The following is a 55,435-nucleotide window of genomic DNA, read 5'->3' as shown; positions in this document are numbered from 1 at the left end:
TGAAATTTGCTGTGGATGTAACATAAATCACTTTGGATAGCGAGCTAGCCCTCACGGGTATAGCCTCTTTCTGGTGTGGCGGCCATTTTAATATGATAGTATCGAAAATTATTTGTACCCAAAGAGTCAAATAGTGATAGCGGCCATTTTGAAAATCAATATCGGTATGTTTTGAAGGTGTTTCCTTAAAGTACCAAATTTTGCTCCATGATCCTAATTTTTACCCTTGATTTAGAAGAGAAATTCTCTTAAAAGAAAATTTGATTCGTTTAAATTTAGTTCAGTTGCGAGGCCCGTACTTCAAAAATGGACATTGTTATCATAATTGGTTTTGATAAAGCTCAAAACAGAGTTTAACAAATGCAAACCCCAGAAGAGCTAGATAGACTATGGTAAATTTTGTGGAAACTGTGAAGTACATTCCCTAAATTTGATAAGTCTGAAATATAATCTTGGTATCTATATGCAGAGTTTTTCATAATTATCAAGCAAAAAACCTGGTACAGAATAAACTTGATCAAACTATTGCCGTCTGTTTGACTATTAAACTTCGAAAATTTGGTTATTTTATCGGTGTCAGATGATGCACAGGGCTATGGTGAAAGCGGAAAGAAAATAACACATAAGAAAGACATTTAATATGCAACTGTATTTATTATCAAGAAAGAATTCAACAAGCAGACACAACCATATAAAAGCAGTTCCAGTGTAGTTTTGCTCGTATAACATCACATCGCAGATGCAGATTTAAACACCGTGACATTGCATATCCAGACCAATACACATGACATGTATTTCAAAACAAATACACGAACGCATCTAGCACTCTTTATCCTGGCTTTTCAGTAAAGTTGGGAGAAAAGCTAAAATACCATAACAATTTTGAAACAATTTCGAAAAGTCATCTCTCTATTGTAAACCTAGGCTTGGTCGTATCTCAAGTCTTAAAAGAGAAGCCCTGTGCATGTTTATATCATTACAGTGACATCACTCATCATTTGAAAAGTGTACAAGTTTCGAACATTGACAGATAAGAGTCTTAATCAAAGACAGGAATACAACGAGTTATTTTGTTGCTTATGAAACGAGTTGAATTCTCTGGCGTTGAACCCAAAGCGTCATATTCTAAAGTTTTCTCCATGTGCATCTGATAGGCATGAAGATGATTCCTTGTAACTCTGGAGGAAAGATAAATAGGACAACAGACATTATTTAGAACCGCCCCTGCATAAATTAAAAGTTCGAAGACCATTCATTCAACATAGCTAAGTTCTATGAACAGTTACTTTTGAAGTATAGTCCTGTATTCCCGTTCTTTCTGTTCAATACAGATTTTGTATACGGATAAATCCATATGGAGATGCTAGTACACAGTATGTGTGTTACGTCATATGCTATCGTTAAAACAAATGTTACACTGACAAAGAATTCACTCAGGTGCAGCCAACGAACAATGCACTTTTAAAAAGGTCCTTACTATGATAAGATATATTGTGCATGACAAATAATGTGAACTGACTAATTTTAAGTCAAGAGGGTAATTAATTAGCTGTTCATAATTTGCCCTCCCACAGAAAATTTTCCGACTTACCCTCCCACACTCAAACTTCATTTTTACCCACTCCCCACTTATTTTTGCCTGTTTCCCCTCCCCACTGAGAAGTTTTGAAGCTCCCTCGCCCTGTGGCGAAAAAAAACTTGCCAATTTCCCCTGCCCTGGAAGCAATTCCCCTCAAAACGTTTTTCGCCAAGCCCTGTCCCCAGGACAATCAACCGATATCCGCCCTGCCCTACAAAAAACCCTAAAATTTGCTCCCCTACCACCTAAAAACATGTCCCCTGCCCTAGCAAAATTAAAATTTCCCCTGCCCTCAAAAATTGCTCCTGGAATAGCTTTTTCGATGAAAAGGTCCGTTGGCCGCACCTGTTCACTGGGTGAGAACTACGTCGTATATTGTAAGCTTAAACAGTGCGTACTTTATATTTCAGCAAAGTACTGCTTTTTTGAACAAAAATAACGAAAATATTATTAAAAGTTCCAGCTTTTGCATCCATAATTTTAGACGTCAGGTTATGTTCTATGTGTGTTGGAATCAATTTTGTATGACGTTCCTGTTGACATAACCCTTTCCTGTGCACATACATCATGATTATCCAACGCACCATTGAGTGTCACTGTGTTTTTTAAAGAAAGAAAGATCAGATGTTAACCTACCTATGTGTTTCCATCTACAGTGGAATCCTGTTAACTCTACACCATTCGGGCGTCAATTTCCAGGTTTCGGCAAATTTCTTCCAGCTCGGTACCGTCAACCCGTGTGCGGCGATGTTGTCGTTCAGAACATTGCCATCAAAGTTTCCACACAGACCGATCAGGTTGTTACGAAGCAGGTGTGATGCCTGTGTGATGAAAGACATTTTTCCAAATAAATTTGCAATTTAAGCAAAAGAAATGCGTTTTACGATTTATTTAAATTTTGATGCTAATTTTTCCTTCTTTGGAAAATTTCACGAACATTCGATTGATAAGTTGTCTCCAAGTTTGAAACTTGTTAGAAGCCGCCATCCGCGGTACTTTTGTTGATACTATTAGGTTTTGTTAATTTGCATATTCCATAAGATTAATTAATACAAAAGAGGCATTAGTACTTATTTGCTTATGAAACGTCAGCAGCTCTAACAAGTTTTGATAGTGCATGTATTCCTCCTCACGGTCACGGTAATGATTGGCAACTACAATCAGAAATGACGGTACTCTTTTAAATCACGGCTTGTCCCTGTAACTGCCATTACTGAGTGCGGAAGGTGCTTGTCGATAGCGAGTACACGGCCGTACGTACATATATCATAATTTTAACGTGGTCATCATCACACCTATATGCTTTCATTCAATTATCATCATTACGAATGGTATGCATGTTTACTACGACATTTCGTGCACCTTAGGGATACCGTACAAGTGCGCCGACAACATCAATATTTCAAATTGCAACTAAACATCTCAGTCTGAAGGATTTGTCGATATTTTTGCACTTGGCGATTACAGTGATACAACGGTGCTTTATTGAAAGAGATTTTTCGTCGGGTCTTTCGAATAAATACTTTAAGTCATCAGTCATCAGTTTTGCAGCCAGGAATTTTAAACCAAGAGACACTATGTCCCCAACCGTTCATTCTTGGGGACATTTCACACATTTTGGGGATAACATACGTCACTTGTTAATCAAATTTGTACTATTTTGTAACAAATTACTTTCACAAAACAAAATTCAAGCTACCACGATAGCTTTACCATGCTTAAATTTCAGGCAACTGTAGCAGCTTGTACACTGTATCTGCCGCCGATTAGACAGTTCAGTTGGACTACAAGCAAGTTACAATATCAAGTGCAGCGTTTTTTTTATTAAGTTCTAATCGCAGATTCGAAAGTATGGATATGTAAGCCTCAATACAATCATGCAATAGAAAGGCCATCATCGGTGTCAGATATTACTTGCAGACTACACCCAACACAGTCGACTCAGAGTTCGCCTGAGGTAACCCATAGTATGAGAGAATGCGGGACAACGGATTCGATTTTGGGGACATTGTAGCAGGGGCGCGTCCTGGCTTCAACACTGACAGTCCTGATTTTTGAAAAAGCATTAGAGAGTCAGAAATGCTGAGAAAATACCACAAAACAAGATTTTTTAAGTGCAAAACAATCCTGTTTGTTTAACTTGAACAAAATCAGCCCTTCAGATAACGAATGAAATGTCACAATTTGGCGCTGATCGTAAGCTGTTTCGTAAAGTTGTCTATGATTGGCCCGTTTCTTTGTTTCTGAGATTCAAACCAAGAGATCTGTGAAATAGATGTGTAAAACCATACCTTTTCCCCATACAGGACTGTTTATGACAGCTAAAAGTGATGACATCCACGTCCCTCCCTGATTTGCATGATGAAACGCGTGTGGAAAGCAGCCCCCATTGTTCTGTATGTAAAACTCACCTGAACTTTGAAGTTAATTCCATCGGTCTTGACTTTGAGACCAATATGATCTGCTACCAGTTCAACGTTGGCGCTGTGGTGTCTAATTTCAAACAACACGGGTTTGCGAACCTTCACTGGAAATGGTTCGCATGCGTCCAGGGGCTCGATTACGATTTCGTCGTCGCTGAGTACCAGCATTCTCTCGCTGAACATCAGTGGCTTGATCTGGCCATCGATATTTATGATGAAGTCTGCTCCGTAAGACGGGATCAGATCGATTTTCTTCTTTTCCAGGAAAACGCTCACGATCTGTATCATGCAAAGTGAGGCACAGAATTTATTACGTGCGTGCACATTGGATGGACATGCAAGAAGATACAAGCCAGTTTTATACACTATACATGAAACCATCGCGAAAATGAATTAATGGCACGACCATTAATTCATTATCGCGATGGTTTCATTTAATTTGTCTAAAACCGGGGTCGAATGTATGCATGGTCACCCATGTATTCAGTATTTTTCAAGATGTTAAACAATATAAGTAGTATCTTGCATCAAACAAAATTAATGAAAAATGGCCGACTTTGTCCCTTTAATTTTGTAGCCTCTATTTTTGCCCAAATACTTTTATTTATTATGCGAAAATCTATAAAACGAGGTACACAATTTCGTTGAAAATAGAAAATGTAGTTCAAATAGATTTACTTTGACGCGAAAACAGTTCAAAGTAAACGTATTGTGAAACGACTCCTAAAAACAAAATCATCAACTGGATTTTCTCACTACTGAGAAAATCATCGTAATGAACTACTCTCTGACTGTAGAAGAATAACCGATAGAGGGAGCAATGTTGCAATCATCAGAAGTTGAGACGGCTAAAATTTAACTAGACTTTCTTTTATTTGTTCTGATTTTAAAAAAAACATACTTTCGCGTACCTTTCTTCAATTTCAACAATTGTCCGCATTTTTTTACAACACTCGTTTTCTCCGTTCACACATATTCATAAATTTGAAGTCTAAACGTGACCTTCAGGTGTTCATACCTTCAACACACTCTGTGGTTTCGTTGCTGCAGTAACAGCGAAAGCTTCGCTTGCAGTGCCATCCATAGCGACGAGTTGATCGCATTCGTCAAATACATTTTCAAAAATCGCCTTATCAAAAGTGTTGATTTCAGATCCCATAACTTTGCAAGAAGCTGCGAACAAAGACCAATGATTGATAAATGTATAATCGATGCCCTTTTTTATTCTATCTTTGCATGCCTAGATCCGCACCACTCAATCGAGTACGGTATCTCTATCACACAATTCTATTGGCCAGTTTCTTTGTCATGCTGTCGTATTTTATATTACCCCTTTTCCTCACTGTCGTATGGTGGCGCCCTCTTCTCCCCCTTTCTTCATTACGTCCCTTTCCTTTCAAAAACATGGTCAACGCACAAGCGGCACACTCATAAGTTGGAGTTTGTTGTAAGACAGACTTTCAAAAATTTCCGACATAGAGAATGCAGACCAAAGAGCAGAAAGGTAGCCAGTATCTGGAGTGTGTAAGAAAGTCTTAAATACCCTTAGATGTCTATTTAGAAAGTACTTGCAATCAAACAAATGTACATCGTCCGTGAGTTTGCAAGTGACCTATATTACTATTGATAGATTTAGCATTCACAATTTCACACCACTGTGTATGTTTCTCTTTACTGTTTAACAGCCACTTTTTCATCCCAGAGTGTTATTGGGGAGAAAACAGTAGTAACATTAGAACACTGGTCGAGATGTTCGCAATAAGGCTATGCAGAATTAAATCTAAGCTCTGGACTCTATTTATGAATATAAAAATGCTTGGTATGAATCGTTAAAACTCCCTTTACTGCCTTTTTCGTGGTCAACCAATCAGACATTTTAAGAAATTGTAACCAAGAATATCTTCAAATTTATTTTGCAATTTTCTGTTTTGCCGTATCCAGACATTTACAGCCGTAAAGTTCGCTTTTGGCATAAAAAGGAATTTCATCAACAATGCCTTCTGAACACTACCGGTCATATGTTTTACTGCAGTTCTGGGACAATAAACATTAGTCATGTACAGCGTTCTTACGTGTAATTTCATCAATCATAACTGTCTTGACAACCTGATCCAACATGGGTATCTTGACAGACGGTGTTGGTAGTTGAACAGGCAGGCCCTTCACTCTGATCATGTCCCAGGTTGTCGGAGTTTTCAGCGTCGCGTCCAGTGCTGTGAGCGTCTTGTCCACCTCAATCAACAGAATCAACTTGTCCTTCACTGGAACGGTGACGCCGTCCGTCCACCACCACCACCAGACTTCCTCTGGTTTTTCCAGGACAAATCGCTTGATGACGTGGTCCAGATAGTCCACGAAGGAAGGATGGCGTAAATTCCAGAGATAGTGTTTAGCCACCGCCATTATGCGAGGATAGGCAGCGACGATTTCTTTTTCGAATGAGCTGTGCGAAAATGAAGAACACCGCAATATGAGGTAGTGCGGTCAGAAAGACCGGCAAAGTACGAGTTCCACAGAATGTGATTCAGATTGACAGCAGTCAATGAGAATAGAAATTCAATTACTTTTTGACTTTGTGACTTCGTATGCATTTCCAGTGCGCATTGTTAACGGTATTATGAATTCATGACATAGTAATGCCTTGTTGATTCTCGCCTTCATGAAACATGCTCACCTAAAATCATATACAGACGATGTGACTTATCTCCAGTCTCCTCACGTGACAAAATAGAAAACTTCATTTTCAAAAATATCTGTTGTGGATTTTGCAAAAAACTACTTTCAGCGCAATAAATATCCAGGTGCTGATATTTCTTCGCATATATGTGACGGGGGAACGCATTATCGCAAAGTATTCTTTATGAAAATGAAAGGGGGAGCACTTTTCCCAACTGAAGTCAAAATTTTACCTCGTCACTAAATTGCATGTGACTTAAGGTAGTTCGCGCCTCGAAAATGAAAGACTTAAATTTACTCAAACTTTCCTCAAGCAAATATTCAACCATTCTTTTTCAAAAGTAAGCAATCGGGAGTCACAGCGGAAAATTTCGCCGCCATCCTTGTGTTATTTCTATGGGGGAAGATAAAATTCCTGATTTTCACAAAACTAGGCCGTTGACAACTTTATTTACCAAATAAGCTTCAAAATGAGCAACATAACTGATATGCCAAAAGGGTTTTGTAAAGGTTTGTGATTCCATATATCTGTCCCACATCGAGGCTCAGTCTACCTTAATCCACTACGAGCGTTTATGAAAACACTTACCTTCTCACCAGTGATCTCCACAAGTATTTTATTCAAGCGACTGCGACGAAGAGCCAACTTCCTACAATCGATTGAATATGGTTTACCTGATAGTATATCTTCACGGCACAATTCATCCTCCAAGGTGGCTCTTTCTTCTTCATCTATTATCTGTTGTTCTGTCTTTGCTATCGTCACCTGTGTGAAATGACAGTACCGATAGTCAGGGTGTAACAGCACCCACTGCCGATGGTGTCTGATTAAACTGTCACGTAAAAGCCGTGATCCCAAACCCCTGGTTGTTGCATTACTTGTCGTTCACATAAACTATATGGCCGCATGGTGATAGTCTCTTTGAAAACTTTATCAAGCTAAACAGTTTGCTCTGAAATAAATCTAATGGACATCTTGAACCTGTTATCAATAAGTAACATTAAACTTTGCATTTCTGAGTAAAAGTGGTTGTTTTTAAAACTTCGTCTCTTCTCCGTGTTTTAACACCGTGTCAATATTTCTACTGATATATTTCGATAAATGGCTACAGCTGTGAAAGCTATTATGAATAAATAAAGAAAATTAAAGGAAGTTATTGGCCATACCAACAGGTCGAATTAGTAGACAGGTTAGCTTTGAACGAAAATTTAAGTACACACTGCGATATCAAACCACAAAAATAATGTTGTAATTAGTTCATCTTTCGTGGATAACATCACCAACTTTGCAACGTGAGAAACAAGGTGGGGGGGGGGGGGTAGAGCGCGCCCTCGAGCGACGGATCTTTCAGTCTAGTTCTGTGCATGTTGGAAGTAAGAAAACAATATCATAATGCAATACAAGGCATTTGTTGTAAAGAGTTTTGTCTTATCTCAGGGACAAGACAGCCGTTGGAGAAGACCTCAATTAATATATTAATAGTTTTGAAATCATTTGCATAATGACAAGATGATGAACCTTTCACTGTAGTTTATTTTGTTTCATCAGGCCGGACAAAATTTACCGATCACGTTTGTCATGATCTGTCTCTGCACGTCAACAACACAAACAACGTTCATGTATACCTCAACCATGATGGGATTGGCTTCACAAGTTTCACCGGCTTTCAAGTGCACCCACATCTTGATTTCTTTGTCCAGATGTTCAATACTTGGCTGTTCGGTAAGGCTGTTGGGTTGTACCATTTCGCCTTGCATACATATCTTGCAAAGCAAAAAACAATGCATAGGTATTTTGAAATGTTTTCTTGGAGGTTTTTTACCTCCATGGTTATACGTATATTCAGATGAGAAGCCCTGCTGTGTTTCTGAAGCTCATTGTACCGATACAGTAGTTATCTTGTGTCACGTGGTAAAATATAATAGACAATCAAGTGATGGAACATATACGATACGTTTTAAGTTATACTTAACTCGATTGGAACTAATTTGGGATAATTGGATTTTCATATTTTTCAAATTTCTCAAAAGTGTTAGGTGCCATATAGCTGAATATTGCAATATAACAAATTACCCATAAAAACAAGTGTGTAATGTAAAAAGAAAAGCAGATGAGATTACATTTGTAGATTAAATCGGCATTACTTCAGCATCCAATTATCCCAAATTAGTTCAAATCGTGTGACTTTGCGGTTGTCTATGCTGTAATAAAGATCAAGAAATAAATCATTTGACTGAAACCTCTTTCTTTTGTAAACGGTTTTAACTCTATCGCCATGTATATTATAATTTGGCATAAAGTTTGGGCTCTAGCTCGCTGGCGATCACCCAGCCATCATGCGGTGACACCGCTGTCAACGTAACAGATTTTGCTTCAGTTCGTTCCTTCAATCTATTCATTTCAGACATTAACTAGCCAAGATATTTGGGGCAAGTCTGTTTATGCACCTTCGTGAACATGTGAACACCTTCAAAAGACACTTTTTCTCATACCGGTTTCAGCTTCCACTGGTGCGTTGTTTCGTTTTGACCATATACATGTATTTGAAACTCAGGAGCTTTTAACATATTTGCGTGTATGGAACAATCAGGCAGTGCTTTACGTTTTCATTTGGATGTGTATAAACAGCTTTCGTTCGACAAAAGTCCTCCAAACTGCATTTTTTTAACAGCTGCTTTGAACAGTAAACACGATTAGAACTAATTTGGGATAATTGGATCTTCATAATTTTCAAATTTCTCAAAAATGTTAGATGTCCTATAGCTGAATGTCTGAATGTTACAAATTACTCATAAAAACAAGTGTGTAACGTAAAAAGAAAGGCAGATAAGCCTACATTTGCAGGTTTTAAAGACATTACTTTACCATCCAATTATCCCAAATTAGTTCCAATCGTGTTAGTAGCTTATCGAGCATAAGTATAGCACTGCATTCGTTTTACACACACATGACTGTCAGCAACTTCGTGTGTAGTTCCCTTGTGCATGCCTATCGAAATGATAGCCCTTGTTACAGTGCTTCCGCTAAACTATACGATATTGTCACAAAATTTACCTTGAGTTCTTCGGTTGTTAACAGCGGCGCTAAAGAAAGGGTGGTGGCTAAACCCTTGTATTTACCATCCAGAATATCTATGTTCACTACAGCGTCAATCCATTTTTGGTCGGGTATGTTTTTCTTTGCAACCTATCAGATGAAGTAACGAGATATATGGTTTTAGTGACACAGGTCTTTATGAGAAAAAATGTGAATATTGAAATGTCCCTGCCATCTGTATCACAGGCGCTCGTAGTGTTGCTTGGATAGTCGATCGAAGGTCCGAGGTCGAAAGCCATAGCTTACCTAGGTTTTGCCTTCGGCTTCGCACTTCGGCCCTCGATCATAGGTCATCGATCGACTATCCAAGCAACGCTGCATACAGCTGTGATCTGTGTCTGTTACTAAAATCATGGAGGGAATCTTTCACTTCTACCAGCAAAACCATCAACATTGTTGTTATCACCATCAGCAGAACAAACACCACCACCATCACCTCATCATCATCATTATCTAAATGTGACGTTGACAATCTTCTATTCTTCAAGAATGCAAGTTTGATGTGGGAAATCCAGTCGTATCTCGATCATCTATGTGCCATAACATTGCCAACATATGAAATATACGAAATCGCGTTTGGTGTTATAAAATGCGTATTCGCCAGTCACTAAAGCTGTACTCACAGATACTTTGACGGCTTGCACAGATCTATCACTGCTTAAGCATTCGCTCTCGTGCATTCGCCATTCTGGGCCCAAAATATCGGCCCTTGTTTTGGACTCCAGTAAAATGTCTGTTTGGATTTCCAGATCCACTGGACTTTTTGGCTTTAAGACGGCGTCCACCACGACTGGGCCAGACAGAGGATCGCATCTCCAGGGTAACGGCCCAGTTCCCATTTGTGTACACATCGCCGCAACTTCCAAATCACGATCTAGCAAATCGTTGAGTGGAAGCGAATCCACTTTACGCACAATCTGAAAAATAAATAACGGATCAGTGTTTAGGATAGATCGATATTCGATGGGATCAATTGAAAAGATAAAGCCCATTCGTTCTTCATATCACCACTGCATCGCAGTAAATGTCGCCAGCTCTATCTAAATGATCTATGTTTGTTTGTTTGTTTGGACTGGGCAGATTGAACTGAAGGCAAACCATGTTGAATGATCAAAATCTAAATAAAAATCACGACTTTCAAAGTCTGAAACTTTCAACGGAAATGGACTTTCAAGTTTGTAAATACAATGGAAGAACAAACTTTCAAAGTTGGTATCAGATATTCAACGGCAGAGGAACATTTGCACTCCTTCAAAAATTTGTTCCTTTAAGTTGAAAACACATGCGATGCGCTTTTCTGGTACACATTATAAATTTTTACTCTTTCCCATAATTGCAGCGAAACAACATTTTACTGACCTCGTGTTTCGGGGCAACAGTTTCCAAGACTTTGGTAGCTTTGACAGCACCCGTCGTGATCACATGTGGAGTGATCTTGACGTTGATCAGTTTCATTTCTTTGCCGGGAAGTGTTGTAAATTCTTGAAGCTTCTTTCCTGGTACATCAAGCACAATTTTAGTTTTCAACGGAGTCGCTGTCTGCAAGGTTGTCTCGATGGCGATTCCTGTTTTTATGACAGTCGCGTCAGCCCCCATAAAGCCCTTTATGAGGGCAGCCATGCTATACAAATATACAAAGAGCTCTTGTTAGAATTAATCACCATCATCATCATCATCATCATCATCATCATCATCATCATCATCATCATCATCATCATCATATCATCATCATCATCATGGTCATCATCATCATATTCATCATATTCATCATCATCATCATCATCATCATCATCATCATCATCATCATCATCATCATCATCATCATGGTCATCATTATCATCATCACCATCATCATCATCATCATGACCAAAACCACCACCATCATTACTCTTAAACTTAACACAAACTTATATCACTGGACGGACATCAAAATACACCAAGAATCGGAAAATGGGAAGTATTGACGTCGATTTGCAAAAGGACTTTCCTTTTAAAAACTCTGTATTTCGTACAGTTATCGTTTAGAAGTATGTGCGAGGAAGCTCCCATGATGTTTTCGAAATTGAGGACGACTGATAACAATAACGAGATATCAATGCACGAAAAAAAATAAATAAACGAGAAAACAGCCTTACGACGGCACTAAGTTGAGACTCCCCTCCACCTTCTCGATTTTGTTAATCTGACCCTTCTCTGTAAATATCGGAGGGTCAGCCTTCAGCTGTCCTTCTAGCTCAGCCAAGATCATGGCAGACGCCTTGGCGTCAATTGTCAAAGGTACGCCGATCTCGGTCACCACTTTCCTCAAGTTTCCTCCCAGCATCAAAGCTTTCTGGAATGTCAGCTTCTGAGGCTCACGCAAATCTGTTTCGATTGTGTGAATCTTACCAATATCTACAGATAGGACAAAAGGAATTAATTTATGTCGAAAACTCGACAATGTCGTTAACTTATAAAAGCCAATCTCATATTGCATATCCTTTCCAGTACATACTAGTATGTTTTGACAGCATCTGCTATCCCGAGTCTCAGGAGCAATGGTTGTCGTGACTTCTGTACATGGACACTTACAAGAGACAATTTTCTCCAGAAGGATTTCGTTAACTTCTGCCGTCAACACCTCATTTCCAAGCAACTTCATGTATAAATTGAGTTTGGGTTTCTCTGGCTTCTTTGCTTTGAGTTTCAACTATGAGAGAGAGAGAGAGAGAGAGAGAGAGAGAGAGAGAGAGAGAGAGAGAGAGAGAGAGAGAGAGAGAGAGAGAGAGAGAGAGAGAGAGAGAGAGAGAGAGAGAGAGAGAGAGAGAGCGTATCAGTATCGATTGAGTACAATCTCTTTGAATGAAGTATTATTTTACTATTTATTTATTTACGCTTTAATGGGCGACCAATTTACTTATAGTAATATTCTTCGGGGCTCACGAGACTTACAAAGTCTCAGTAAACAACGGCTTTCAAAACTTACAGTAAATGAAATAGAAGAAATAGTAAAATTGAATTGAACCACGGAAAAAAGCAATAGAGAAGCGATACATATAAGGTTCTTTCAAATTCTACATATTTCTGACAATGACTATTAAATGTATCGAAAAGAAAAACAAAAATTATAACGGAATATTTCTCTTGCTCTTGCAAACTCTTTTAATAGAATATTAAACCTCGTTTCGTTTCTTGTGGATTTCATTTCCGTTGGTAATGAGTTCCAAACTTTTGTTGCTCGATAATGAAAACTTCCGTTGCCTATATTTAACTTACAACGTGGTTCATAAACTTTCTGTTGAAAAGCTGAACGTGTTTGATAATGGTTAACATGGCTTTGAGGAACAAATACATTACTGGAATAATAAGGAGCCTTATTTGTAACGCACTTGTACATGGTGACTGCTAAAAGATAAAAAAATCTCCATCTAATTGACATAACATTATATCGAGTAAAACGGTCTGCTGACGGGAAACCAAAAGGCAAGTCAAAAAGTACAGGTAATGTTCTCTTTTGCAAGGCATAAACTTTATCGATGTTATTTTCAGTGATTGAGTACAATTTCTTTGAATGAAGTATTATATATATATATATATATATATATATATATATATATATATATATATATATATATATATATTTTTTTTTTTTTTTTTTTTTTTTTTTTTTCAAACCAAAAGGCAAGTCAAAAAGTACAGGTAATGTTCTCTTTTGCAAGGCATAAACTTTATCGATGTTATTTTCAGTGATTGAGTACAATTTCTTTGAATGAAGTATTATATATATATATATATATATATATATATATATATATATATATATATATATATATATTTTTTTTTTTTTTTTTTTTTTTTTTTTTTTTATTCGAGAAATCAGCCGTGATTAATCATCACAGTTGTGAACCCTGCTGTCGTCGATCTAACGGTGCGACATTCATTTTACCATTTGACGTCGATATGTGGCTACACCCACCATGAGCTGAGCATTGTAAGGATTGCAGTCATGTAAAGTTCAAAAACTCACGGTTTCGGCAATTCCTTCTATGCCAGGGACGGTACCGGCAGTCTTCTTAAGAGGCTTTGGAGCGATGCCAGGGACAAGTTTGCCGAGCAACGGTAGCAGGCCTTGTTGTCTGAAACCAACTTGAACAGCGTTCACGACTCTGTTCATGACTATCATGTCGAGTTGGACCGCACTGCTTCGAGGAATCAACGATTGGTGACCAAGAATTCCAACGCTAGTAAGTATGCCCAGTTTATCATTCGCTGTATGCAAAAGCAACAAGTATTTCATAAAAGATAACGGATAATGATTATGAAAATGGCGTATTTTATTAGCTTGGAAGAAGTAGTTGTGGTAGTAGTAGCTGTCTTTGCCATTCGACTTTTGCAATTATCATGATGAACCATCGCTTGACACTATCTACACCATGGTTAAAGTCAGTTAAAGAGAGAGATGCGACTTACCGATGGCAATATCCATGGCTAGATTCTTTGACATGTGTAGTCCAGCAAATGGCCATGGCTTGGCTTGTGGAAGCACAAGCTTTGCCATCTGGGCTCTGTAAAATGCGCGTATAACATTCAATTTAGTGAGAAAAAAAACATTCTCATGTTTAATACCTCCAGCCTCTATAGGTTAGCGCATGCACCTCGAAACTGAAAGTTGTAAACGTTTACTGTCTCTTCCGTTTTAGTTAAGTGTTTCCATGCAAATGTTGCGTTAGAATGAAATGACCTAAAGTTTATCGATGTTAGATGTAAAGAGTTCAAAGTGCTTGCTACCTGTTTGTTAATTCTATGAAGAAAAATTAAAGTTTCGATGTTGACAGAAACTAAACTGTGGAAACGTCACGTACTCCACAACCTTCAAAATAAGACCACATCAAGCAGCAAACCAACTAAATAAGGAAAGTGAATCTGAATATCAGTCGTCGAGGGCGCACTCTACCTTAAGGTGAAGGGCGACGAATTCGGACGCGCACACGCTTTAGAACGTTTCTGCGCAGATTTAACTCCAGCCTGCCGCAAATGGGTTATTTTGTAGCGCATGTATTTAACATCACCTGTCATTGTTGAAATTGCGCTTTTACCTAATTTTTTGACCCAGTGTCTTAGAAATACATGTGACCTATAACCTTGTCATATTTTGACCCCCTAGGAAGCTGGTTTTTATTCAATATGAGCGAAAAATTAACATTTCTCTCCCATTTATATGTCGCAATTACCCATTAACCTGGAGATATTGTAAAAAGTAGCGTGGTACACCCTTTTATTAAAAGTGTAAACTAAATGGTATTATGTCAGGAGTTTATTCGCCAAGTTTGGTCAAAATGACACCATTCAAAGCGACAGGAAGAAAGTTCGAAAATTATATAGTGATATAATTTCGATATCGTCATTTTGTAATCGATACTTATGTTACAATTTCTTCACAAACATCATGAAAACTATACATTCAATAAATATGGATCTTAAGTCTTGGTATTTATTAAAATTAACTCATTTGCTAAGCGTTTTATAATTGCTTTCTTTAGTTTAAGTGAATTATATCACTTTTATTTATTCTAACACGACGCCATTTAACGTCCGTTTCCATGGAAACAAGCGTGGTGACCCCCATTTTTTATTTCATTTTTGCACTTGCACAACTTCCAAGAATATTTGTGCAAAGTTTCAAGAAAATGACACCACAACTTAATTTTGACGTAATTCGTAGTGGGCGCACTTTACCTTAATTCAGGACTTTGTAACAGGTTGTATCAGAGCTTGAGCTGTGCAAGTAGGATTTCAAATCCAACATACCAATGACTACAGCATTTTTCACTCTTAGTATTCTTCATCTTTCATATTGTTCGTTAATCGGTACAACATTTGGTAAAACACATGTACTTATTTATCACTGTCTTTTCGAAAAACCCATTATGGTAAGGCACTTAAATCTTTCTCTCAGTTTCAAAATCAATACAGAAATGGCATTCCTGGAGTTGTAACTTTTCCTCTTGAAAACAGTTTACAGCCCAACTGTCTCACATTAAGGTGACATACTTCTCACCCAATACAAGCACGATAATGCATCTACATGCACTTCACTTTGGGTCGTTTTGCGGTCAAGTGTAAATGGCGAGATTATATTCCAATATCTCAAAAAATAAATATAAAATTCGAGATATTCTTTATTTTTTGGCAGTGCGTACATTTGATTTCGCCCATTCCTTTTCAGTTTGATTGGATCAAATAAATTTTCAAAAAGCGAATTTGAATTTTTGACAATTGTTTTCACATGTGTCACACTAGTGTCCGTACTTACTGCTTTTTGAAGAGAGGATGACGTAACGAAGCCAGGGTCCTCAATGATGAGTAGACGAAGGCACCAACTTGAGGGTCTTGCTGATCGTGTGTATGCAGAGCCAAGAGTTGGAAGTATGGGAAGGTCAAGTCGCAGTTCAGCAGTACCACTAACGATGCGGTACGAACCTCTGAGTCCAGCGTAGTTTCAACGAATAACGGCAACAATTTCACACGAATCTGTTCAATAGCAAAATTCTTTGATTAAAAGTGTCCTACGAGAAAATAACTCTACCAGGATGATCAGGTATCTATCGCACAGTTAATATAACCGTTCAAATATTAGTTCAAATACATCAATAGTTCTGCTGCAAAGCAACAGTTACAATTAATTTGATTTGATTTGATTTGATTTGATTTGATTTATATAGATATTAAAAAAATACAATTCAAACAAGAAAAATGACAAACACGAAAGTGCTGTAATAACACAGAAAAGTATTAAAAACTTATTTACATAGTGGTCCCAATGATTTACTGACGATCAGCAATTTTTGTGACGTCGTATAAAAACAAAATGTAAGCTGTCAAGTGTACTGAAATATGCGAACTGAACAAGTATATGTTTGACCCCGATATTTGGCTGTTTTATTTTTGGAAGGGGGTTATCGAATTCCTAAAGATGACTGACCTGTAGTAGTGATCGATAAGTATGTGCAGCGATTTTGTCATGGAAAACCAGTACTGTTTGAGGTAGAGCTACTTTCTCGCAAGTAAATGTGGAGATAATCGATTATACGGGGATAGCTAATACAGTTGGCGCGATTGTTGCCAGGAGCTTTTGATTGGTGGGAGGTTACTGATGAGTAAGCGAACACCGACTTTGTGAAATCATTTATAGGGAAGAAACATTCTCCCAAGAGGTTACTTCTCGATAGGAGATGAACGAATATCGGTAGAGGGCGTGTTACATAAGTAGCAGAGAACTTATTAGTAGAGTGTGGCTTATGAGTAAGATGTCGATTATTGGGTCATGATCGACTCATAAAATAATGAATAAGTAGGGGCTCATTGATACGCGGGGCTGTACTGACAAGTAAATTGTCGATAACATTACTAATGAGCGAAATTTGACTACATGAAAAAAAACATTATATGATGTGTGAGGGATCCAGGGAAATAGTTGATGAGCGGGCGTGGGGCGCGTTGCTGATGACGTCATTCTTGAAATGCCCGACCAAATATACCGAGAATTTACAAATAAATGAACCTACCTTTTCAGCCAAGACTTTGTTTTTCGTCAATTTGATGAGTGAATACAAGGCTTGCGCCCGAATATCAGGGGCGAGTACATCGTTTTTAGCAAGTTCGATTAACGTGTCCAAAGTTGCCGGAAGACCAGCGTTACCGAGAGCTTTGAGATGAATCAACTGTATTTCGGTTGAAACTTCCGGCAGGTTTTCAGGCAAAAGAAACTGTAACGGTAAACAGATAGGATGTAATTTGTCCTGTTGTTTTATCAACAGAATATATGTTATTGAGACATTCAGTGGACATTTGAACATTTAGGATTCACAACCCTGAGTAAGTTTTTTTCACCACCAGATTTTGACACTTAACCACTTGATTTCAGTCGATTTTACTCTTTTCAAGTCTAGAATTGTTTTTATTTCTCGTCAATCGTTCACTAGGAATTACGGCAGTAGGGTGCAGTAAAAAATAGATTATCCTCAAATCATCGCGTTCAGCCATGTTGCAGAATGCCCTCTAGTGTCTTCGCTACAATTGGTTCATGACTACTAACTGTCGCCATCAAAATTAAACGTGTTCTGATGGCATAGCAAAGTGCACTTTATGCTGTTTTTAAACCCAGTTACTTTTTATTCACCGACTTGAATAATGCCAGTCATACTAGTCCAATTTCAACTATTGTATATGTAATTTACTGAATAGAACCAGATGCAATGGTGAATTCTTCGTTAAATTTAAAATATCTGAAGCTGTGAACTTTTCTCCAGTACTCTCTACTATCGATATTTTTATGAAATTCTAACATGAAAATAAAACACATTACGGCAAATAAACATACTTCGATAATGTCCTTGATTGTTTGTTCGGAGCACACAGCATGTTTGACGCACACTTTGTGCACCATTGCACCCAGGGCCAGTAAGCTCGATGAACGTAGAAGAGGTTGATCGATCACAGGCTCAGCTTGGCATACACTCTGTAACAGAAATTGTTTAAGATTCGGGAGAAAAACAGAAACGTGAAAAAACACATGATGATGGCAATTTACCAGTTTTAATTATTAATATTGAGTTGATCGCAGTCAACTCCTGCGAATATTTAATGTATTTTTGATACTATTTTCATTGTTTTCGTTTCTGAAAAATAAGAACATGTCTTTTAGTTCTCCTTGAAGTAATTTTAAATAAAAATTCATTAGTCCTTAAAACACAAATAATTGTGAGCAAGATTTGATGTTATTATTGGATGATGGTGTAAATAAAATAAAATAACATTTGACGTTGATGAAGAACGAAAAGGCTTTGATCATTTGGGTAGAACGCGTCTCGGGGACAGATAGTCGGACTCTCAAATTTCTACAATACTTTTCTGATCTACCACTTTTGGGGGCTCGTTTTAAAGCTATTGGAGAAAGAAAAACTTTTACCTGCCTAGTTTTTCGAAATCCAAAATTTGACTTCCCCCATAGAGTTAAGACAGGAATGGCAGCCATTTTGAATTTCAAATATAATAATGTTGGGTAATTTGTTTCACTAGTTCCAAAATTTGCACGTTAAACCCCGATTTTTATTGCTGATTTGGTAAGAGAATGGTTGAAAGTTTCATTGAGGAAGTTTGAGCAAAAGTTTAAGTCTTTCACTTTCGAGGCGCATAGTGCACCTTTGGGCAGAAATGTGAATTCTCAAATATTTTAAAAACTTTGCTGACCTGCTGCTTGTGGGAACTGATATCGAAGCCCGTGGAGGAAGTGAGTTAACACAGGGATATTGGCCGCTTAGAATTTCAAATATTGACAGATAATTGTGGTGGCAGACGACTATTTCAAATGATGGACGCAAAGAAAACTGGTAAACTATTTGACCATGAACTCGTACCAGCAGTTCACGAACGATCTCTTCTTTCAACGGTGCCATCAGAGGAAGGCCGGTAAGTAAACGAAGAGCCACGTCAATCTTGATGTGTCCAAGTTTCATCATATCAAACACAACAATCAGAGCTTCGTCAGTAGCAACTAGAGGAACCGCGTCAAGTAGAATACTCCTGTCAGTGAAAAGTCATTAACGCTTTACAGTGATGTATTTCTCTTGTATAATAATCTTATCTCTCTCCTGTTTTTTCCTCATTGAATATCTTACGAGTTAAATCAGTTGAAAAGGTTTGGTTTCTGTTTAGTCTCACCAAGAAAAACGCACCTTTAATTCTGTTGATATGGTTTCGTATAATAAACATTTATATTGGCAAATACGAAGAATGCAAGACTCAAATCTTCCAAATGGTGGCTAAATCAATGCTTTTGGATGCAGTCGACATACAACTGATAGGAAAACAACTCCCTCTCGCACAACATTGAATTTTAATATTGCTAAGCATCGTTTGATTATCCTGCAGCCTTCAAACGATGCTCTGCCCACATGCATGTAAACTACCAATTTTCAAAATAATGTATTCATTTACGCAAAGCGTATTCATGAGCATCGTTTCAATATGCAAATGGTAAATCATTATCAATGGAAAATCTTTACTTGCCTAGAACACAGACAAATAAAAAAATAGTGCATTGTTCCATGTAGGTAAAACATGATCGGTATGATCTACAGTGAGAAACACCAAACTTACGCTTGTTTGTCCAACTCAATAGCGGCATCTTCAGTCTTTATCACCCAAGTGTCGAACAACTCTCTCCATTCCAGTTCATTAAGTGTCTTCAGTTCTTCAACCAGCGTCATAAAAAGTTCCGGCGCATGCTCTATGTCGAATTCTACCCCGACCTCCGGCACCAGAGCACTCACCATTCTTCCTATTAATTGCATTTTAGCCTGTAATTGCATAATTAAGACAGACAATACTTATTTCTAGCATTATTGGCTTTCTTCTGGAGGGATGGACGTAAATTATTGGGCCAATACCTGTAACTTGTGATGACCTTTTCTGCTACTTTTGTTTTTAATGTCAACTACAGTTTCTTGTCCGACTCCTGAAAACATGTTGAAATACACAGTATTCAGCTTGGCAACTCAGCCTGTACGTTGTGTGTACTTGTCCATAGTGTTGACTTCCTTGTTACCATTGAACAGTGAATTTGAGGCCCAACTAAATTCAAATGTTGTGTTCACAAGATCAAAATAACAGATACCTCCTCGATAAATTTTTGTTGAGCAGATATGATAAATGTAACGATGCCTGCCTGGGTATATTTTTTTACTTACCCTATCAACAACTAATGGCTTCTTTTCAAGTTCATCGGTGGCCGATATTCCCCAAACGGCTGCCATTGGTGGCAATTCAAACTGTAGTCCTCCGATGCGTTCTTCGATCACATCTGTCATCATGATGGAGTGCCTTCGATCGATTGGCACCCAGCGACTGACGTTCAACAGTCGTAAATTCTGCCTGTTGACAAGAATGTAATTCATCGATGAAAGGCAAGTTTTTTCCGGAGGTCAATTGTGACATCGGTTACTGTTCGGAATTAAGGAGATTAACAATACTTGAAGAGCGTTATAAGGGAATAAAAACCACCTACTTTGTGAATGTAACTGGGCCAATTTCTGTCAGCAGTGGCGCTACTAGGTACTGGCCATCGGTAACGGCGCTCTTGATCCAAAACTCCGTTGGTGTTCCAGCGACGATGTAAGTCGTAACACTGGTAGCTTTCACAATTGATTCCGTTGAGTGCGCTTCGCCTTCTTGATGTATCAAGCCTTGTGGTATCTCCAGGGTGTCTAAATCGCAATTACATTCTTGCATGTTCTTGGTTTTGATGTACATTGTTGTTGGTATATCACCCTTCTTGTCGGACACATTGATATCTGCGTCGTCGACTTTCGGTAGCGCTACCGTCTTCAGCGGCTTGGCCTCGTAGGCGGTTTCACATTCGCCTGTAATGGTGTTCTGAAAAGGGTGGAATGTATAACGTATCGTCGGATTACAGCAGTTTGTGGAGAAGGTTCTTGAGTGCGTAATGTACGATAACAAAATAGCTGCTACATCCACTCTTAAATTTAACCTCGTAACCGTCACACACTGGAATACATATTATTTGCAAAAGGCTGAGTGGAGAATCGGAAAGGGTTAAATTTTTGACCGTCAATAGTAACGTTTCGAATTTCAAGTGCGACACTAGATTTGTAAAATCTCTCATGGCTGTAGTATTTCAGTTAGCACTATCTCGCAGCAAATATGACAAGTGGCGTTCTACCGACAAAGGTGAATTCACCGTAAGTCAGTCAGTTTAGCTGGTACGCAATGCAATCCGGGGACAGACAGTTGGCCTCTCAAATTGTCACAATCCTGATATATCACCTATAGAATTTATTTTAAAGCTCTTGAAATGAAGAAGTTTCACCCCGTAGTTTTTCGAAAATCAAAAATTTTATTATTCTCCACACAGTTAACTCAAGATTCGCGGCCGTTTTGTATTTCAAATACTAGAATCGGTAAATGTTCATTAATTTTGTTCCCCTTGTTCCAAACTTTGCATGGTGACTCTAGATTATTATTCTTGATCCTTTGAGAAAAGACTGAGCAAATGTTTAAGTCTATTTCATCACTTACGAGGTGCATATTACCAGAATGAGGTAGAACAAACGGCGTAATATATTCGGACACTCTGATTTTAGGATACTTTTCTATTCTGCTACTTGAAAAGTGTGAACTCATCTTGAATCGGATGAAAATCCGAAAATTTCACCGTTTATTTTTTTACGAAAATCAAACATTTGATTTCCCCTTTAATTGGGAATACTTAGAATTTGAAATTCAGCTATCGATTAATTTTAGGTGTCATGTTTTTATCCGAAATCTTTAACGGTGACCCCAGTTTTTATTCTTGATTGTAGAGAGAATATTTCAAGGTTTTCTTCAGTACAAACAGTTCACCACTTTAGCTTCGAGGGGCGCATTATAGCTTGCAGGCACCCACTTTACTACAAAATATGGTCGAAATTTAGCCCGGAAATCTCGCGAGATCTAGATGTCGTGATCAGTGTTAAACTGTCCGATAATGTGACGAGACTCACCTCAACGACCTTGTAGAATCTATGACTCCACCAGTCCACAGTGTCTTCAGTTTCTCCGTGAAGAGTAATCTGGAACATGCTCAAAATGGCCTTCTTTACGTTGACGGAAGGAATGGGTTCACCGGGAACGGAGTCAACTTCGATAATCTGTTGAAACAGAAAAAGAAGGACAATGATCCAATTAGAATCAAACAACCGTCCGATCCGAATCCTGCTACGATCACTTTGTAAGTTGATAACAAGCAATGGGTAAAGGAATCCCATACCTATTTCGATAGTAGCCCATCAAATGTTCATCCGTTGGAACGAAGAAAATTGCGCCGACAACATTGAATAAAGACATTGACGTAACAGAATTGTATTAATCAGATATAATCTTCAGTCTTTCTTTGGCCTTTTGTCTTGACCCAATCGAATCTACTCTCTCTGAACATAAGTGAGGTTTTGCGACCGAGGGTCTTCGATGACCCGAATTAATTAGTGACCGTACGCTGTAGACGACACGAAACCATTTTCCAACATATTCGATACCGCTGATTATCCACTACATGATATGTATGGAAATACCCGGATACAACTACGCTATGCATGTCCATGTTACCTTTTAGCAGGTAGATATCTAGTCCAATGTGCACGATGTGCATCTTGAAAATAATGCAGCACGTGTCCTGGTCTTTGCCAGGAAATATCAAATCAGCCAACATTCGACAGTTTTATCATGCACAATTTACCGTTTTAAATCGTTTGACTGACCACGCAATCAAAAAGAAGTCCAAAAACACAGAAGACGGATATACATGAAGCCTTTGATACTATGAAATCTCATGAAAAAATGTACTCTGTAGGCAAACGTGTTGTGGCTTCTTATCAATATAACCCCATAGTCACGGGAGTGACCGTGTTTATACTCTATGAACGCAGAAAAGAGAGCCCTCTACGGGATGTTAGGATGACTGTGAGTATTCAGTAAATTTTCAACACAATTCGAACCCACAACGCACTGTACCCACTCACCTAGCGAAAACATCAAAGTAAAAAAAAGGCTCGTTTCAATCCCCACCCTTAAAAAGTGTGGTTCAATAACCGAGCCATGGGTTTTTCAACTTTTCTGACTGAAACCTCTCCACACGCTGTGGAGTTTATGAAGCACCCGCGCACACTCACTTGCCTTATCATGGATGGAATGCAAGATGCGAGGTATAATGATATTCAAATATGCAGATTACACTAATGAGCATTGTTTCGGTATTCAAATTCTATGCTAATGACCCTTAATCAATGTGGAATATTCATGTACCTCGGATCTTGCATTGTATATTATCATGGATGGAATGAAAGGAATGAATACATGGCTTATCTGGGCGAAAGACAGTCTTGCAGGTTAATTCTCATAAGCTGGTGCATGCTGATAGCAAAAACCGGACATACACAATGTGCATGCTTACAACAAAATTCCATTTCGAACTCCTGTTCAGATTGATGTACCTGGCTATTGAGAAATGATCGCTTACCAGACCTGATCTGTAGATGACCATGATCGGCTTTTTAAGCCACTCCAGGAAATCATCAAGCTCTGGTCCAGAAATAGGCAGCACGATATCCATCGGCAGCTGTTCCTTCGGACGCTCCCATATGTCATGGAATCTAGCAATAACGATGTTTTCCAACTTTGAAGAAATAATAAAAGAATGGATATAAGCCACGCGTCTCAATCCGCTTGAGCATATTATTCATCTGTTCATGAACGGCACCCTGTCGGGTGAAGACGAGCTTTCCTATTCCGATCAATGATATCCTGTTACAAAGAAACAACCATTGGCTCTTTCATGAGATGGCTAACTGTGCTGGGTAAAACGAATATGTTATAATTTCACTTCATGAATTCAAGACATTTCGCTTATAAATTCTTCAGTTAAGAACATTCGTTCATCAGAAATCACTCTGGTCGTGCCATGAGGTAGGGGTGTTGAGGCAGAAGATTCTGGTCTAACAACGAGAATGCAACTAAATTCGCTGACCGAACTGGCAAAAATTTGAGACAACCCCAACCAAGATAGACAACACGTGTGAAGGTTATCCTTTGGAGCTTTATTTTTTCTCTTGGTAGCGTGAAAACACAAATATACTATATTGTAACGTTTGAGTATCTTTGCATTGCTATGATATGCTTCGCTGTGGAGCACACACTCTGGCTTCTCGTGATTTTAAGGTGAATTCTCCCCGAAAAAAACCCTTTGAACCACGCAGATTTGCAATCGAACGAAAATACAATAGTGAGTCTATCTGATATACTAGTGTCGATGAGTAAGAGGGTTTAACATAGATTTGTGCATAGGAAAACTCATACGAGAGCTGCCCATGTGGAAGCTGGGATCGTTTGTTTGTCACCAAGAAACATGCCATGTTCCCCAGCATAGGGAATAAGAAACAAAACTGTAAAAGTTTTCAATGTGTCGAAAAATCACCAAAATAAGGACAAATAGTTGAAAATAAACTTTGATAGAGAGCGTAATAGATATGATAAATCAACGATTCAGTAAATAGTCTTATGAACGCACTATACTTTCGTCTATTAGCAGTGTAGATGATTGGAGATATGAACAAGTACATGACTAATGAGAGAGTAATAAAATATACAAAATATCTGAAAAGTGAATATAAATGATAGAATATGTAATTAAAATCACATAGAAATCCCGGAGACTGAATAAAACGACAAATAGTAGTGTTTGCAATCTGTAAGACAGTATACATACCTGGGCGAAGACTTTGTCTTCCACTTGGAATTGAAGTCTTACATTTGCAAGTATCTTAATTCCAGTGAATTCCTTAGATCGATGCGGCAGGCCGATTAACAACTGACCCTCGTAGATGTAGAGATACTCTCTACCGTGTCCAAAAGCTAGGTATGTGAACAGAAGATAGCATCATCTCAAGGCATCATATCGAGATTCTTAAGTCCAAATCTAAGCTTTCTTGAAACTCAGGAGGTGATGTACACAAGACTCAAAAGACGAATAAGCTGCTCTTGGAGTTCACATTTTTCCGGACGACACAAATTATCTGCCTTTGAACATTTGTATCGGCAGTCTTGTAGTACCGCAGATTGTAATTACATCAGTTCGGAGCTTAAACTTATCGATTGAGTTGTTGGCAGAACGAATGCTTTAAATTCGACCATGGAAACGCTTACGTATGTACAGAACAGGCGAAGGAAATGATGGCAGTTACTAATACACACCACTATGCATTTAGATTGACGAATGGCGTCTCTATAGCAAACTACAAACAATGGCAGCAAGTATCGCGAACCTGTCATATCACGCATGAAGTTATCTGATACAATGGTTGATTTCGAGAAGGTAACCTTGAAAATACTCATAAAAAAGTCCTGTCATTTAAAGGGCAAGTGGCTGTAATTTTAATGAATTTTTCGCTATTTGTTTTCTATGACGATTGCAATTTCTTGTTCTACTTCAAAAGCACGTTCAAACGCACTATTTAGCTTGTCTACACAGAGTCTGTGCAATATAAAAATGCACTATAATCACTCACATTTGAATTCTAGTCCGGACCAGAATTCACCTGTCAACTATAGCAATGCAGTTTACACATGTACAAGTTAGCAAGCTGGATACTGTGTATTTCAACATGCTTTGCAGAGCAGGACAAGAAACAGTAGTTGTCAATAAAAACAAGTGGTGAAATATCATCAAAAGTTACAGCGACTGAGCGAATGGCGTGTCTAGCAAACTGCTAATCTCGGCTGCAAGGTTACACTGCAAACTTATCATATCACGCATCAACATAATCTGATACAATGGTTGACTTTGAGAAGGTCAACTTAAAAGTACTCCAAAAAAACCCGCAAACGCTTCTCTGTATCCTGGGAACAGACATTCAAGGACAGAAATTTAGGAACATTGCGGTATAGCAATAACAATACGCGATTTAGATGTAGCGAGCAAACCGCGAAGATGTCGGGTCATTTGAGTGCTAGGGCTATTTCTTTGCACAGGAAGTCACACGATGTTTATGTTAGAGTTGATTAGATTAGACATACAAGTGCAGACCCAGATGTTGTTTACAAACAAACTGCGCACACCGCGATAATAGCAACGCAATTTGCATATCGTCTCATAAAAATAATTGTAGAAGGTTGTCACGAGGAATCGAACAACCCCAGAAATACAGAGAGTTTGATTCGTAACAATTTCACGGGCAGCCAACCAACCTAATGTCAACAAAAGGTATTTCCAGTATTTTAAATTATAATTATGGTATTTAAAATTACATCGGGCAAAAACAGGGGGAGGGGAAAATAAAACCTGTTCGTCAACCGCACCACGACTATTTTTAAAAAAATCGCTCCCCACAAAAGATTTCCCAACATGTAAAAACTCCTAAGTAACCCTCTCCCAACCAGAAGAACAGCCAAATCCCCCTCTGAATAACAAAAGTCCACAACTGCCCTCTTATCGACGTATGATTTTGTCATTCCAAAGAAGGTGTGCTATCTTCATGCTGCGAAGACTTCTTTTTTACTTTGGACAGAAAAATCTCTTGAAACTTAACTGGCGACTTTTTCCCGACATGAAATTAAAACAAAAAAAATCCAACCCAATGACATTTAATAGTGACCCGCCCACTTACCGAAAAATATCTGCCCCGCCCCGCCACCAAACTAATTGCAGACACCTTTTTTGACAAACAGCTTTTGAAATGTTGTTAAAACAACAAAAGTTGTTAAAGTTGTGTTTCTACATGTAGATGTACTGTTGCGACGAATTTGGAATGAAACACACTTAAACACATTGTTATGAATGGATTAAAATACTACCGAACAATTATTGAGAATTCAAAACTAATAATTATGAGTAACCTCAAAACTGTTTCCTGTAAAACGTCCTTAAATAAAATTAAAAACGGAGGGTAAACAATGCTTGTTCGTCAACCCCCTTTCCCTACTTCTACGTTAAACTTTCCCCCTCTCGGCCGTACGTTTTCCCGCCTCCACACGGAGAACTTATCATGTGAGATGTAAACTTTACAGGTTAGATGATAGACATTATAACCTTCTTGCAGGTCTCAGGATATAGTCGTCATAATTTTACAAACATATCAATTACATATTTCTGGTGTAGTTTTGAAACAAACTAAACTTTCCTAGTGTCACATTCAACATTAACATAATCATATTTCAATCAGAGAGTTATAATATTGTTCAAAACATCCTTCAGTAGGATGTATTCTGAATTCAAGAATCGTAGCCATCGCTTTCTAGAAAGTGCCTTCACACAAAACAATGAAGGTCTCCACTCACCTCTGTCGACGTCGACGGGGGCTGATTCGACATCTGTTGGAGAAAAGAAGCACAAACAAAGAAATGTGATTCAAAGTTTCAGTATGATATGTTAAGGAAATTTATAAAAAGTTTATTTTTAAACTGTGCTTTAGTGTGAGAATATGGTTACTGTACGCGTTTTTACTAATTCCTTTTTATTATGAACATGTATGATCTTTTCCGTTCCGAAGTGAACGTCTGCCCAATGTGGAAAAAGTTGAATTACGATTTAGGTCTGAGAACGTAATGTATATTATCAATCTAAAGGTGACGCTGCTCTATGATTGTTTTGTTTTTTTATTCTATTTTAATAATACACTGTAGCAAATAGTCGAAAAATGTCATCGCACCATCTGGATGTACGAGGCAATGTGAACAAAGGCGAAAATTCGGCGTGCAGCTAACAGTAGCACAGCGGTACTTCATCGACCAGTAAGAACAGCGTAGCTTTGCTGTAATTATGTAACTCTTCCGTCGCAAGGCTGTGCACAGAATCACCATGGTTATTTGGAAGTTTAAGCTCATTCAAAATTTCACACTCGTTCAGGAAAATAGCTTCGACATTACATCAGGTTTGAAGTCCTAGATTTTTACTTTTTATGCTGCTGCAGGAATTTTACGGCAAATTTCACTGAAGCTTGATAAAAATGTCTTCCTTAGAAATGATGACGGATTATCAGTGACGAACTTCTTCAGGATGAGGTGTGATATATCATTTTTGTTGTACCCAATCATGACTTTTTAGACATTGAAAAAAATCCCAGATCAATACAGAACAGAGTCAGATACTTACAGGCGATTTGAAAGATTAAGACGAGAAGCAACAGTTTCCACATCTTGGCGATATCGTTCAGGACTGGCGACCTAGTAACTCACCACCATCAACTCCTCCAAGTCGATCAAAAACCCAATACTGCAGATTATCACCTCTCGCTGTCTTTTATACGAAAACGTGGCCCATTGTTAATTCTATGCTTCGACCTTCATGCGATGATTAAGTCCCTGGAAGGTCATTATGTCTGGGTTTCTCCAGAAAGGTAAACCAACAGCCGATTCAGCGCAATCTTTGCGAGGACAACCGTGCTGAAGAGTCAGTCATTTAACCACAGACTTTGTCATTGCGTATTTAAAAACGTTCAACTTTGATATTCAAGAAAATATCTATTTGCATTCCGTAAACTTTGATTTATACTATATTTTGATAAATTTGATCAGTCACGCAATTCCGTGCTCTGTTCTGAATGTTTCGAAAATTAGGTTTTAAAAATTATTAATCAAACGAATATTTCAGCAAGTGATCATCTATTAAGTAATATTTGTCCTTTTCAAACCGACGGTAAGCAAAGAATCACAAATGTTTGCATTAACAAATCTATATTCTATTTTTGAACATTACAGGCAATGTTGATCGCTTGTGACATTGTGTGAGACACAACCAATGAAAACCCAAAGCGCTAAGCAATCATCAATATCCAAAAGTTTAAAAGTTAATTGTTGACAAATTGATAACAATTTTGGGTCCTGTCACACACGTTTGGCTATGACCTCGCTTGAAGTGTTTTTGTGTTGACTTTATTTTGCTTGCTTGTTTGTTTGTTTTTAGTGTGTTTTAATCGTGGCTGGGGACCAAAGCCAGATGGATGGCAGGCTTCCTAGAGAATTCAGAACTGTCAGAGATGAAGCAATGTACAAGATATTAATTTTTAGTTCTCATTTCCACCAAACGTAGAAATCAAGCACACTGAAGGTTGAACACTATCACAGTTCACACAGAGTTAGCAAATTCAAGTTACTCGATTAAAGAAAGGCAAGAAAACGCAATAATGTCACTTTCTTGAAACTATGACAATAGACTGCAACACAGGCTATTTTTTCTTAAAGAAATCAACGCCATCAATACTAGTTATGTTATCATGATCGATTTCAAGATAAAATGGCAAGGCGATTTCATCCCTACGAAAGGACTTACGAAAAACAAACTCAAACTCATTAATCATTAAAGAATTTGATTTCGTAAAGCGATCGGGTAGGACATATTTCAACGCGCTATATCTTAAAAGGGGGATCGAAACACCGCAATGTTTCGTCGTTTTTTCTACTCCTCTCACTGCTACTTATATGCTACATACTGTTAAGTAAGTAACAATATTCATGGGATGGAGTAAGTCTCTGATTGTTAAACTGCCATCACCAATCAAAAGATCAACATATCAGAACTATAGTCAGCCTATTTCCTTGCGTGATCTCTAAACAACATTTAACGCATTTTCCAATGTTATCGCTTTTCATGCAAAAGACACGTAACAATGGCTAGTTCGACTAGTTAGCTAAATTTCCACCTTGACATTTGTTATATCCCTTTCTAGAATTTCTCGGAGCTCCGCTGGTTGTAACTTTTGTTGCGTTTGCCCATTATTTGGGGCCCATTTTTCAGTTTCTCGGCAGTCAACACCTAACATCATGTCGAACCGCAAAGTGTCACATTTAACACTTGTCTACGAAGTCCTAAGGTGTTATTATTGATATATGTTAATCGTCTACGGGGGCTCATTCGTATTGAGGCAAGGAGGTTAGAAGTGAACCATTGCATGATCGTATCTCAGGTATCTGCAGACTTTGTGATGAGAAGCGTGCTGATATATGCCACTTTTTATTTTCGAATGCCAAAATATCAGCAACTACGTACATAAATAAATTTTTTACTATACCCCAAACGGGATTCGAACCCCCACACACTTCTCGGCAGCATCGCCTAGCTGCTAGGCCTCACACAAAACCAGTCGGCTACCGTTTCCAACCCATAAGTACCCTCAAGTTCGAACAATTCTGTATACCCTTCGGGATAGACCAATCGGATATGCATTGATAATGTTTGCTTTCTGAACCACTTAGGCAGTTTGCAAAATGTATTGAAAAAATAAATCAGAAAAAAGCAAAGTTTGTGCATGTAATACCCTTTCCTTCATGTTACGCTCGCTTACCCGTTTGTTCGTCCCATGTTTCTTGTTCCAACTTCAACTATACCCATACTGTATATGTTAATTTAATGGTGACTTATAAGCCCATTGGGATAGGCAGGTCACGATAATAAACAATTACTACTGCTACAACCATTGCTGCCATCTGTGTTTTAGTCAGCTTAAAAATTTAGTTTGTCGATGGAAGCGCCAGCATTGCAAACTATGCGCTATATTCTGTTTGCATTGCTTATACTTAGTACTTCAACTCAGTCTGGTGAGATGAAGAGAATATGCGCTTGTTATCTGTTACAAGCACAATGACCTTAATACCACATGTTTCACTCGGTGGCCAATATAGTTTTCATGGTGATTCACTTGGATCACCGCTTTGCTGAAATACCGACATGAGTATATAAACTACTGGGAGGTGGAATCACAGTTGCATTCGAAATGTAGAAAGGTATAAAGGAATCGAATGGAAAGAGCTTGTTCTAAGCTAGGCGTAAACATCTCATCGACTGTTTACTGTCTAAATATCGCAGACTCTTGTCAGCCCACTTTTTTATCATGCCTTATCGTTTTGGGATTGACCAGACATTTCACCCCATAGGGTGAGCGAACTTTGGAAGGTCATTCAGCTCTAATCTTTTTGTCAAGCTCCCCAAATCGTGCAAGAAATAATAGTTTTGGATAATATAGTACAGTAATATCCTAAGTGAATACTTTTGAGCAGCAGAATTTTGTCTAATATAGAAGTGATTTGTCAATTTAAACGTTGTATATTGTAGACAGTACATTGTGAGTTCATATATAAAAAAATTACGTTTCAACGTGTGTCAGGGACTGGAAGAAGAGAGAGAAAGAAAGAAACGAACGTATGGTATAGAATAAAAATAATGGGACAATTGTAATATGTTATGGCTATATTGTCTCTTTAATATAAATCCAAAATGAACTGTGTTTTGACAACTTGAGCACCCGCAAATTAGTCTGTGAACACTGGTCAATGAGCAATCGTGTTGAACTTATCAGGCGATAAAATCAGTTGGTCAGCATCTTTCGATATACTAATGATCTGAAAGAAAACGCCTTTAGTATGTCGCAAGATGTTGACTGACTGATTAGATCCCGTAATGAAGTCAACATCTTGCGGTAGCTAATAAGGCAGTGTTTACAGACTAACAGCATCCCGATACCGTGTGACATGGGATAGGAGACCGTTTACACTATAGAAAATACAATTCTTTATTGAGATATCACAAATGATTATGTGAAATTTGTACTCCTCCCTGTGATGTACCAGATGATCTAGTGACAGCGGCCACCATGTCGCAAGTTTGAACTTTAGAAAGCTCACATATAGGAAACAACTCAGAGATGTAACTCTAGGCCTGAACCTCACTTAGAGCTGTACATTTTAATGGGACAGTCCTCAATCACTGGTTCTCGCATTAGTGATTGTTGACACTGACAGATTTGATTTCATCCTTTGCTCCCCGTGAAAGTTGTGCACAGTTAATCAAGCTGACAAAAACCTGCCCCGTTAAAGTATTTTCCTTTTTTTTGTTGTGTTTCTTAAACGTAGTTTCCTGTTCTTAGATCTCTAAAAATAAAGTGACCTTTTCACTGTACCTTTCCTGAGCTGAGCCTGCTATACTTTCAGTTTGGTCTCTTGGCTTTCACAACACCGGAACGAGAGTGAGATTGCAGTGAAATTCTGTTCGTCCACTTCTGGTGCTTTTAATTTGTATGACAGGAGAAGTATTTTCACACCGTGGGCCGGAGGCAAAAACTGTGTCCTAATAAGGCACCACAGTGTTCGCGTGTTAAACAGAAGGTGTCTGTGGCTAAAGCTTTCAACTTGACATTCGGGTATATAGATGATATCATTTCAAATAATTCCTAGTTTATTGACTATCTCTCTATGATTTATGCTCCTGAATTAGAGATTAAAGAAACGACACAATCAGATTCTTCGGCTTTTCATCTGGATATTTTCCATTTATTTGACTTTTAATTCGAATTTGACAGCAATATTCCGCTGTTACCCTCTTATGGGGTACACATTTCCAAGCTTATTTGTTTTGCTAGGGCATGTAGCTCATGTACGGTGATTTTGTGAAGAGACACAGCCATCTCTCTTGCAAGCTTGTAATTAGGGTTTCTCAAGAATAAGGCTTGTGTCTAAAGTCGAACGCATTTTGGCAGGTGTCATGAACTGATAGATAAGTTGATAAGTATATGATCACTGACGGCATCGGTAACATTTGTTTGTAGAATTTTTGCGACCAGTTCTTATTTTTTCTCACATATTGATATATGGCGGGTGCCATATGTTAAGTAGAATGTGCTTACAATTTTTCAAAACACCTGACAGTACTTCTCGGTTGTCTTTACTGGAGGTTCATATATTTTTCTTCTACGTAAGTAACTTAGTTGTATGTAACTACTTTTTGTTGTTGTCTATTTGTGCTGTACTTTTTGTATTTGTTATAACGAGTTTGTCACTGTGGAACTTATGACCATGATGTAGAGTATGGCTTGGTACTACTCTTTTGGTTCCTAGTCTTGCATCAATGCAGTTAGAGTCACCAGGCAAGGACGGTGCCAGTCAAGGATGTGAATCTATGATCCCAGCTTTGGATTAGGGCGAACAGTATCAGAGGTTTGCTGACCATGATACCAGTGAAGACAAAGAGTCAGACCCCGAGCAGCAGCACCCTTACCCCAGGACAAGCAAGGGGTCACTGACCTGCCAAGGTGAGCGTGGGCAGAAATTGGTAGACCTTCACCAAACGCGGCTGACAGTTTATTCAACTTATCATCGGAACTAGATGGCACTCCATTGGAACACCAGGTGTCTGAAAAGGAGGAGGAAATTGGTGCTTCCCAAGTGGACTGCGAGTGGAAATTGTTCTTTCCTTTAGCACTGCCAGGGGCAAAACAGTTAGTTTGCATTGTGAGGTCCAGGAGACACACCTGGAGAAAGAGAGTCAGCTTAGTGTTCTTCAGTGAAGCTGGACCAGCATTTTGGAACATGGAGGCAGAACAGGGAGAGAACAGGAACAATGGCAGACGTGGCAGGTCTCTACCCCAAGCAGTCGACTGAAGACATTGTATGGAAGCTGTAGGAAAGACGACGGAAGGAAAGGGTTTTTCCTTTTTGTCTTTGTTTGGTGTTCATTTTGTCGTTTTTATGGTGCCTATTCAGTGACTGGTACGGTATGGGATCGTCTGAACCTTCTAAATAAGACAGGGAAGAGTGTAGTGAGAGTAGGACCTCAGGAGCTTTTGACCTGGGGAGACTCCTCCCAAAGAAACCAACGCCCTGTCAACCAGACTGACTACGTTATCCACGAACATCATTTATAGATTTCTGTTGTAAAATCTCCTTGATAACCCGAACACTAGATACTTTGAACACTTTCATTCTTGTTACAGAAAGAGACTTCTTCGTTCAGTGTTGAAAAAGATCAACGAAGCATCGTATGTGTGTGAAAGTGAAAACAAGGATAAAGCAGCAGAGAGAATGACGGCTCTAAAAAACATTGACCCGAATCATGGTTCAGAATTATCTAAAGGAAAGGTCCTGATTATGCTGAAGAAATTACAGAATTTCGTAGTGAACAGAGACCTCCTTACCTTGCCAAAGTCAAGACCCTGAAATCTATCACCAAACACCACATGCACTTCTGTGAAGCAATCGTTACTGGACTGTTCTCTGAAGAAACCATTGATCAGTCCTTTTGATGCAAATTTGACAGGAACATCTTGTCAAGAAAACAGTGTAAGTTTTGCTACATTTTCGGACCGTATTTATGAAGTCACTGAATGTTCACCGCATACTCAGTAACATTCTAAATCCCAAAACGCCCAAAACGTCATGTCACGCAATGACTGATTATCAAGTTTTGAATAACTGTGAACAATTGGGAGACTGTATTCATTGGAGTAAGGTCCGAGAATTTTAAGAAGATTTATCGTTAATGTAAGTATACAAGCCTTTTCTGACAGATTTATAATACTTTGATAGATTGCGTGTCATTTTAAGCAATTCTAATTGATGGTGCTTGGTCCAACTTTAAATCACATTACTTTTTTATTCTGTATTGTTCTCTATTACCAACAGTCTGTCACTAAAAGGAATAATTATTCGTATTATTTTTTTTACAAAGTACCTTTTAATTGTAACAAACTCGTAATGTCTATAATGTGTGTTGTGTGTATATGATCGAAATGCGCATGTGTACATGTTGATTGTGTGTAAGAGATCTGAGCCAATTGGTTTATATAGAGCAGCCACGCCCACACCGAGTCAAACGACCCTCTGAGAAAACCGACAGAAATGTATTGTTGGATGTGAAGTCGGATTTGTCAGGTTTTACTGAGTCTCTTTTGATTAGTTTAAACTCGTTCATTTTCGCCTTTACAAGAGCCGAGAAGTTGCCAATGCTCCCTACATAGTTTGTACTGACAACATGCAAATCTGATCACTTTGAAGCAACTGTACGTGAAATTTCCCAGATTTCGTATGCATCATGGGGAAATCTCAGTAGTAAAATCATTCGATTGCCTTTCTACAGTCGCTTTCCCTGTATGCAAATCTTGTTCTCTTACTAAAAGAATCTGAGTCCCTCAAATTTTTGGAGGGTTTTCCCACCGTCAAATGGCAAAATTTTTTACATCTGTTGTATATACCCAATGAAATATCTTGACAAGCTACCACATGTCCGTCCTGGGAAGCCAATCTCGCCATATTCGGATTTGTCAACCACAAAAAATGCTGAGAAAATGCAGAATACGTGTAAAACAATCCTCTGCTGCTGCTGCACTCTTATACATTTCATTTGTCTCCAATTTCATACAGGCGCAACAAGACTAGGCTTCCTAGTACGACCTCTTCGGGTTTACCATAGATAGTAGCCGCTTTGTGCTGATAACGGTTTTCATTCAAATTATGTCTCCAAATTTAAAATGATTTGTATTAGTCATGGAAGATTCCCGGATGTAGCCATTTGTATGCACAGGGACCGTCTGTCTACATTTACTTTTTAAAGTTCACTCTTTTCTGGTCTTTGTGAACACATAATTTCGATATAGGCATGTTGAAGGTATCTGTTTCACTAAATTAAAGTAGGAAGAATAAGACCTTTATTTTCATTTCGATTGAATATTGAAATTGCATCATAGATATAAGAGATTTCAAAGAGATCGGCTGCTCACATACACTATTTTCAAGTGACTTGACCTGACTCGCTTCCATAGAAACATACCATTGTGTCGAATGTTTGATAATATAGCGCGACCAAGGCATCAAAAGGCTTCTATTTGCTGTGTTCCTTTGGTATTTATACGAATGTTATAGTTTCAATCAGGATGCATAACGACAGAATAACATTTAAAACCATGAATATGTGAAAATCCACTCGTAAGTTATCAAACATACAAAATAAAATAAAACAGCTCCCATGACTCTCAATATTTTCAAAATGCCATCCTTTAATTAATACCACAAAGTGAGCAAAAACAAAAATGCAAATTAAATGGTGTTGAATGTCTTAGACAAATGAAAGAATTTACGATTTCAGTTTGATTATAACTCCAATAACTCTGGTTATTGATTAATTGCAAATTGATTGGAATAACTGTGACTTGGGTGGCGTCATTGACGAATTCAGTGAGAACACCACACCTATCACACTATTCAAGCTACGTCGGAGGTAAAGATCACACAGCTCCGCTGACGTCACTAGGAGTAAGGTCTTGGCAGATTGGCACAGCGATCGCAATCACATGCAACGACAGCCTCCACCATTCTGTACATGTCAATACTCTTGCTCGCCAGGTGCAAATCTTCAGGCCGGTTAGACATGATCATTTGCTCCATGCGGCTGACGGATGAGTAATCTGTCAAAATCATAGAACACGATAGTTTCTGTATAAAAACATTGAATTTCTCTTATATCATGAATTGATGCTAAATTGAGAGCCATGGCGTAGATTTCAGGCATCAGTAGTTCGCCATTTCATCGCGCCTTAATGTCCATAAAGCATGGCAAATATTCACATTCTTGCAAAGAGAAATTACATTCTCTATTCGACACAGAACGCATTGAATTGGTTGGCTGATGCAAAGTGTTCAATCGAAGTATGGATGCCAAACATCGCGTTTTACAGCCATGTTTTCAAAAGAATCAAGTAACTTGATAGTGAATGATATTCTCATTTGTTTGAACAATTGCATTCTTTACCATACTTCGCGCAAAAGATAATTTACACTTGCACATCTCCTTCACTCAAGCTTGCAAAAAAATGGCCTCGCTTCCCGGAAGGCCGTCGCAAAAGTCACAGTGAAGTTTCTGTACGCAAATGAGAATGAAGACTTCGTGGCGCTTACCAGCAGGCACGCAATGGAATCCAACCGTCACTGTGTTGGTCTCTCTTGGTTCGCATCCCCTCAAGCAGTGACTCACTGGTACGGTGCTGAAACATTTCTGATATTCATCATTTATGGTTTCGCGAATAATTTTGTATTTAGGTTCCAACTTGCAAGCTGTGACAGCATAATAACGAGAAAATTAAGGATTTAGGTAGAATGCGCCTAGGGGACAGATATTTGGACTCTCAAAGTTTTCCAATTTATTTCTGATCTGATCACTTGTGACGGTTCATTTTAAAGCTCTTTGTCTGAGAAAAAATTTTACCGTCTTATTTTTTCGAAAATAGAAAATTTTATTTTTCTCCATACAGTTAACACAGGGATGACGGCCATTTTGAATTTCGAAACTCGGTAAATCTTTGGTAATCTGTTTCTCTAGTACCAAAATTTGCACGGTGACCCCCGATTTTTATTCTTGATTTTGAAAGAGAATTGTTGAAAGATTCCTTCAGAAAAGTTTGAGCATAAGTTTAAGCCCTTCATTTTCGAGGGGCATACTACCTTAAAGAAGTCATAATAACAAAAATATCGGTCAATTCATGCGAGAAGGTGAGAAATTGTCAGCAGGAAAATCTCGTAAAACAACGTCCAAACACATCGATTGAAAATGAATGTTGTCCTGCATCATACCCGAACAATGTATGGGCGAACATTAACAGACTTCCTTGTAAACCAATATATACTTTGCTGATCTTGATACATATTTATCAGGGAACACCACAAGCAACGTTTCCGCACACTGCACCGGAGTACAGAGACCACTCACCATCAGAACAACTATATCCTTTGATAATCCAAGAGTGGGCGAAGACGGTGGGATCAGAGACGACCGAGTGGTCAGGTAAAATGAATTCATCAGTCTGTTCATCATCATCGTTGCCACAAAGACCGACTGTTCTGGCGTGATAGATTGGTTGGACACTGATGACAACATTCTCACCTGCAACGAACGACCAACATATTTTCTTATTTTCTTATTGCGTGGGTTGAGAGAGAGAGAGAGAGAGAGAGAGAGAGAGAGAGAGCGCGAGAGCGCGCACACACACACATACACACACACACATATATATATATATACATATATAGATATATATATATATGTATATATATGAATGTATATGATTATTTATTTATTTATTTATTTATTTATTTATTTATCTATTTATTTATTTATTTATTTATTTATTTATTTATTTATTTATTTACACCTGAAGAAGAACACTGGGACACATCCTCCTAATGTCATCAATCAGTGCCCGTCTAACGATGCATAAATGCAAACATTCCCCACTTTATCAATATTTTACTTTACTACAGCATAGCCTGAGTCCAGTATTTTCCAGTGTTGCTGATTTCTGAATAGTATTGAAAGATTTCGGAGGCTATTATGGAATATGTCAGTGTATTGGCTTGAATGTATCTAGTATTGCAGAGTAAGCGACAAATCAAGGAACCGATACCTACCAGTATAGACGATGTACAGGCCGATATAAGCTTCGAATGTGATGTTTTGCTGATATTTATAGATAAAGAACTCATGTTCATATTCATATTTCTGATTTTCATATACGTTGACTTTCCTGTCGTTCACCTTGACGGTCATGTCAGGCAGCAGTTTCACGATTCTGGAGATCAATGATGTGAGGAGGCGATTTTATTTTTTTCAAAACGATTTACGATCTCATGTACGGTCAAGCTTATGGGCATTTGTTACATTCTGTCGGCATTACGAGGCAGTATATTCTTATTCTCGACCGCGGGTCATCCGAGTACTAGCGGGTTTTACGTCATTTTTGCGTCACAGCGTCGTGAAAACAAATAATCTAAGTTCGGATTTTCAACCACCAACACAATATTCAAAGTTTCAATATACATAAATGACATAACTTTTAGTTCTACTTTTTTCCACACAATTTCTGTATCATTCGCTCTTCTGTATCATCTGATCTCTCATTCACCTCGCTCGTATGCGTTTCACCTACTGACGTCACTCCGCGGTCGAGAATAATGTTTGGACTATTTGTCCATTTCTGTGAGACCTTGAGAGACGTTGATATTTGTTGTTCTGGTTGGGTGCCAATTTTAGGGCAGTCAACCGTTGAATAAGTAAGCTTCGTGCATGGTTTGAGTAATGAGGTTTTTCTGCCTTCCCTACCGATTTTTGGACAACACTCTGTGTTCTGAGTCTCAAGGCGTACTCGAAATCATCACAGCTAACGTAATTCTGGTAAATTGCACTATAGCAATATTGATTACTGTTTCTGGTAGAAGTCATGTTTGATCGTTTGATTTTGGATTAACGATATCTGCAGTAGTCGTTATATTCAATTCTAATTTCCAAAAGGTTGTGCCCTAAGCACACCAACTAAGTTTGCTTTGCCTGTGTGAGTACGTCTAGAACAACTTGTAAGCTGGTGTATATACATGACAATAGACTTACTTGTTACCGACGTGGATTTTGACGATTTTCCTAGTTGGGTCTTTTTCGTATCTGCTCATAAGCACCATGAATTTTCCACGAATGGCGCCATCTTTTGTCAAGACGTGGTAGCAGCCACCAGGTGGTTGATAATGGTACGTGACGTTGTCATACGTCACATATTGGTTGTTTAGTACCTTGCAAGTCGCTATGTGACCAAAAAAACCAAAATTAACATTTTGTTAGTTGACGAGGTTATTTAGTGACGAAGGTTGGATCACTCGGACGTGCATTGCATCTCTTTCAAAATACTGTTCGCTGATAAAGTGTTGCAGTGTGTGAAAATCAACACAAATTGATGCTTAAAAGATAAATAACATTATTTCGACAGGTAGATTTTGCGTATCTTGGGCACACATAAAGGTACCATGGCAAGGAAAATAACGATTCCACGATGGAGTGATCAAATTACAATAAAGTAGAATGTTTAAAGTCACTTGAAAAATACATTGCAAAATGAAATAGTGCTCCGCTAACTTCACAAGGGAGTGCCGTATCATCACACGAATGTTTGCAATGTGTGTTCTGTTTCCGGCAACGTATCGCACAGACAGGGTAGATCCTTGCTATATACAAAACCATCACACGTGTGGTGATGTACTCATGTGAAATTTGATTGGTGTTGAGTGTTTCAGTCTCACCGTATTGGCTTTGGAAAACATTCTGAAGAGTGTCAGCGACGTTTCTTATGATGTGAGTTTGAGGACCAGGAACTTCTGTGATTGGAACTGGCAAACGCATTCCATGTCTTATCATTGTCACTCCTGGTAACTTGACTTGAACGTCAAGTATGTCTGGGCTTCTCAACATTAAGCTAGTTTCGAGTGTCCTTGCAGCATTACTCTCCATAGATACCTCGGCAATATCATACAGATACACAAAGGTTTGAAGGTACATTTTAATCCTGTGAAAAAAACGCAAAATACAGTAATTTATTGAGTCATTTACGACAAATAATCTTTGTAATTAAAGGGACATTATTTGTAACTTTAGCTGATTTTAAACTGATTTTTTTAAATGTCAACCGCAATTTTATGTTCTTCCCCACTAATCTTAAATTGTGCCTTCTTACATTTCAAGGGTTGGCACCAGTCTCTCTGGGATAGAGTTGACAGTTGATTTAATGTTGAGTTTGATCTGAGGAGTTGTCTCGACCAGATACGTGTTCTTCATGATGTACTCTTCGTAGTTACGTCCCATGGCAACCAGCAGCTCGGCCTGCCTGTAGACGTCCTGGGAACTGTACGTAAGACGCATCTTCTGTCTCTCTGCAAAGTTAAATGGGTATCCGTGTCACTGTTTTACATACCCTACAGTAGAATGCAACTCGCGGACAGATATTTCGACTGTCAATTTTTTTAAATTCTTTTCTAATCTCTCATTCAAAGCAGCTATTTTAAAGCTGTCAGAGTAAAGGAAATCATTATTTATATTCATTGGCTTTCAAAAATAGAAAATTTTATTTTCCCCATAGAGTTAACAGTAAAATGGTGGCCACTTTACCAAAATGTGCACAGTAACCTCCTGATCTTTGTTCTTAATTTGATAAGAGAATCGTTGAGAATTTCAGTGTGAAAAATTTAGGCATACCTTTTAAGTATTTGACTTTCTAGACACATACTACCTGAATACAAATATAGTTGGTGTCCCAATCATAGCTTTTGATGCCAGTGTTAAAACGTCTTGCGTCTCTACAGAAGAGTTTTATAAGAATGCTGAACTGCGCCTCGGCGGACAAGTATTCCAACTCAAACCTTACTGGCATACTGCTACGTTGCGAACTTTGAAAGCCTTGTTTCTTTCATGAAAATCGCATTGAGATTTCCGAATTATAGTCTTCATATTAAAAGACAATGTTTTAAAGTTTTTCTAGGGAGAATTTCAACATAAGTTCAAAACTTTCAATTTTGAGTCGCATACACACTTAAAGCTTATAGCAATTATGTCAAGTTGTGCTTATCTTTAACACCTTGCCTCTCTCTCAAGGTTACCTTCCCATCGGCCAATGACCAGCACACCTTTTGTATTATAATGATAAAGAAAGGGCCTGGCAGGTCGAAAGCTATATTAAACATGTCTTTGTATAATATGAATCAAAGACGAGAGAATTTTGCAAAACTTGGTAATATTACCTTTCCTAAGATTCTGCTCATAATTGTTGAAAATGTGGTAGCACGATTTTAACTGTGATAACTTGGGAAACCTTGAACACGTGTTGTTTTCTATGCCATGTTGCGGTTCATTATGTAATGTTCACAGCAGCCAGTGATATCGCATTTGCCACGAAAATAGCCCGTATCTCAACTTGCCTCACTGTACTCTACATTCCTATGGTGAGATACTCAAAGAACGGAGCCCACATGAAACATAGTTGTCTAGAGTAAAATTTGACAAAGAACAATAAATTATTGATAGCATAAAGACATAATAATACCTTCCTGCTTTACGTCAGCTGAAAGTTCAATGATCTTCGTTCCTGTTTGGTCGTTGTAAGTGAAAGCGAGCTCGACGTCAGATTGGCGCTGACCACCGATAGTTTGAATTTCGAAAATTGAATCGAGTTTTCCACGTCGGATAGACTCCCATGAGAATGGTTCTCTGTTGGTCAGAGAGATCTTTACTTTCTGTGGAGGAAGCGCCTCTGTGGGCAATTTCGACAAAATCAAATGTCTTGATAAAACTGAATTTTAATTCAGACGTATACATCAACTTGCCTAAATTTAAACATTTAATATCATCCCTTTTCTCTTTTTTGTTCCATGTATTGAGACTCATTGGGTGGTTTAAACACATTGATATCTGACGAATTTTGTAACTGACAGGTTCGATATGAAATAACTTGCATGCTTTAGTCTTTCTGTGCAATTTTGACAGTATTTTGAGTATTTAGGTATCCTTCAGAGTTAATTATTTATTTGCTTACTGTTATCAGTGTTTAAAGCTCACTCAGTTCGGCTATTTTTTGGCGCAGAAAGCGTTTTTCAGTAACTTTTCGTATGAAAGTCAAGTACTACTTTACCTGGGATCCAGGAAGCCGCAATCCTGATTGGTCCATTGAGTGGCATATACGGTGAATGTGCAAAACCAGCCCGCGGTACGTATTCCATATTGCAGCAGATTTCAGCACCAACAATCCTCTCCAGGAAAGGCACACACATTTGTGTCTTCTGTGAGAGACGAAAGCAGGCAGCCCATGTAGAAAGAGGAGCGGTTCATGAAATCGACATTTAAAAAGAGAGCTTCATACAGACAATATTTATTAAAAATGACTTCCCTCGTTGATTGAAGTCGTGTCGCCACCCTCACCTAACGATCTTCTGTGTTTCCGACATACCCAGTCAATCACTGAATCTCGATCAATTACGGTCGTTTGACGTTTTAGGAGGGCAGGCCAAATCGAGCTCTCTTTTCTCAAATAAATTCACGCCTTCTATTTGTATCACATCGTTTGTTGACGTTTCATTGGTCTGAAGTTCATAATTGAATAAGCGCACAATAAATATACCTTGGTCATTGGAAGACGTACAGAGGGATTGTTAAATCAACAGAAAGGCATACAGATATTAACATGGTACGAGTCATCACAATTACAATTGATTTATTTGTATACGATTAATAAGGGAGCCGTGATTATTTACGGCCTGGGGTCGAAGGAATATGAGGCGGTCACTCAAAGTGTGAAAAGTGTGAAAACTACAAGGGGAAATGCTAAAAATGTGGAGAGAAAGACGTTGGGTAACTCAATTTCGGTGCAGAATGGATTGAAACACCGCTCTTATTGCACCATTTCACACATAAATTTCTCAAAATGTTTGATGCAAGAGGGGGACGCCCCCTGTCGTGCTCTTCCCGTTGGGGTGTTCCAACAGTTTTACTTAATTAAAATACAAATTTAAAAAAACTACTCTTAGATTCACCAGACTGCATTCTCCCCCTTGCGGTGTTCTAACAGCTTTACTTAATTAAAATACAAATTAAAAAACTCCTCTTAGATTCACCAGATTGATTCGCACAAATCAATTTCTCAAACTTTTACATGTTCATCCGCCTGTAAGTAGTAAAGAAAGGGTGGTCAACTGGGATTAATAAGAATTTTACACCCCATTTTATTCATTTATCTACATGGAGCGAAGGAAAAATTAACCATCCATGTAACTAAAGTGTGACCCTGACCTATATATGAACTCACGCACGCGCAACAGCTGGCGCAGCAGTGCATTGTCCTGAACTAAGCGGGGAAATTCCCTGCTGAGCATGTATAAACATGTACGGGAAATTCCGTGTGAGTCATCACCATCAAACTAGCCTATATAAAGGAGCCCCGTTGTCAGTCCGGCCGGCCGGTCGCGGAGTCTAGCTGATGTTGAACACGAAGTTCCTATCGGTGCGAACTAACTTTCATATCCATTCAATCCATAATATCGTAGATATCGCTCCAGCGGCGGACTAAATCCTTCTTGTTTTTGAATTTCTAGCGCCTGATGAAATATGTCCTGAATAAGTTCTGACCCCGGAGCCTCTGTTGTTGCACCTTTTTCTTGTATTTGTGTAAGCAGCTGTTTATATTGAACGTAATAATGTTTATACTTCTCTCTTCTTTTTGATACTCCCGTTTTCCCTTGTATTACATCAATAACAACACCAGGTATAGGAGTTAAGGCTAACAGTACCGGAACTGTTGGAATTGCTGCTATTACAGCAGAGCTTACAAGAATTCCCTTAGTAATATTGAGAACCATATCAATTCGACCCATTAATTTATAACTTCGTCGATATGCAGCACTTGTTCTTTCTATGTAATCAGCCAATTGTTCAACGCTTTCAACAACTGAGATGTGCATTTTTACTGTATATGTAAGGGGGGATAAAAAATAATTGTAGTAATATAGAAATACAATATGGCAGAAGGAGGAGAAGATATACCACTCCAGGATTTCGATGAATCATATTTTAATGATGACGATGTTACTGCTGAAACACTTTTACCGATGATACTTTTGCAAACCCAGATCCTTCAGTGGATAGCCCACAGTCGGATATTTTAATTAAACAGAGAAGAGAACTTACAAAAAATATGGCTGAAGGACTCTTAAACAAATATAGGATTACTAATCCGTATGCACGAACCGAATTGATTTTAAATGCTGAGATTAAAGGTGGTGATCTGTATTATAAAAAAATCAGAGTTACAACAGATAAAGGAAGTAGATTTTTAGAGAAATCCACATTAAAAAGAAGGCAGGAGGTTCTGAATTCGTAAATAAAGTATACAATTGGAGTGGAGTCGAATATCACTCTAGCGCAGAGCCCGAAAATGTGAGTCATACATCGCATTCTAAAGATGTGATAGATGATAAAATACCGGCTGAGAAGATGACGCCAGAAGACATGGGTGTATACAAAGATGAACTGACAGAGTTACGGCAAGATGCTTCTGGTAATGCAGATAAAATACAAGCTTTTGAAAATAAAATCGAACAATGGAACAATCTAAACCCTGAATATAGAGCTTTTGTTGATGAATTAAAGATGGCAAATATGCGTCTTAATGAGCTTTACAGTGAAAGAGATAAAATTATGTCAGAACAGACAGAACTTACACCTGAACTCAGAACAAGACTAGCTAAAATTAATAATCGAATTGAAGTACAACATGATATGATCAGTGGGGCACGTGAAAGACTGGCGTCGACTAGGTCTCTTCGTGATGTAATTTCCGATCCAGAATTGTCACTCAGGCTGAAGCTGACAGAGTTATTTAAACGAAATGGTATAACAATCGCTGCAATACTGACTGCCCTTGGAATGACAATATCAACAATTGCCCTGGCTGTAACTAGAGGAGGAGCGGGAGCAGGGGGAGGAGGAGCAGGAACTGGCGGGTCTGGTTCAGGTCCGCCCAAAGTATATACAAAAGCGAAGAAATTGTAAAGCAATTTGGCGAATGGTTAAAAACCTTGGCCGCAAAAAGTGCTGCTGAAAACCTGCCGCAAAAAGTGCTGCTGCAATACCGGTTTAATCGTTCCCTCGTCAGTTTTCTATTAAAAACAGCAGGATCGGTTGTCGGATTTGTTGGAGAACAGCTATGGATATTTTTAACTGGTTTAACATTAGTCATTATAAATAAAATTATGTATTAATATATGACACCCCTACGGCATCGACATGTTGGTGAAAAGAATATTGCAAAGTTTCTTTCTAAAAATAAAGACCTGTTTGGTTTCTCCGTCGAATTGGAATGGTGCAAACTTCGGCGGGTAAATCGACATATACTTCGAGCAAATCCAGGTGTCCGACTCAAAGATGATAATCTATATCATAACATTTAGCTTTCGTGAAGGAATGTCAAAAGACTAACTTCTTTAAGCGACTAGAATTCATAGCTGTATTCCAGGATACTGAGGATGACCAAGAGGCTCATCATCTCCAAGAATATTGGGTTCTTCGATTGATTCGCGACACAGGAATCGATTTATCTTTCAAGCAGACGGAAATATTTATGTAAAGATGTGATTTTCTTTTTTTCTTCTAAGTCATTATATACACGAAGTGAAACTTAATTTTCTTTATAACATGTAATTTCTTTTTTTCTTCTACTATATACATTACACGAAAAATGGGGTACGATAGAACATTATCACCGACTTTCACCAACCGAATACCGAATGGAACGAAGTCAGAAAGAACTCATCATGTGATTGCTCATAATCCAAGTGAGGCAGATCCAGGCCAGACACTTATCATACGATGTCCGAAGTTAGAAAGCGGAGTACTCTTAGTTCCAGATACTTTCGACCTGGTTTTTGATCTCGAAGTAACGGGAGGTGGAACTACCCGTGTAGTACAAATGTTGCAAAAATTTGGTGGAGCGAATGAAACTCACATTCGAGGGTCAGACACTTTCCGATTTGAATAAATATAACCTTATTGAATGCTATCGCGATCTCTTCAAACATAAAAAGGAGAGAACGAACATGACACTGTACGGAATTCAGAACGAAAATCTAAGAAAATTAAGAAGCGGTTCGACCGATGCAGATGCTGCCGTCGTGGGCGATAAGTTACTTTTCGACACATATAAAACAAAATATGCTATTCGTCTCACTCATCCCCTCATAACAGGCCATGGAGTTGCATATCCAAAAGCGTTAGGGAGTCATATTGAATGGGAAATTACGTTGGCACCCGCCCCCCAATTACTTGTCAGTAATCAGGTTGTTACAACCAATTATAAATTAAAAAACATTCAAATGGAATACGAGACAATTTCTGACCTCGATCTCGCGAGGTCAACTGCTGGTTATTACAACGGTGGAAAAAGTTACCTTTACGAGCATATACATTATTTTAGAACAATCCCATTCAAAGAATCGGACACGGTTATCAATGAAAATATAAATGTACCACGACGTAGCATTAGAGGTATCGCTATACTCTTCACTAAAAATCAGAATCAGGCAGAACTGAACAGTGAACTTTTCTTTAACCCCTCCATTGAATCTGTGTCTGTATCAATCGAAGGCATTGCAAATAAAGTGTACGCTCAGAAGATGATACCAAGACAATTTTGGCGAGAGGTGCGACGGTATTTTGCTGAAGATAAAGATTGGTGTGAAATTGATATAGATGAGGCCGATTATTTGAAGAATAAATTCTGTCTGTTTATCGATCTGCGTAGTTTAAAGATATTGAGTTTCATGGAAATGGTTTAAAAGTAATGAACACAAAGGACGGAATTCAACTTGAGATCCTGAAGAAAGATACCGCGTGGGTGGCGATGACGCTCACAATGATAATATATTTGCCCACATTTATGTTATCAGTGATGCCCTAGTCTCTATTGAAAATAGTAGATTAATGTCTTTACAATTTTAACCATGACCCGTCGTCCGTCCTATCGGCCATGTTTCTGCCAACCATTCCGCCCGTGTCTGGATTATATAGCTGCACACGTTTGATATCATTTGGCGCCATCATGATTTTACTACGCTTTTCACTACGGATTTCTCCAGCCTTTTTCCGTACAAACTGTACAAATTGTGCCGGCTCCGGCTTCTTCCCAGTTTCAAATAGATCTTTATAATCTTCAAAGTTTAAATGTTTTCTAACACAAACATCTTTCACCCCTTTATTTTTTTTCGTCTCCGAAGTTGGAGTTCGAAAAGCATACACTTTCGAGCGTATGCCGACAAAATCAAGAATAGGTTCACCATTCAACTCATCTTTAAATTTACCTATCACTTTTTTATTAATCTTCGGAAAGTTGGGGCCACCATGGGTCCACTCATCCCACTAGTATCATATATAGACTTCTCACCATTCTTTTCAACATCTTCTCGGACTATATCATTGAAAGTTACGTCCGGGTCCGGGATCGGCACACTGTAAACAAAACTATCAGTATCCATGTAGGCTAATCGTATTCCAGGGAACTGGCCCGAAAGTAATTGTAATGCGTCTCATACATAAGCAGCTTAGAAAGTTCCAGTACTGCGGCGCCGATGAAAACTGGTTTTACATATCTATGCTCATCCGTTTTCAGTTCCAGTAGGGCACTGTCGCAGGAATCGCCATCCTCTTCGGAAGTTATGAAAGTTATATGTTTCATCTTTGGATTATACTTCTGAATCTTTTTACGTCCACTATCCGTGCCGTTCCAGTCCGAAACAAATTTAAAGTCTCTGTACTTTCGAACATCTTCTATTGTCTTACCGAACATTGCATTATTCATCAGCTTATAGAAATTCTTTTCAAAATCTGTCTCCCCGTTTGCCCTCATTTTAGTGTTAAAGTCGATATATTTCGCGAGACATGGAGCTTCATCGAAAGCAAGCACCCGATAAATCTTTTCAATCTCATTCCCATCCGAAGATAGAATTCCAGCAACTTGTAGTGTAAGACGTATCTCTCTCTATCCATCACACTTGTAATCAGTCGACCGCCCTGCCTCGGAAATTCATAGTGATGCGGTGCTAATGGCAAATCGCTGTGTTCTTCATGTAATTCGGCTGGTATTCTAAGTCTACTTCTAGAAAACTTGGTGGAAAGGTGGAACCAGGTCCCCACGCTCCGGCTCCGCCCCCCGCTCCGCCGGCTCCGCCTTCCCATTCCTCCCACTCTTCCATCGTCATCCAATGAAGTCCGCCCGTAGGCATTGCCTGACTCATTGCCCAGCCGTAGAGATTGTTTGCATCGAGATATTTTATTTCGGTCACCGGCTTCTCTGGATCGTAATTCCCGTAAGCAGGATGATTTGTCTGTAAATAATGAATATTACACTGACTGATGCCGCCTCGAATTCCCCGTTGTACGAAAGTCATCTGCTCAGCATCTTGAATGAGCTCAAATTTATTACCCGTGTAAAGTAACATAGCATCCCATGTCAAGCCTGGCGCTGACATGTAATGGGCCGGATCTAACTTATATGCTTTTAAACATGTGTCACGGAAATTTTCGAATATATTCGCAAGAAGGAGAACGTCAGTCTCGCAATAGAATTCCATATAATCACGAATCGTCTTACATCCAACTTCGTCCCATACTCTTAATGCATGTTCGTAATCAGACTCAGAAATCCCTCTTCCGTCAATTCGCTATAAAATTCCCCCCTCTCCGGGAGCTCACCCTCTCCCAGTCTGTCAACCGAGTCTAAATATTCGTAGGGGAAGAAACCTTTCGCCCTTTGAATGTCCGGGTACGAAAGTGGGGCCGCCGTCCACCCATCCTCCGGCACAGTTTTTGCCAACTTCGCCAATGACCCCATCATCAGCTGAGCACTGTCCATAAACTTTATAGAAAAGAAACGTCTCTTTATCTCCCTCTTCCCTCCGGCAACAACAATTGAGGCGTGAAAAATAAATGTTTTCGAGAGACCCATAATTCCTCCATTGCTCGTCTTAGCTATAATTTTAGGCTCTGGTCCGGAACCCCCATCATCTCCTTCGGTAACGATTTCATGTAATTCTTTCAAAATAAAAGAACCATCGTATCCCTTGAGGTTGTGAAAGTAGATAGGAATGGTTCTCGACGGCCGGCATCCTTCGCAATAGAAGGTCGCCTCCTCCTTCACTACTCGGTATCCTGCCGGCTCTCCACATGCAATACAGACTGGATCACATCCGTCGCGCCGGTAATTAGAAGGATCCCTCATCGGTATTATTTTCCAATAATACGATTTAGAATAATACTCGGCCCGTTCTTTCATATCCTTTAGAAAGTCTGTAACACAGGAGAGACCTGTGAATGTTCTTTTACCATAAACAGTGGGTCGGCCCGGGCCTCGTTCCGAAGGTCCCCACCCCCGTTCCACCATAACATACGAAAGACAAATTGGAATGTGCCGGCCGGTCCCCTTCTCAATAATTGCCTCAGTATCTGCATAGACGACGTAGGGAGAAGGAACCTTCTTCCGATGTCCTTCAAATTGACACACTTCCTTAGGAAAATCTGGCTGGGCAGTGTCTGTTCCACAGTATACCTGATGTTTTTCTAATTCTTCTGTTGACTTAAAACCTCTTTTACAAACCATACAAATACACTTCCGTCTGCGCTCATTCTTTCGATTAGTACGAGAATTACGAAGGCGATTTTCCGCAGTAATTGGTACGAAGTGAGAACGGCCGCCGTCTTCACCAACTATCAGTAAATATTTGCTATTTGATTCCTATCGGCTTCACCTTCGGATGGGCACTATATACACAGTTATGTCGGACGGGGGAGCGGGATCATTTTCGTAGATCTGAAATACTTGAAGTTTGATGCCTGGATTTTGCTGCTCGAAGCGCCTGAATACAGTCAGATCGGCGGGCGTGGGCGTGGGAATACCTTCCCAACAGTAGTCAGCCATAAATGGGGCGTACGTATTCCATTTTCTCCTTACCTGACCACATTTCTTTCACGAAACTCGGGGTCGGCCAACTTTAAACTTGCTACGATGGCGTATTGAAAACAGTTCTCGCTGCCCGAAGGTAGCACCAGATCGCTCACACAATGCTTATTTTTTAACCATCTGGGAAGTTGGACTGCGCCAGCCCCCCCCAGTCTTCTACGAATACGCTTAAGATCCCCGAGTACAGACATCTACTAGAATTACTTCAAAATTAAGTATCTCCTCGAGAACGAGACCAGAACCCTCAACATTTTCAATTGTATCAAGCATACGATCGTAGCGATCTATTAATTGTTGCCCCACCATCCGATCCTCTTACATCTTTTGTGTATGTATCTTTTAATTTAACAGGCAATGTACGAATTTGTGTATTACCAGTTTTCGGATCCGATAATTTGACTTCCATTTCGGTATAAACAGAGTACATCTTTCCCCCTTTGACCATACCTTCAATATCCACCAGCTCCCCGATATCCTTGACTCGCTTGACTTCAGGAAATTCTTTTCGTAAAACTGCTCCCTTGAATGCTGTATGTAATTGACGGGCCATAATAATCTTTATGATATATACTATCCTAAAAATTTTTAAAATGAAAAATAATTATTCTATGATAGGTCATCAAAATCCACTATAATATTTTTGTCAGCATTTATTTGTTTATATATCTCACCTAATCTTTCTAAGTCGACTAGTTCTTCCACATCTTGAATTTCTGGTTTATTAGGCGCAGCACAAAATATTAATCTCTCAACAGTGAAAGAAAGAGCACGCTTACTTAAGCGCGGTTTAAATGCTAAGAATTCTATCTTACTACCTTTTCGGATATTACGAGGTACAATAGCAGGATTTTCTCGGACTGTAGCAACGGACTCACTGTTTTAAAACCGCAGTCAATTTCTTGAACCATATCAATACATGTAGCGAAATCGTGAGCCCTCTCCCTCTCCCTCTTTTAAACTGAAATTTAAAATACGCACTGGCTGAGGCCCCTCGCTCCCTCGCTTCTGATACACTTTAGATGGATTGTAAAATCCGCAGGAATTATTCTTGGAGTGAGCGGCCAGGCTTGCAGCATAACTTTTAGCAGTAGATGCATCGAAACTTTCACCTAGGGTACGGAATATTATTAAATCAGTAAACTTTTGAAGACTCGGTTGCCAACGAACACACACCCCATCGCATGTAGCAGGATCGTTGGATCCATATTTAGGTCCGATGTTGAAAACCACTTCTAGCTCACTGTCTACATATATAATAGGATCTACCAATGATTCACCAAATATGAGTTTGCCGTCACTGATTTGATATTCTCTTCTCCGGTTTCAAGTATTTTTATTGCAGTTGAAATAGAAAGGATTGTCATTGTCTTATCGTATATATCTTAATAAAAATAATTTAAAAAAATTTTTTCTATGATATAGTATCCTAAAATGTCATACATATTCATAAATGGACCAACTGGAAGTGGTAAGAGTTACGATGCAATAAATTTGGATCCGTATCACGTACCAGAATTTGACACTAGTTTTTCCAGCAACATTGCCGACTTTTATAATGGGCGTGTCACCCACGTTTCGATTGCCGATTTTCAGAACCAGTTTATAGAACATACGCTTAGTTTACAATGTCAGGCTGGGAGGAGGAGGGAGGTTTCCCTCCCTTCAGAACAATACATTATTTGTGACTCTTCCATAATTCAACATCTGACTTTTTCTCGAATCCGGGGCGTGGCAACGGAAGAAAAAAAGATTGTTTCTAGAGCATTTGACCATTTACCCAGTTTCATTATCATATTCAAAGATATGCCTTGGGATTATTGCAGGCGGAATGTGTTGACTCGAGCCAGGTCGTACGAAATAGCCGCCTTAGAAGAACTAGAAGAGATTCACAACAAGTTCAAACAGACTTTCTTAGAAATTTGCCACGACTACAGACTTCCATGTTTGGTAATTCGGAACGCTCTTACCCCCCTCGTTCTCAAGAATATACTTAATCCAACATTGATACCGAGACAGTCGGACCAGTAGAATATCCACGAGCTTTTGACTTTGGAATTGCATGGAGCGGCGGCAGCCAGGGATTTTTAATAGACGGTTTCAAGGAGGAGGAACTTGAAAAAGCGTACTTCCCACCTGGTCAAGAACAACTAGAACAACCTCGAGTCTCACTAAAGAACCTACACAAACTTCTTAACGCTTGTGAATCTGTGTGTGCTTATAATGCTTCGTTTGACCTACGAGCACTTGACATTATGAAACCCTACGGTTCTGTAACACCGGACTTTGAAGTTACTTGTCTATGGCTTATGTCAGTTGTGTACATTATACTTCAACCAGAACTTATCGATAAAGCTGAAAAAGGGGGACTCGAAAGAACGGACTGTGGTAACATGAGAAGTCGTTTTGAAGATCTTGCAAACTTAATATGTTCAGGAACTGAGGGGTCCCCACCTCATCCACATACGGCCGAAAAAGATGCAGTAAGTGAACATTACTTACGACAGTACATGATAAATACTTGGCCAGGTGGGGGGTGGAAGTGGGGTGGTAAACTGACACTTTCGGCTTTCAAGAAATTAAGACTTTTTCCATGGTACTTATTGAATAACTTTCGTAAATACTTACGTTAGTACTTACGTAGTACTTGACAAGTACCATGGACAGGAACTTACGAAGTACTTACGTAGTACTACAAGTACCAGCACAGGAACTTACGAAGTTCTAATAACATTTTCCTCCGGCTCCCAACTATTGAAACTTTCTGGATAACCTTTCCATTTTATCAGATAATATTTCTTTCCTCTAATTTTTTTCGTCTTCAAAATTCGTTCTACTCTGTACAGCTCGTCGCGTTCTGAAGGTGCGCTCTGAAGTTCATCGGAGTAGAAAGTGCCAAGTATTTCCTCTCCATTCAGATCTTTTATTTTGTAAACTGGTGGCGTTCCCAGTCCAGCTGCGTACACAACTTTTGAAACTACGAAAATCTCCTCTGTCCAATTTGGTAAATACCCTTTCTTAAAAGTGGTCTTGTATTTTGTAATTCGAACCCGTTCTCCCGGCTTGAATTCAGGGTTGGCTCCCCCGGCTGCCAACTCAGGACCGAATAGTGTATAAAATGCCTGCCAATCGTTCTCCTCTGTTACGTCCCTGGGTTTCATTTTGATACTTCCGTGAACGGTGTTATTGTAATTCTCAAGAAGTTCTGGTAGAATGGGGAGCCAGGAACGTGTCTGTCTATATGTAAAGTATTTCCACATCATCGTCTTAAGCGTCCGATTAAAACGTTCAACGACGCTAGCTTTTTTGTCACTGTAGGTGTGAAACCAATGAATGCCTGACTCCTGGAGCCACCCCTGCATTTTCTGATTAGTAAATTCCCGCCCCTCATCTGTCTGAAGTTTGTCGGGTCTTCTCCCAGATTTCTTAATCACATCTTGTAGTGCCTTCAGAGTGTCATCGGCCGTTTTTGACTGTATTGGCCTAGCCCAGGCATATTTACTGAGTACATCGATTACTGTTAGCATGTATCGAATGTTATGATTCTCTTTTGCGAATGCTGCAGGGAATCCACAAGGTCTGCTTGCCACTGTGAGTCTATCGATGTTACAAAAACGCGTCGGCCGCCCGTAGCATGAGAACGAGGTACCGGTTTATGTAGATTATAAGTTAGCTGAGTTTTTAACCAGTCCTTCACCTCTTTCTTAGTGACTGGAGTCCGCTGGCCCGTGCTGCGTCATACATTTTTGTACACCTCCAAAACCAGTTTTCGGGTTGTAATATAATTCTCTAAGAGTACCTTCAGCTTCCATAATTGCTATATTATACGAATAATTTTATGTCGTACGGATTCCGTAAACGAAATACTAGTTTACTGAATGGCCTACTTTTCAATTGCTTGATTAGGCCCACGGCTTCCCGTTCTGACACCTCCATTCCATATTCTTTTATAATAGTTTTGTTGTCTATCTTGTTCGGTGTGTAAAATAGTACTAACATCTGTATGTTTTCCCTAAATGGTTTACTAATACTAGTATATTGTTGAGTCAGAACCCAGACAGATAATCCGTCGTGTCTTGCGCTGAAACCAAGTTGGACTAAAACGTTACTGCGCTTCTTCATATCTTTGGACGAGGCGCAGTCATCGAGGATTATTAAAGTGTTCGTTCCAGCCCATTCTTTATGCACGTAGGTTAATGTATCATCCACTGCATCGAGTCCGACTGGAAATATAAACACATTATCATCGGTGAAAATGAATCTTCTATTATACGCTTTATTATTCATGAATGTTGGGCAAATGAATATCACATATTCGAATTTCCTTAAGTACGGACCGGTGAGGAGGTCCAACATAAATTCTGTTTTGCCAGAATATGTCGGTCCAGTTATAATCATGTTGAATGGTGGGGTTACGTATATTGACATTTCCTCTGGATCTATATACTGTAAATTAATGAATCTCTTCTAGTTCTTTTAAGTTACTGGTTCGAGTTAGATGAAACCCAGTCACATCGACAGCATCTGAATGAACTATATAGTTAGTGACTTTATTCCAGTACCTACAATAGTAATGAATATTGCTAAAGATAACAAACCAATTTTACCATATTCGTGAATAGGGTCTGCAGATGCTGCCCGTTCCGGGGAGGGGAGGGGAGGCCCCCGAGTCGTGTCATGTGAGTGGTGGTGACTCTCCGGGCTCGTCTTGCCACTTCACAGGACTCCCCCCTCCTCCCTCCTCCTTCCATCTCGTGTACAGCACTTTCTCGAACTTCCGTGTTTATATCACCGTTCACCCCGAAGGACATAGATTCTGTAGCGTATTGCAATTCATTATTATAACCCGAGATTGCCGGGCCCGAAAGTGACCATCTCAGACGGTAAGAGAAGTAAATTTGGTGAGACTGCCATATCAAGTTTGACACCAGTATTCATTATTGTGTCTTGATATCGCCTATAACTAATTACTTTGTCGGTATTACGAATTTCATCTTCGAGGAGAACACCGAAT

The 55,435-nt window shown here is 38.9% G+C and overlaps 3 protein-coding genes across 3 annotated transcripts; all 3 read right to left on the bottom strand.

The window, feature by feature from the left end:
* Positions 1-634: 634 nt before the first annotated feature.
* On the bottom strand, positions 635-28,604 carry LOC139138190 (vitellogenin-2-like). The gene is made up of 26 exons (XM_070706448.1): positions 28,452-28,604; positions 27,638-27,670; positions 25,071-25,216; positions 23,826-23,981; positions 22,315-22,461; positions 20,820-21,187; positions 20,503-20,686; positions 19,913-20,112; positions 19,171-19,336; positions 18,135-18,272; positions 17,320-17,520; positions 16,068-16,285; positions 14,225-14,319; positions 13,782-14,023; positions 12,347-12,464; positions 11,911-12,169; positions 11,135-11,396; positions 10,399-10,692; positions 9,734-9,865; positions 8,305-8,442; positions 7,268-7,444; positions 6,075-6,445; positions 5,021-5,175; positions 3,991-4,281; positions 2,216-2,400; positions 635-1,178 (listed from the first exon to the last, which is right to left on the bottom strand). Exons 1-22 carry the CDS (start codon positions 28,492-28,494, stop codon positions 6,392-6,394), a joined length of 3,771 nt encoding a protein of 1,256 aa, XP_070562549.1. The 5' UTR covers positions 28,495-28,604; the 3' UTR covers positions 635-1,178; positions 2,216-2,400; positions 3,991-4,281; positions 5,021-5,175; positions 6,075-6,391.
* LOC139139466 (vitellogenin-6-like) lies at positions 2,230-6,177 on the bottom strand. Its single transcript, XM_070708380.1, has 4 exons — positions 6,075-6,177; positions 5,021-5,175; positions 3,991-4,281; positions 2,230-2,400 (listed from the first exon to the last, which is right to left on the bottom strand). The coding sequence occupies exons 1-4, from the start codon at positions 6,175-6,177 to the stop codon at positions 2,230-2,232; spliced, it is 720 nt and encodes a 239-aa protein (XP_070564481.1).
* A 7,499-nt stretch (positions 28,605-36,103) lies between the features above and the next one.
* On the bottom strand, positions 36,104-42,699 carry LOC139138189 (vitellogenin-A2-like). Its single transcript, XM_070706447.1, has 9 exons — positions 42,556-42,699; positions 41,971-42,177; positions 40,609-40,804; positions 40,178-40,440; positions 39,498-39,684; positions 38,522-38,682; positions 37,824-37,997; positions 37,016-37,171; positions 36,104-36,525 (listed from the first exon to the last, which is right to left on the bottom strand). Exons 1-9 carry the CDS (start codon positions 42,692-42,694, stop codon positions 36,368-36,370), a joined length of 1,641 nt encoding a protein of 546 aa, XP_070562548.1. The 5' UTR covers positions 42,695-42,699; the 3' UTR covers positions 36,104-36,367.
* Positions 42,700-55,435: the final 12,736 nt, after the last annotated feature.

Source organism: Ptychodera flava, chromosome 8 (genome assembly GCF_041260155.1).
Source record: "Ptychodera flava strain L36383 chromosome 8, AS_Pfla_20210202, whole genome shotgun sequence".
Classification (NCBI taxonomy): domain Eukaryota; kingdom Metazoa; phylum Hemichordata; class Enteropneusta; family Ptychoderidae; genus Ptychodera; species Ptychodera flava.
This window is presented reverse-complemented; position numbering and strand designations above follow the sequence as displayed.

Coding starts and splice junctions, on each gene's coding strand:
- LOC139139466 (XM_070708380.1), bottom strand. CDS start 6,177: ATGATCAGAGTGAAGGGCCTGCCTGTTCAACTACCAACACCGTCTGTC. Junction 5,176..6,074: donor TATGATTGATGAAATTACAC/GTAAGAACGCTG, acceptor CTTTGTTCGCAG/CTTCTTGCAAAGTTATGGGA. Junction 2,401..3,990: donor GAATTAACTTCAAAGTTCAG/GTGAGTTTTACA, acceptor TTCATCACACAG/GCATCACACCTGCTTCGTAA.
- LOC139138190 (XM_070706448.1), bottom strand. CDS start 28,494: ATGTGGAAACTGTTGCTTCTCGTCTTAATCTTTCAAATCGCCT. Junction 18,273..19,170: donor AGATCGTTCGTGAACTGCTG/GTACGAGTTCAT, acceptor TTTCTGTTACAG/AGTGTATGCCAAGCTGAGCC. Junction 10,693..11,134: donor CTGTTGCCCCGAAACACGAG/GTCAGTAAAATG, acceptor TTTATTTTTCAG/ATTGTGCGTAAAGTGGATTC.
- LOC139138189 (XM_070706447.1), bottom strand. CDS start 42,694: ATGTGTGTGCCTTTCCTGGAGAGGATTGTTGGTGCTGAAATCTGCTGC. Junction 37,998..38,521: donor CCTGTACATCGTCTATACTG/GTAGGTATCGGT, acceptor CGTTCGTTGCAG/GTGAGAATGTTGTCATCAGT. Junction 36,526..37,015: donor ATTCCATTGCGTGCCTGCTG/GTAAGCGCCACG, acceptor TGATTTTGACAG/ATTACTCATCCGTCAGCCGC.